Source organism: Scyliorhinus torazame, unplaced genomic scaffold, assembly GCF_047496885.1.
Source record: "Scyliorhinus torazame isolate Kashiwa2021f unplaced genomic scaffold, sScyTor2.1 scaffold_318, whole genome shotgun sequence".
Taxonomy (NCBI): domain Eukaryota; kingdom Metazoa; phylum Chordata; class Chondrichthyes; order Carcharhiniformes; family Scyliorhinidae; genus Scyliorhinus; species Scyliorhinus torazame.
The window spans coordinates 56,277-128,365 of NW_027308045.1; the positions used below are offsets into that span (position 1 = coordinate 56,277).

Sequence of the window (72,089 nt, forward strand, 5' to 3'; positions counted from 1 at the left end):
CCCATATCCCCCTCCCCATAACCCCCTCCCCCATATCCCCCTCCCCAAATACCCCCTCCCCCATATCCCCCATATCCCCCCTCCCCCATATGCCCCCTCCCCATATCCCCCTCCCCAATATCCCCCCCTCCCCCATATCCCCCCTCCCCCATATCCCACATATCCCCCCTCCCCATATCCCCCCTCCCCCATATCCCCCCTGCCCCATATCCCCGCTCCCCCATATACCCCCTCCCCCATATCCCCCCTCCCCATATTCCCCATATCCCCCCTCCCCCATACCCCCCTCCCCCATATCCCCCCTCCCCATATCCCCCCTCCCCCATATACCCCCTCCCCCATATCCCCCTCACCCATATCCCCCTCCCCATAACCCCCATATCCCCCCTTCCCATATCCCCCCACCCCCATATCCCCCCTCCCCCATATCCCCCATCCCCCATATCCCCCCTCCCCCATATCCCCCCTCCCCCATAATCCCCCCTCCCCCATATCCCCCCTCCCCATATCCCCCATATCCCCAAGTGAATCCAGCCCTAACCTTAACCTCTGCAATGCACGCGCAACCGATGGCGTGCATTCATATACCTGCCTAACAATGTTGCCTTTTACCCCTGCCACCACCCCCACTCACCCCCCCCCCCCCCACAGGAGAAGCGCGCACACAACAATAGGGAGCATGTGAGGACTGGAGGAGGCCCCGCTGATGAGAGGCCACTGACCGAACACGAGGAAAGGGCCCTGGAACTGGCTGGCGGACCTGACGACCGGGAGGTTGCTGATGCAGAGGTTGGGGGCGTACTAGCAAGTGAGCCACCGACAGCCCGTCCCCATATCCCCCCTCCCCTATATCCCCCTCCCCCATATCACCTGATCACTGCCTGCGTGTCTAACCATGCATGCTTCATTGTGTATCGCAGGACCAAACGTCCAGGCACCCATCCCCGCAGATGCAGACCGCCCGCAGGACGCCCCTCGGAGGCCACGGGAGACAGAGAGACCCGGACCCTCCAGCATGCGACGCCCGCAGGATGCCCCTCGGAGGCCACGGGAGACAGAGAGACCCAGACCGTCCAGCATGCGACGCCCGCAGGATGCCCCCCGCACACCACGGGAGACGGAGAGACCTGGAGCAACAGGGAGATGACACCCCCGTCACGTGCGGGAGTGACCACCCAGCAACGAGGGGGGCAGCCACAGGCCCCCATCACATCCGAGCCAGGACACCACTACCCAGGACACAACTACCCAGGACACCACTACCCAGGACACCACTACCCAGGACACCACTACCCGGGACAGCACTGCCCAGGACACCCCTACCCGGGACAGCACTACCCAGGAAGACGAAATACCGGACAGTGACTCAGAGTGGATGGGTGGAGACGAACCCCCACCCCAAAGTGCCATGGACTCAGAGTGGGACGAAGAGCACGACACAACGCCACTGCTGTCACCAACACCCTCCACCATCGTAGAAACACTCACCTCGGTTGGGCACTTTAGTGATGAGGCGTCTGCTACACTCACTGGTGCGCATAACACAGCCGTCCCGGTACAGCAGGTGGAGGTAGGAGCAGCAGAGGGGCCGGGCGGTCGGAGGGCAGCCCAGCCCAAGCGAATATCTGCCGCCCAGGTGGATCCCGGGTTCCTGGAGTTTCCACACCCACACATAGATCCAATGCAACCACCGACCCGGAGACGAACGAAGAGGGTGACGGCCGGCTTGCGGCGGCTGCAGTCGCAGGTGGAGGAGTTCACCCGCGTCCAGGAGCTGGAAGTGGTGCCGGTCATGCGTGCCACCCAGGCCGACACCGCACGGGTGGCGTCCGCGGTGGAGGCAATGGGTGCGACGGTGTCAGACATGGGGAACGGTTTGCGAGGCCTGGGGCTTTCCGTGCAGGCGGCATCTGTGGCCCAGGAAATGGCTGCCCTCTCACAGGAGGCCATGAGCCAGTGCCAGCACCAGATGGCAGAGGCGCTCAACACCATAGCCCAGTCTCAGCAGGCCATGGCCCAGTCTCTGCAGGCCATGGCCCACTCTCTGCAGGCCATCGCTGAGGGCATCGACGCCAGTGGCCATGTGCGAGCCGGCGTCGCACTGTCACAGACAGGGTTTGCCAACCCCCTGGGCTCCATGGCTGCAAACCTGCAGACCCCTGTCGAGACCAGCACGGGCCTCCAGGACTGGCAGCGTCAGATGTCGGGGGGGCGTCGGATGGCCAGTCCGTTCGCATCCCCCACCCATGTAGAGGCCTGGGGGCCATCGGGCACCCCGAGGGAGGAGGAGGTGGTGTGGTCCGTCCCTGCTCCCCCTGTAGGGGAGGTCCCGGTATACCGCGACACCTCGGACTCCCCCCCCTTCCGTCCCAGGTGCATCGGGTGGGCAACGGGCAGGACAGGCTGGCAGCTCGCCATCCCAGTCGCCCGGGCCGCAGCTTGGCCCATCTAGGCCAGGACGCCCCAGGAAACGGCCACCAAAGGGATCCAGTGTCAGAGGGCAGGAATCACAGGAGTCCACCTCCAGTTCTGCTGTACCATCTGGGGAACCACGTAGACGTAGTCAAAGGGCCCGTAAGGCCAAACAATTAGACACTGAGTAAGTTGGCACGGGTGCAGGGCACAGATGAGTTTTAGGGGCTAGGGCACGTGCATGAACTCGTTAGGTTATTGAAGTCAATGTTACACCTACAGAAGCTGCCTTTGTGCTCTGTCCAAAGCGTGCGGGGGTGTCATGCACGTTGAGCGCAAGTGTGTGTGTGAGGGGTGATCTTACCTCAGCCCCAGGTGAGTCTGCCCCGTTCCCCCTGGGCCGCCATCAACATCCCCCCGGGCAGAGGACGGGACCGTGCGCTGCAGTGTCACAGCCGCATGCAGGGATGGTCCGGGTGGATGGTGGTACTGTGGCCATGGGTCAGACATAGTCCAACGATGTGGAGCTAGGAGCTCACCGCAGGGCGGGTTGTCATCATCCTCCATGGCCTGCAAAAGACACGCGTCCACCCGCAACTGTGTGAGCCCGGCCGTTGTGCTGCAGGTGGATCGGCAATGTGGGGGGGGGGTGGTGCATGCGGGTGGGGTGGGTGGGGTTGGGGAGGGGGGTGAGGGTGCTGGGTGGGTGGATGGGTGGGGGGTGTGGGTGGTCGGCTGTTGCCATGGTGTGCGGTCTGTGGCCATACTACCCGATTCCCACGCCCATCTAGTCAGTGAAGCGGGCGGCTATCAGTCTGTCCCGTGCCCGCTGGGCCAGCCGGTAACGGTGGACAGCCACCCTCCTGTGTCTACCCCGTCTGCCCTGACCATTGCCCCCATCCCCCTCATCTGGGGAGGACTGCGCCTCTTCCTGCTGCTCCTCCACTCCGCCCTCCTCTGCCTGCGGCACATCGCCCCTCTGCTGGGCTATGTTGTGTAGGACGCAGCACACCACAATGATGCGGCCGACCCTATCTGACCGATACTGGAGGGCGCCCCCAGAGAGGTCCAGGCACCTGAAACGCATCTTCAGCACGCCAAAGCACCTCTCTATCACTCCCCTTGTCGCTACATGGGCATCATTGTAGCGGTTCTCCGCCTCATTGCGTGGCCTCCGTATAGGCGTCATCAGCCACGATCGCAATGGGTAGCCCCTGTCGCCCAGCATCCTGCCCCTCAGCCGGAGATGGCGCCCCTCGTACATGCTGGGGATGGATGACCGCGACAACACGTATGAGTCGTGTACACTGCCTGGGTAACGGGCGCAGACTTGCAGGATCATCATGCGGTGGTCGCAGACCACCTGTACGTTCATCGACTAGGTCCCCTTCCTATTGGTGAACATGGCCCTGTTATCTGCAGGTGGCCGCACGGCCACGTGCATCCCATCAATCGCGCCCTGGACCATGGGGAACCCGGCCACGGCAGAGAAGCCCACGGCCCGGGCATCTTGGCTGGCCCGGTACACAGGGAAGCGGATGTAGCGGTGCTCCATGGCATATAGGGCATCTGTCACTGCCCAGATGCACCGATGTCTGCGACATGCCGGACAGGTCCCCACTCGGTGCCTGGAATAACCCCGTTGCATAAATGTTCAGGGCCACCGTAACCTTGATGGACACGGGGAGAGGGTGTCCCCCGCCAGTGCCACGCGGTGACAGGTGTGCCAGCAGGTGGCAGATGTGTGCCACGGTTTCCCGCCTCATCCGGAGTCTCCTCCTGCATTCCTGGTCCGTGAGGTCCTGGTATGACTGCCGGGGCCAGTCCACACGGGGCGCCCTTGGGTGCCTCCGTTGCCGTGGGGCCATGACGTCCTCCTCCCCCTCCTCGTCCTGTCGGTCAGGTGTCCCTCCAGGTGGGCGGCTACCGCCTGCCCCTCTGCGCAGCCTGTGCCGCCTCTCTGGCACGCTCCTCCTCCTCCTCCTCATCGAGGGCAACATGGACATTAGCGGCTGCCGCCACGGCGGCCAACATCGCTGGATGATCGGAAAACATGACTGCCTGGTTCGGGGGGGGGGGGGAACGACGACATGTCATCATTGCCCATATCCCCTCCTTCCCCCCAGCCAGGTGGCATGGACCGCATGGGTCCAACTGTTGGAGGCTGGCACCCGGCCAGGTGGACCAACTCACTTGCCCTCGCACCCCCCCTCCCCGGCACGGACCCCCCCATCCCCCTCCCCGGCACGGACCCCCCCATCCCCCTCCCCGGCACGGACCCCCCATCCCCCTCCCCGGCACGGACCCCAACCTCCTCCCCGGCACGGACCCCCCCATCCCCCTCCCCGGCACGGACACCCCCATCCCCCTCCCCAGCACGGACCCCCCCCAACTCCCTCCCCGGCACGGACCCCCCACATCCCCCTCCCCGGCACGGACACCCCCATCCCCCTCCCCGGCACGGACCCCCCCATCCCCCTCCCCGGCACGGACCCCCCCCGTCCCCCTCCCCGGCACGGACCCCCCCATCCCCCTCCCCGGCACGGACCCCCCCGTCCCCCTCCCCGGCACGGGCCCCCCCCCCATCCTCCTCCCCGGCACGGACCACAACCTCCTCCCCGGCACGGGCCCCCCCCCCATCCTCCTCCCCGGCACGGGCCCCCCCCCATCCTCCTCCCCGGCACGCCCCCCCCCCATCCCCCTCCCCGGCACGGACCCCAACCTCCTCCCCGGCACGGACCCCCCCCCACCCCCATCCCCCTCCCCGGCACGGACCCCAACCTCCTCCCCGGCACGGACCCCCCATTCTCCTCCCCGGCACGGACCCCCCTCCCGGCACTCCCCCGGAGCCCATCCCACTCTAACCCCCCCCCCCCCCGCCGCGCACACACATACACAACCCGAGACACACCTCTCCTCACACATTCAGACTGCGGCCACGCTATCGCCTGCCCAGCGGCCAACCCCCCAGGCCGTCACTCACCTCCACGCTGGTCGGCGTGAACCTGGAGCACAGGTTCACGCCGATGAAAAGGAGGTTTGATTTACGTCGATGTGAACGGTCATCACGTCGACAGGACTTCGGCCCATCCGGAAGGGAGAATATTGGCAGGCCCAAAATTGGCTGGCTTGCGCAGACCTGTGCCATTCTCCGACGTCAGCGGCGCCATTAACGCCCCGCCGACTTTTCTCCCTTCGGAGATTTCGGCAACCGGCGGGGGCGGGATTCACGGCGGCCAACGGCCATTTTCCGACCCGCTGGGGGGTCAGAGAATGACGCCCCACATTCTGTACCAGACTAACTGTCCTCATTCACCAAGGACAATAATTCAAGACAAATTTTAGCCACAGTTTCATTTTATTGGTTATTTTAACATTCAAGCTTGGATTACACAATGAGAATTGATATCTCTATTTTAAAAAAAAATCAATATCAGCAGCCGTTAAATGTTGTTACTTTTAAGCCACTGTCACCCATTTTTATATCCTTTAGACTGCCCCCAGTTACTGCTTCCCCCCTCAGTGAGATGGTACAGTCTGTAGAAAATGGTCTTTCCCGGGTATTGTCCAGGCTGCTCTGTGTTGGCCAATGGGGGACTCGGATGGTTTGATGGAGAGTTGGTGAAGCTGACAAGTTACAGGACAGCGAGACTCCCAGTGACAGAGGCTGAGATCTGAATGAACGCTCTGGATGGGAGTCCGATCGTCTGTCAGCAAATCCTCACAGCAACAGAATCGAGCTGTTGATTTATCTGAAGAGTCTGCAGTGATTGTTGGCCCTTTCTCCGCTGTCACAGATGGAAAGTCTTTCACCCAATGGGGAACGTTTCTCTGAAGAGGCAGCAAGTGGAAGATAGGGTGGCAGAGTGGATTTATTATACCCTCTGTGGCTGGATTGGATATTGTTATTACACCATTATTATCATAAAAACACCATAAGCTACACACACAGAGTACACTGAAATTTATTGTAACACCTGCGATATTGTTTCATATAAATTGCTGTTAAAACACACTGAACAGATAATGATCATTTTAAAACACATGTATGTCATCTATATTTGGGGAGGGGCCAGTTTAGCTCAGTTGGCTGGACGCTGGTTTGTGATGCAGAGCAAGGCCAGAAGTGCGTGTGCAATTCTCATACCGGCTGAGGTTTTTCCTGAAGGCTCCATCTTCTCAACCTTGCCCCTCACCTGAGATGTGGTGATCCACATGTTAAATCACCACTAGTCAGCTCTCAACTTAAAAGGTGAAAGCAGCTTAAAGTCAACTGGAACTCTGGCGACTTTACTTATCTTTGGACATTGGTTTACAGGCCCAATCGAACTGCCTTGTTCCGCCTGACCCGGGCGCGATGAGGCCGATAAATCTAGCGAGAGGCGTCTCGTGAGATTTGAGACACTTGGGATGCCTTGCAAGACCATGTTAGACCTTGCGTGATGTTGCAATCTGGATCCCTCCCCCGCCAGCCTCCCACTCTACTGGGCAGGATCTAGGTTTGCATATTTAAATGCGCAGCTCGGTTCACATAAAAATGTCTGTGCCAAATTCTCCCAGGATCCAGGATTGAAAGCCTCGGGGGGAGTTACCAGGTCATAGTAGACAGGCCCTTGGACAGTCTGGCTCTGGGCAGCATGGTACCCTGGCACCCCTAGCCACTGGGCTCTTTGACACAGCCAGCCTGAGACCTTGGCACTGCAGCCCAGTAACCCTGGCAATGGCACCATGGCACTGACATGATATCCAGGTGGCATTGCCAGACTGGCAGGTGGACTGGAAGGCTGGCAGTTCTAAGGTTCCCAGGTGCCAGGTTGGCACTGCCAGCATTTGGCCAGGAGTGCCCCGCCCTTGTGAGGTGGGGTCAGGAGGGACACAAGGACCCCATAACTGGTAACTTGGGGGATTGGGTGTGTCCGGAGGCTGTGGTGGAGGATCCAGAGACCGGAGAGATCGGGGCTGCATTTAAAAATGCTCATCAGTGCAGGAAATAAAGGTAAGTGCTGTCTCGGCGGGATGTTCCTCACCGAGGCCAAAAAGTACCAGAGTCCCGTTTGATAGCGGGGTCATTCTCGGCAATGCAGGTACCTAGACACACCCCGGTAAACGCACCCAAAACGGGACTGTTTTTTTCCCGTTAAATCGGGTCCGTCTACCTCCCAGTTGTCCACGTTACGTTAGAATTTGATTGAGATGATTTTAAATCTACCCACTTGGTTAAACTGGATTAAGCTGCTCACCCAAAGTGGGTGGGTCCTCATTAACATACAGGGACTGGGTTCTGGTGACATCACTGGGCACCGACTGCGCTGCCAACTCTGCCCTGAGTGGGGGAAGCTGCTACAGTTTTTACAAAAGGCTGAAGGAGCTCTGAGAGAATCAGGATGTCATGAGGGAAGTGTTTTACTTTCCTTTGGGCTGGGGTTCCCATCAGAATGAAAGTTTTAAACTCCTCTGTATCAGCTTCCCCACCTCTCCCCCTTCCAACCCATGAGACCCTCCCAGAATTTCCTTCAACATATCGACCTGCACATTGAATAGGCGGGAAGTGGGCTAAGTTTACCCCCAAACCCGCCTTCTGAAGTCGATCGAATAATTCCATCATAAGCTTCAAATGTTCTTTCCATGTCTGACTAAAAATCACCAGATCGTCCTTGTACACCGCACAATTGGATAATCCTGAAACAACTTTATTAGTTAACCGTTGAAATGTGGCCGGGGCGTTTTTCATGCCAAATAGCATAACTTTGAATTGGTATATACCATCTGGAGTCACAACAGCTGAAATCTCCTTCTACCTTTCGGATAAAGGTATCTGCCTATAACCTTCAAGTAAATCCAGTTTGTAGATAAGAGATGATTGTCCCACCCTCTCCATGCAGTCCTCCAAGCGTGGGATAGGATAAGAGTCTGTTCTTGTAACTGCATCAACCTTTCTATTATCCACACACAATCATTGGGTACCGTCCGGTTTCGGTACCATCACTATGGGTGAGCTCCATTGGCTGCAACCCACTTCAATTATGCCATTTTTAAGCATACTTTCAGTTTCTTTTTGAACCTGCGCCAATTTTAAAGGGTTAATTCTATATGGATGTTGTTTAATTGGAACAGCATTTCCCACACCTACATCACGTAAAGCCATTTTAGTACTTCCCAACTCATCTCCACAAACATGCCCATAGTAATAACTCTTTCAGGTCAGTTTTTTTTCCCTCTGGAAGATAACAACAATTTACCCCAATTATTAAGAACATCCTCGTTATCCAATTTAATTTGAGGAAAGTCAAATTTAGAGACATCTGGATTTGGTTCTACACTTTGAGTTAGAATCACTAAAACCTCCTCCTTTTGCTCTCCTTCCCTTTTAAGCATATTCACATGACACACTCAGTGAGTTTTCCTTCTGTCTGGTGTTCTTACCACATGATTCACATCATTTAATTTCCTTTCAATCAGATAAGGTTCACACGACCTTGCTTTTAAAGGTTCACCAACCACTGTTAACAATACTAAAACTTTATCTCCACTGGCAAAACTATGAACTTTTGCTTTCTTGTCCGCTACCTGTTTCATCACATGCTATGAAACTTTTAAATGTTGTCTAGCCAATTCACCTGCTCTATTTAATCGGTCCCTAAAATTTGACACGTAATCCAATAATGTAATATCAGACTGCTCACTCACCAATTTCTCCTCAATCAATTTAAATGGTCCTCTTACCTCATGACCAAAATTTAGTTCAAAAGGACTGAATTTGGCTGACTCATTAGGTGCATCCCTAATTGCAAACAGTACGAATGGAATTCCTTTATCCCAATCCCTTTGATAATTTTGACAATAAGCCCTCAACATTGTCTTTAATGTCTGATGCCACTGCTCTAATGCTCCCTACGATTCTGGATGGTACGCAGTTGATTTAAATTGTTTTATTCCTAAGCTATCCATAACCTCCTTAAATAACCTTGAGATAAAATTTGATCCTTGATCCGATTGTATTTCTGTGGGTAGTCCATATCTAGTAAAGAATTTAAGTAACTCCTCCACGATCTTTTTAGCTGTAATATTGAGTACTGGAATGGCCTCTGGAAACCTAGTAGACACATTCATTATAGTCAAAAGACATTGATTCCCACTTTTCGTTTTCGGAAACGGTTCTACGCAATCAATTAAGACACTTGTAAAAGATTCCTCAAATGCTGGAATGGGTATTAGGGTTTTATCAAAGCTTGAGGTTTCTCTATCAATTGACATGTGTGACATGATCGACAAAATTTAACTGCATCTTTATGTATTCTAGGCCAATAAAAAAAATGTTGTACTTTAGCTTGAGTTTTCCTTACTCCCAAATGACCTCCTACTGGTATCTCATGTGTTACTCGCAACACCTTCTTTCTATACCCTACTGGCAATACCACTTCATGAATTTCTGCCCACTTTTCATCCGCCTGCATATGTAAAGGTCTCCATTTTCTCATAAAGACATCATTTTTAAGGTAATAACATTCTGGTATACACTCAGATTCCTCTTCCATGTATGTTTTCTGATACAACCATTTTATTTCTATATCTTTCTGTTGTAACTGTGCCAATTTTCCTGAACTAAAAATATCCGCCTCATCCTCCACCTGTTCTTGTTCTTTTCCAACTATCTGCTGAAAAATAGTTTCTGATAATTGAACTTGAACCTTATCTTCACTCTTTGATTTCTCCTCTTGTCTTAACCTGTGACTTTGCGACCTTGTTACTACACAATTCGGAAAAATCCCAGGATATTCGTCCTTCAACACTTAAGTTGACTGATTTTCCACTGGCTTATCAACCACAGTAGGCGTCACTCCCACCTGCGATCCAGCTATATCATTACCCAAAATAAACTGTATTTCTGGACAAGATAGTGTCTCTATTACTCCTACTACCACTTCACATCGCTTCACTGGATTTTCAAACAAGCTTTATTTTACAAATTTAGTTAACGTTTTTATAAACCCACACAATGAGCATTTTTATCAACTACAAACATAAATACCCCACACAGCTACAGTAATCTATGTACCACCCTTAATGAACTCCCCCCTTTAACTGTCCCAATTTAATAACAAGATCCCATAAACCAGAAACCCCTTCTCAAAGGTGTGGCCCAGCACACAGCACTCTTGTTTCCTTTCCAAACAGCAGGCTTGAATTCCTTCCAGTAAACACATCACTTTTAAGTTATCAAGTAATCTGGAAACAGCTTTGAAACTATCAGGGTAGGTGGAATATGGAGTACAGGCCACAATCAGGTTTCCTGTCGTCTTATTGAATGACGGAGCAAGCCTGAGGGGCTGAATGGCCTACACCTGCTCCTAATTCCTACATTTGGATCTTCAGAAGATGACCTATATCCAATTCAATCAATTAATTCTAATCTCCCAAAACCCACAGAATCTTGTTTCTTTGCACACAGCAAAATGTCAACAAAGGTTATTTCACCAATATTGTCAATATCCCTGAATGAAGCACACACATTTAGAACAATTAGTAGAAGATTATTATTGGAAAATCATACTCCCAACTAGAATTCTAATTTGAAAGAAAATGTCCGCAGAATTCAAGTGAACAATTACCCGCCGACAGCTGTCTCTATCTCAGAGAGTATACGCCGTGTGTAATTTTAGCTGGAAACTGAGCGATGGCACAGATAGAAATGGATAATTTAGAGAAAGAGCACATCGCTATTCTTCATTGCCATGATGAAGCTTCAAGATATTTTCAAAGCATTCAATAGCTTCACTCTCCTTTCCATCCAGCAGATACATCAACCCACGAATGCAAAATGCCTTGTGGTTCCATTGGTTATTGCAAAGTTGTCTCTCTACTATGGTCTCCAAATGGCTGTGGCACCTTTTCCGTGCTGTTGAGTCACATTTGATTTTTAATCCTTCCAGAAAATAGTTTATGGCATTTGCTTCTGAATGTTTGTGATACAGTTGAAATAGCGCAGCATGTAAACGTATCTCTTGCTTATTTTCTGGACAAATGTTTTCCAATTCCAGTAGGCTGCTGTAGATCTTCTCTGCTTCATCATATTCTTCATTTAATGTATATATTTTTGCATAATCCAGTTTTGCAATGATAAATGATTGCTTGAGCTCAATTGCTTTTTTAAAACATTCTTTGCAGTTTTTGACTAACCTAGTTTTCTTTTCAAAGTCAGGATTTCTAGGATTCCGGCTGCCTGGATTCTTTTTCAGAAGCTGTTTCAGGAGCTTTACTTGTTTTTTGTAACACAAGCCTTTCTGGTGGTGTAAAAAGGCAGATTTAGGTGTCATTTTTAATGCTTTGTTCAGCAGCTTCAGGGCTTTTTCAATATCTCCAGCGCTTCTGTAAAATATTGCTGCATAACGGAGCACATAGGGAAGACCAGGGGACTTCTCCAGCGCTTGTTTAACTAATGTGTCTGCTTCCTCATATTGCTCGAAGGCTCGGAGCTTCAGAGCCAACTGCACCATTGCTTCAGCGTGATTGGGATCGAGCACAAGCACACGTCGCCATTGCTTCACTGATTGACTTGAGTCAACACTCTCAGTGGCACCAGAATGCTTGTCCCGACGAGACAGGACAGTCGCATATCCAAAGTTCCAGTCAATGTTACTTGGATCTTCCTCCAGAGCCGTTTCAAAACATTCCATTGCCTCTTTATAGTGTTGAATGTCATATTTCAACAGTGACCAACCCTTCTCCCCGTATACTTCAGGTATCATTGCTGTGTACCGAGAGGCATCAGGAAATTGTTGACAGATCCTCTCCAGTTTGTCGAGGTAGGACTGAGCCTCTGTCAGTTGTCCCTTGTGATAATATACCCAGGCATAGTTTCCATAGGTGACGATGCTTCTTTTATCAAATTCATCTTCATGATTCTCCCTCAGAATTGTTTCAGCTGTGCTTAAGTTTTGAATCGCCTCCTCATAGTTTCCTTGCAGACAGTTTATAAAAGCGAGATGGTTGTAAGACATGGCTTGATATTCCACACCAAGATCTATTGAATCTTGTAATCTTTGCTTTATATCGACCAGGTCAATGTTTTCTCTCGGTGGAACCCACGTGAAGTGACATTGAAGCTGATCGAGCTCCACTTTCAACAAATCTTTCTGTGCGTTACTGCAAGAGAAAAAGATCTTTCAGAATCCAGTTTATCAGAAATTGTAACTTGTCTTTGTTAACACTTGGTGACAGATTGGGGATATTTAGCAATGCAATAACACCACATCAATTTGTGAAATTTAATTTATATTCCAGTACTGGCCGCTACTGGTGACAGCCAACGCTGAAATTACAAGTGAATTATTGTCAATATCACTTCCGTAATGTATCCTGTTTATATATTTTGACAATGGGCAAGTTTAAAAAAATATATTTTTATTAAGGTATTTGAAAATTTTCATAAAAATAACATAGATAATGACATCAACATGGTATAATATACATTTCCCCCCCCATCTGAATCTTCACAAACTCCAACCATACAACAAAAATTCGGCCCCCCACCCCCCCCCCCTCGGAATACTGCATCTGCTGACCTTTTCCCCAAGAAGGCCGTTGAACGGCTGCCATCTCCAGGTGAACCCAACCATTGACCCTCTTAAGGCGAACTTTATTTTCTTGAGACTGAGAAACCCAGCCATGTCATTAACCCAGATCTCCACACTCGGGGGCTTCGAGTCCCTCCACATTAACAAGATCCGTCTCCGGGCTACCAGGGAGGCAAAGGCCAAGACGTCAGCCTCTTTCGCCCCCTGAACTCCCGGCTCTTCTGACACTCCAAAGATCGCTACCTCCGGACCCGGCACCACCCATGTTTTTAGCACCATGCACATTGTCTTAGCAAAACCCTGCCAAAACCCTCTAAGCTTCGGGCATGCCCAAAACATGTGGACATGATTTGGTGGGCTTTCCGCGCACCTCGCACACCTATCCTCAACCCCGAAGAACTTACTCATCCTAGCCGCTGTCATGTGTGCCTGATGGACTACCTTAAATTGTATCAGGCTGAGCCTGGCACATGATGAGGAAGTATTAACCCTGCTTAGGGCATCCGCCCACAGCCCGCCTTTATCTCTCCTCCTAGCTCGTCCTCCCACTTGCCCTTAAGCTCCTCCACCGGAGTTTCCTCCGCCTCCGCAAGCTCCTGGTAAATATTTGAAACCTTCCCCTCTCCCACCCAGATACTGGAAACTACTCTATCCCCTATCCCCTGTGGCGGCAGCAGCGGAAAGGCCGGCACCTGTTTTCTCAAGAAGTCTCGTACCTGCAGATACCTAAAACCATTCCCTGCTGGCAATTCAAATGTATCCTCCAAGGCTTTCAAGTTGGGAAAGCTCCCGTCTATAAATAGATCCCCCACCCTTCCAATTCCTGCCCTTTGCCAACTCTGGAACCCGCCATCTAGCCTACCCGGTACAAACCTGTGGTTATTATAAATCGGGGTCCGAAATAATGCTCCCTCCACTCTCTTATAGCTCCTCCATTGCCCCCAGATTCTCAGAGCCGCCACCACCACTGAACTTGTGGAGTATCGGGCCGGCGAGAACGGGAGAGGTGCTGATATCAGTGTTCATAAACTGGTGTTTTTGCATGACGCCGCATCCATCCGCTCCCATGCCGACCCCTCGCCCACTACCCAGTTCCTAATCATGGCTGTATTAGCCACCCAGTAGTAATTGCAGAAGTTCGGCAGCACCAACCCACCCTCCCCCCGTCTGCGTTCCAGCAACACTTTCTTCACTCGTGGGGTTTTACTCTCCCACACAAAGCCGGAAATAACCTTATTCACCCGCTTGAAAAAGGCCTTTGGGATGAAGATGGGGAGGCACTGAAAGACAAACAGAAATCTGGGGAGGACTGTCATTTTCATGGTCTGTACCCTCCCCGCCAGTGATAGCGGGAGCATGTCCCATATCTTAAAGTCCCCTTCCATTTGTTCTACCAACCAGGATAGGTTTAACTTGTGCAGGGCCTTCCATTCCCGGGCCACCTGGATTCCCAGATATAGAAAGCTCTTCGCTACCATTCTAAGGGGCAGTCTCTTCTCTTGTCCTCTTGCCTGGATCACGAACATCTCGCTTTTCCCCATGTTCAATATATACCCTGGAAAATTGCCAAATTCCCCCAAGATTTGCATTACTTTCCCCATCCCCTCAACGGGTCTGAAATATACAAGAGCAGGTCATCTGCGTAAAGCGAGACCTGGTGCTCCACCCCACCCCGCCCCAAACCAGCCTTTTCCAGTTCCTTGAGGCTCTTAACGCCATGGCCAATGGCTCTATGGCCAGAGCAAACAGTAACGGGGAGAGGGGGCACCCTTGCCTCATCCCTCGGTGTCGTTTAAAGTACTCCGACCTCAGGCAGTTCATACCCACACTTGCTCCTGGTGCCTGATAGAGCAACCACACCCAGTCGATAGAGCCCTCACCAAACGCAAACCTTCCCAGTGGCTCCCACAGGTAATTCCACTGCACCCGATCAAAAGCCTTGTCCGCATCCATCGCTACCACCACCTCCACCTCCTCTCTTTCTGAGGGCATCATAATAACATTTAAAAGCCTTCAAACATTGGCCTTGAGTTGCCTGCCCTTTACAAATTCCATCTGGTCTTCCCCTATCACCCCCGGGACACAATCCTCTATCCTTGTGGCCAGTATCTTAGCCAGCAGTTTGGCATCCACATTCAGTAGAGAAATCGGCCTGTATGACCCACATTGCTCCAGACCCTTCTCCTGTTTCAGGATCAATGAAATCGAGGCCTGTGACATTGTTGGGGGGCGGACTCCCTTCTCTCCTGCTTCGTTAAATGTCCTCACCAGCAGTGGGCTCAATATCTCTGAAAACACCTTATAGAATTCCACCGGGTAGCTGTCAGGCCCTGGGGCCTTGCCCGACTGCATGCCCTCCAGCCCCTTGATTATTTCCTCAAGCTCAATTGGGGCTCCCAGCCCTTCCACCAGATCCTCATCTACCCTCGAGAACCTCAACTGATCAAAAAACTGCCTCATCCCCTCCACCCCAGCCGGGGGTTCCGACTCATATCATTTACTATAGAAGCCCTTAAACACCTTGTTCACACCCGCTGGTCTAGGACAGTATTCCCGCCTCTACTCATTACTTTACCTATCTCCCTGGCCGCCTCCCTTTTCCTGAGCTGGTGCGCCAATATGCTGCTTGCCTTTTCCCCGTACTCATAAGTCGCCCCCCTTGCCTTCCTCAACTGTTCCACCGCTTTCCCTGTGGTCAACAGACCAAACTCTGCCTGTAACCTCTGCTGCTCCCTCAGTAGGTCCGTGTCCGGGGCCTCCGAGTATCTCCTGTCCACCTCGAGTATCTCCTCCACTAATCTATCCCTCTCAGCCCGTTCCGCCTTTTCTCTGTGGGCACGTATAGAGATCAATTCCCCCCCTCTGACCACTGCCTTCAGAGTTTCCCAAACCGTCGCTGTGGAGACCTCCCCCGTATCATTTGTTTCCAGGTAGTTCTGGATGAAGTTTTTCACCCGCCCACCGATCACTTTGTCTGCTAGCAACCCCACATCCAGTCTCCACAGCGGTCATTGCCCTCTCTCCACACTAACCCGTAGATCCACCCAATGCGGGGCATGATCCAACACTGCAATTGCCGAGTGCTCAGTATCCACCACCACCGATATTAGCGCTGCGCTCAGAAAAAAAAGTCGATGTGACAGTATACATTGTGGACATGTGAAAAAAAGGAAAACTCCTCCACCCTTGGCCGTGCAAACCTCCATGGGTCTACTCCCCCCATCTGTTCCATAAACCCCTTCAATTCCTTTGCCGCAGCCGGCATCCTCCCTGTCCTGGATTTTGATTGGTCCAAATCCGGATCAATGACTGTGTTAAAGTCTCCTCCCATGATCAGGTTATGTGACTCTAAGTCTGGGATCTTACCTAAACCTTACCTCATAAATTCTACATCATCCCAATTCAGAGCATATATGTTCACGAGTACTACCCACACCCCCTCCAGCTTCCCACTGACCATTATGTACCTACCCCCCATGTCTGACACGATTCTCCCTGCCTCGAATGCCACTAGTTTGCTGATCAAGATCGCTAACCACCTGGTCTTTGAGTCCAGCCCTGAGTGGAATACTTGGCCCACCCACCCCTTTCTCAATCTCATCTGGTCTATAACCTTTAAGTGTGTCTCTTGTAGCATTGCCACGTCCGGCTTCAACCCCCTCAAATGCGCAAACACGCGAGCCGTCTTGACCGGCCCATTCAGCCCTCTGACGTCCCATGTAATCAGCCTGGTCAGGGGGCTTCCAGCACCCCCCACCACCCCTCCCGCCGACTAGCCATCACCCTTTTTAGGCCAGCCTCTAGCTCGCGCCCTCCGCCTCCTCGAGCCTCCCGTTGGGCAGTCGCAGTTCTCGGCCTCCCATTTGTCCCCTAGTAACAATGTCTCCCCTGTCAGCAAAGCAGCTGGCCCCCCTCTCTCTCCCCCCCCTAGCAACAACACTAGAAACCCAACCCCCCAAGTGAAACTCCAGCTTAACACCTGCTCACCCCCCACTGCGCTTCCGAGAGTCAGCTGATCCATGCTGACTTGATAGCGCCCGCCCTTGGTACCAAGCAGTTTGTCTCCCCATTGTTCTCTCCCCTCTCCTCCCACATGGATAAGCATTTTAAAAGCATCACATTCCCCAGTAAACAAACATCAGAAAAATACAGTGAAGGAACAGCCACTTTAGAAAAATAATCACCCAAAATGCAGAACCAACCCCAAAGCCCATTCCCCCTCTAACCAGCTCCCTGCAAGACAAAGTTACCTTTAGCCATCCAACAGCCCCTTATTACACATAGCACTACTAATATTTATACAACCCAGCACAACAAATTGCGGCCACAGTACTTCTCCAAGGCTTCAGTGTCTTTTAATTTGCTTCCAGCCTCTTTTCTTTAATAAAAGTCCATACTTCGTCTGGTGTTTTAAAGTAAAGGTCCCGTTCCTCATGTGTGACCCACAGACGGGCTGAGTACAGCATCTCAAACTTCACCCCCTTCTTAAATAGGACCGTTTTTGCCCGATTAAACCCAGCTCGCCTCTTGGCCAGATCCGCGCCCAGGTCTTGATAAATGTGCAGCTCACAGTTCTCCCATTTTCTGCTCTGTTCCTTCTTGGCCCACCCCAGAACGTGTTCCTTGTCCAGGAAACAGTGAAAGTGTACCACCATGGCCCTCGGCGGCTCGTTCACTCGGGGCTTCTTCGTGAGGACTCTGTGCGCTCTATCCACATCCAGGGGCCGAGGGAACGCCTCAGCCCCCATCAACTTGTCCGGCATGTCCGCCACATAAGTCTTCACATCCGATCCCTCACTGCCTTCAGGGACATTTCTAAGATTCTGCCTCCTGGACCTGTTCACCAGTTCCTGCAGCTTCTCCTGCATTCTTTTCTGGTGGTCGTTCATCATCTCCACCTTGGTCTCCAGCACGGCTATGTACTCCTCATGCTCGGATACCTTTTTCTCCACCTCCTGGATCGCTCTCCCATGGGTCTCTTGATTCTGCACAACTTAATCAATCGAAGCCTTAACCGGGTCCAGCGTGTCCTTCTTCAGCTTGGCGAAGCAATCTTCGAAAAGCTTCACCAGCTGCTCCGTCGACCACTGTGCCATCTCCACGCGGCCCTGCTTCTCCGCCATGCTTTCCCGCATTACCAGCTCTGCTCGCGTCTTCCTTATAGGACTTTGTCTTCTCACACGGCCACTTCTGGTCCAATTCTCCATAGACTTGAGGGGGATTTCACCTCACTGTCTCACTGTTCACTGATTTAGCCCATAAAATCCGAAAAAAAGCAGGGGAAAAATGTCCAAAAGTCCGTCACAGGCGGGAGCTATCAAATGTGCGACCGACTCCTCAATGGCCGCCACGGCAAGTCAGTGAGCAAGTTTTTAACTCGCTCAAAATCCAACCTTTTTGGTTCTGTACACTATTCAGATTCACCAACGAATTGTGTCTCCATACAGGCACCAACCCACATCAGACGAAAACAGGACACGTGGGTTTCTGCTCCATTTGCTGTCCTGTCATTAGTTCAATTTAAAACAATTTAAATAGTCCAGCTACATTATTATCAAAACAGTGTAGAAACTAATTACAACATTTTGATCAGCAGATTTTGAGAACATTTGCTGTTAACAGCGATATCATTAAACTCCCTGACCCTGAGAGAGCCTCTCAGTCAGCAGCCCCTCTTCATAAATCCTCTCTCCCCACTCGCACATGAGCATCTTTGTCACACAGTCCCACCAGGGTCATGGCCCCAACAGCCAGGTAATCCCATCCCCACAGTCTGCTGACCAGCCGACGGGTCAAGTAACCATCTCTCCGGACTCCCGGTGGCGGTGATGTGCTGAGCGGATGCACATCAGCTCCCAATTAGACCCAACATAGTCAATTTATAGGAAATTTTGGCCTAAAAAGCCCACCAAAACCCACCCGAATACAAAGGACACAGGAAAAGAACATGCCTGGCAACAATAGACCAAGGGGACGGCGAGATATCAGGAGCAGCAGCGAAGGGGCAGGAACAGCGGGCAAGCGGAGAGGTGACCCCACGAGGTGAGGCGGAGACTCAGGCGAACCAGGAGGGGAAAAGGTCAGCGAACCGAACAACGGAGCAGGAGCAGGATGCGACAACCTCCCCCCCCCCACTGCACAGGGGGACGAATGGGGGACTGTGCTGATAAAAAAGGAGCTGAGTGCCATGAAAGAAGCGATCAGGACGGAGCTCCACATGATGATGAAGGAGGTGATGTCGGAGGTGACAAACACCATGCAGCGCACCGTAGAAGGCCTGGGACGAAAGGTGGAGGCACAGGAGAGAACGGTCCTGGACCAGGAGAAAGCAGCTACGGACCAGAGCAACAGGATTGTAGTTCAGGAAACTGGGGCGAGATTTTCCGACCCCCTGCCGGTGCGGAGAATCGCCGGGGGCTGGCGTGAATCCCGCCCCGCCGGTTGCCGAATTCTCCACCACCGGATATTCGGCGGAGGCGGGAATCGCGCTGCGCCGGTTGGCGGGCAACCCCCCGCGATTCTCCGGCCCGGACGGGCCGAAGTCCCACCGCTAAAATGCCTGTCCCGCCGGCGTAGATTAAACCACCTACCTTACCGGCGGGACAAGGTGGCGCGGGCGGGCTCCGGGCCCCTGGGGGGGGGGGGGGGCGCGGGGCGATCTGGCCCCGGGGGGTGCCCCCAAGGTGGCCTGGCCCGTGATCGGGGCCCACCAATCCGCGGGCGGGCCTGTGCCGTGGGGGCACTCTTTCCCTTCCGCCTTCGCCACGGTCTCCACCATGGCTGAGGCGGAAGAGACTCCCTGCACTGCGCATGCGCGGGAATGCCATCAGCAGCCGCTGACGCTCCCACGCATGCGCCGCCCGGAGATGTCATTTCCGCGCCAGCTGGCGGGGCACCAAAGGCCTTTTCCGCCAGCTGGTGGGGCGGAAATTCGTCCGGCGCCGACCTAGCCCCTTAAGGTTGGGGCTCGGCCCCCAAAGATGCGGAGCATTCCGCACCTTTGGGGCGGTGCGATGCCGGACTGATTTGCGCCGTTTTGGGCGCCAGTCGGTGGACATCGCGCCGTTTCCGGAGAATTTCGCCCCTGAAGTGAGAAGGTTGGTGGCGGCCCAGGGGAGCCTAAAAGGGAAAGTGGAGGACCAGGAAAACAGGCCCAGGCAAAACGTCTGAATAATGGGTCTGCCAGAGGGGATGGAGGGAAGAGATCCAACGAGCTACATCGCCCAAATGCTGGGCAAGTTAGTGGGGAGGGAGGACTTGCCAAACCCTCCCGAAATGGACAGGGCACACAGGTGGCTTCAGCTCAAGACCAATACCGGGCAGCAGCCCAGGGCGGTAATCGCGAAGCTGCACCGGTTCCAAGACCGAGAAAAGATCTTAAGATGGGCCCGCCAGATGAAATCATGCTCGTGGGAAGGACATAGAATAAGGGTGTACCAAGACATTGGGGCGGACCTGGCACAAAGGAGGGCCGTGTTTAATAGAGCGAAATCAGCGCTCTATAAACGTGGGGTACGATTTGGAATGCTATTCCCGGCCAGGCTCTGGGTGACATTCAAGGGCAAAAAACTGTACTTCAACACCCCAGCGGAGGCTGATGGGTTCGTTAAAATTAACAACTTGGAGGGAGAGCAATCATGGCAACGACGAAAGCTGCAGGGGCAGAAATGGAAAGAAACTGAGGGCGGGGGACAGACCGCTAACAGAGACAATAATATCACAAACTATGTGCGTATGTTTTTTACGCGGGTCTGTGCTGCCTCATTTTTGGGCTCATCTCAATGTGATGAGGGGAAGCAGGGCAAGGGTGCGAGAATAAGGAAAGCAGGCAAAGGGGTGAGAAAAGGGGTGAAAGGGGATGTCCCAGAGCTAGACAAACACTGGGAGGGGAGCCAGTGTGCAGGGGCACATCCACCAGGTAAGTATGGGTGATCCCACAGGACCGGGGGGTTTGGGGGGGGGGGTGGGGTCAGAAACCCCCCACCAGGATTGTTACCTGGAACGTATGGGGACTTAACGACCCAGTGAAAAGATCCTGAGACTTAGCTCACTTAAGAAGCTTAAAGGCCAACATAATTTACCTACAAGAGATGCACCTAGGGAGAAGGACTGACTGCTGGTAAGGAAGGGCTGGGTGAGACAGACGGACCATTCATGCCACGGGACGAGGGCTAGGGGAGTAGCAATACTGATTCACAAGAGGACAAGGTTTACAGAAACCTAGTCAGTTACGGACCCAGGAGGATGGTACGTCATGGTCAGCGGTGTCCTGGAAAGGGCACCCGTAGTACTGGTAAATGTGTACACTCCCAACATACCTCACACAAGTGCAAAAGGTATACACCCGTGTTCTTTGCAGTGGGGAAATCAGTGCTTCCAGGGATCACAGGAATGGAATACTCCGCGATCGTTATCTCCGACCACGCTCCACATTATATGGATGGGACATGAGGTTGGAGACAGGCTGGGCCTAGCGCCCCACATGGAGACATGGACCTCCTGGCTGACAAGGCCTTCTGCCAAAAAGCATCGCAGGCCATAGACGACTATGTTAGTAACAACCAAAGTGTGGAGGTGTCATCCTCCACGTTTTAGGAGGCACTGAATGCCGTGAATAGAGGAGATATCAGCCTACAAGGCAAGGAGAGATAGGGAAGAGAGGGTGGCCAGGCAACAGTAGTAGACTCCATTCTGGAAGTCGACAGAAAGTACTCCGAGACCCCGACCGTAGAGCTGCTGGTGGAGAGGAAAAAGCTGCAAACGAACTTTCACCTGATACCCACAGGAAAGCAGTGTACCAACTCCACCAGACACGGGGGACCTTCTACGAACACAGAGACAAGGGTGGCCGCCTACTGGCTCACCAGCTGAGAAAGCAAGCAGTCACAAGGGAAATAGCGCAGGTCACTCACCTTCCTGCTGCTCGTTACTCCTCCAATTAAAGGTTGTTTCTCTCCCACACTTGCTGCTAATTGGCACAACTGCATCTCACTCAACACCCGGCATCAGATCCCACTCCATTGTCAGACTCCAATTCCTTGCTCCGTGATTACGATTCAACCAGCACCCTGACCACTCCTGAGGATGGGATCTCTGAGATAGGGGCCTCTGGGGGATCCAAACCCACTAATGCTCCCATTAACACAACAGCTGGCACTGTACCTCCTCCGGAAGCTCTGGTCTCCTCCAACATGGTCAGTCTGGCAGAGAAACTAATTTGTCGATCAGGCCCGCCGCTGGGCAGGAATCCTGTTTAACAACACAAATGCACAAATATTCCTGTTCCCAAAACCCGTGACTCTCCACTCACACAACCCACCCCAGTCAATATCCGACCCAGTGAGTGACATGGACAGGTTAAGCTGATTAAAAAGAGTCAGCATGGATTTGTGAAGGACGTGTGTCTCTCCATTGCTTCTATGTATATACACGTCCCCAGTTTTTATTTTCCCACCCCTTGTTTTTTTAGTTATGTCATGTTTTTTTAATCTCTTTTTGGTTTCTCCATGGTACATCTGTAAATATATGTGTAAAAAAAAACATTGAAATTACAGGTGGATCATTGTTAATATTTTTGGTGTCATGTATCCTGTGGATAGACTCAAAACCCACCCACCTACACAGAGTTAAAGTCGGCTTTACTGATTCCCAGAGGCTCTGGTGATTTGCTGAATGAACCAGCGACTGAGGTTAAGATTTCTCAACAAGGGCTTTGAGATTAACTTAAACTCATCATTTCAGAGACCAGAGAATCAGCAGAAAATGTCCAGGAATTGATTATTAGATTTGGTATCAGAGAAGCTCCAAAATCTAGTTGTTGAAGTCAGATGAGATTTTGACCCAGCAACAGTGAAGGTACGGTGATACTTTTTGAAGTCAAGGTGGTGAGTAGCTTGGAGTGGACCTTCGAAGTGGTGGTCTTCCCATGTACCTTTGCCCCTGTCCGTCTACGTGGTTTAGAAGGTGCTGTTGAATGAGCCTTGGTGTGTTTTTTCAGTGCAACCTGTAGATGCTGCGACCGCTGTGCGTCAGTGGTGGAGGGAGTCAATGTTTAAGGTGATGAACACAGTGACAATCAAACGGGCTGTTTTGTCTGGAGTGGTAGAAACCTCCTTGAGCGTTGACAAAATGCACTCAAAGAACAACAAAGAACAAAGAAATGTACAGCACAGGAACAGGCCCTTCGGCCCTCCAAGCCCGTGCCGACCATGCTGCCCGACTAAACTACAATCTTCTACACTTCCTGGGTCCGTATCCCTCTATTCCCATCCTATTCATGTATTTGTCAAGATGCCCCTTAAATGTCACTATCGTCCCTGCTTCCACCACCTCCTCCGGTAGCGAGTTCCAGGCACCCACTACCCTCTGCGTAAAATACTTGCCTCATACATCTACTCTAAACCTTGCCCCTCTCACCTTAAACCTATGCCCCCTAGTAATTGACCCCTCTACCCTGGGGAAAAGCCTCTGACTATCCACTCTGTCTATGCCCCTCATAATTTTGTAGACCTCTATCAGGTCGCCCCTCAATCTCCTTCGTTCCAGTGAGAAAAAATCGAGTTTATTCAACCGCTCCTCATAGCTAATGCCCTCCACACCAGGCAACATTCTGGTAAATCTCTTCTGCACCCTCTCTAAAGCCTCCACATCCTTCTGGTAGTGTGGCGACCAGAATTGAACACTATACTCCAAGTGTGGCCTAACTAAGGTTCTGTACAGCTGCAACATGACTTGCCAATTCTTATACTGAATGCCCCGGCCAATGAAGGCAAGCATGCTGTATGCCTTCTTGACTACCTTCTCCACCTGTGTTGCCCCTTTCAGTGACCTGTGGACCTGTACTCCTAGATCTCTTTGACTTTCAATACTCTTGAGGGTTCTACCATTCACTGTATATTCCCTACCTGCATTAGACCTTCCAAAATGCATTACCCCACATTTGTCCGGATTAAACTCCATCTGCCATCTCTCCGCCCAAGTCTCCAAACAATCTAAATCCTGCTGTATCCTCTGACAGTCCTCATCGCTATCTGCAATTCCACCAACCTTTGTGTCGTCTGCAAACTTACTAATCAGACCAGTTACATTTTCCTCCAAATCATTTATATATACTACAAACAGCAAAGGTCCCAGCACTGATCCCTGTGGAACACCACTGGTTACAACCCTCCAATTAGAAAAGCATCCTTCCATTGCTACTCTCTGCCTTCTATGACCTAGCCAGTTCTGTATCCACCTTGCCAGCTCACCCCTGATCCCGTGTGACTTCACCTTTTGTACTAGTCTACCATGAGGGACCTTGTCAAAGGCCTTACTGAAGTCCATATAGACAACATCCACTGCCCTACCTGCATCAATCATCCTAGTGACCTCCTCTAAAAACTCTATCATGTTAGTGAGACACAACCTACCCTTCACAAAACCATGCTGCCTCTCACTAATACGTCCATTTGCTTCCAAATGGGAGTAGATCCTGTCTCGAAGAATTCTCTCCAGTAATTTCCCTACCACTGAAGTAAGGCTCACCGGCCTGTAGTTCCCTGGATTATCCTTGCTACCCTTCTTAAACAGAGGAACAACATTGGCTATTCTCCAGTCCTCCAGGACATCACCTGAAGACAGTGAGTAGCCAAAGATTTCTGTCAAGGCCTCAGCAATTTCCTCTCCAGCCTCCTTCAGTATTCTGGGGTAGATCCCATCAGGCCCTGGGGACTTATCTACCTTAATATTTTTTAAGACACCCAACACCTCGTCTTTTTGGATCTCAATGTGACCCAGGCTATCTACACACCCTTCTCCAGACTCAACATCTACCAATTTCTTCTCTTTGGTGAATACTGATGCAAAGTATTCATTTAGCATCTCGCCCATTTCCTCTGGCTCCACACATAGATTCCCTTGCCTATCCTTCATGGGCCAACCCTTTCCCTGGCTACCCTCTTGCTTTTTATGTACGTGTAAAAAGCCTTGGGATTTTCCTTAACCCTATTTGCCAATGACTTTTCGTGACCCCTTCTAGCCCTCCTGACTCCTTGCTTAAGTTCCTTCCTACTTTCCTGATATTCCACACAGGCTTCGTCTGTTCCCGGCCTTTTAGCCCAGACAAATGCCTCCTTTTCGTTTTTGACGAGGCCTAAAATATCTCTCGTTATCCAAGCATGCATGTAAGTGGACAGTCCATCATACTGCATGTTTTTGGCATGTTCAAAGGATTTGCAGGTTGACATTATGAATACACCTTCCATGGCCATCAAGTCTTGGGGTGGGACTCGAACCCGGAGCATCTGGCTCAGTGTCACAGAATCATAAAACTCATAGAATTTACAGTATAGAAGGAGGCCATTCAGCCCATCGAGTCTGCACCGGCCCTTGGAAAGAGCACCCTAAATAAGCCCGCACAGCCACCCTATCCCTGTGACCAGCAAGCTCACCGAACCTTTTGGACACTTCGGGGCAATTTAGCATGGCCAAACCACCTAACCTGCACATCTTTGGACTGTGGGAGGAAACCGGAGCACCCGGAGGAAACCCACGCACACACGGGGAGAACGTACAAACTCCACACAGACTGTCAACCGAGGTCGGAATTGAACCAGGGTCCCTGGAACTGTGAGGCAGCGGTGCAAACCACTGTGCCACAGTGCAGCATCAGGGCTGCTACCCACTGCACCACAAGACCAACAATTCTAAATTGATTAATTTTAAATTGGAAGACAGAAGCTTCACACACAGCTCTTTGAGGAAGTGGCTTTTTTGCATGGTCATGACAACAATAATCATTGCTTCATCTTCCTGTGCTGTACTGAGGGAGTTCTGAGTTTTTGCTGAGATATTTAAGCAAGGTTCCATTTGTCCATTTAGATGGATGGAAAAGGTTCCATGGAAATACTCAATGAAGAAGCTGTGATGTCGCCCCAGTGTCCTGACCAACATTCATCCCTCAAACCAACTCAACTAAAATTGATCATCTGGTAATTTTCACATTGCGATTTGTGGGAGCTTTCTGTGCAGAAATTGGCTCTCGTACTTCCAACATAGCAAGAGTGACAACACTTCAGAAGTACCTCATTGGTTCTAAACTGCTTTGTGGTGTCCTGAGATTGTGAAATATTTTGTATAAATACCAATTTTCTTTAATTATTAACATCCTGAAACATTATCAGATATATTACAAAAAGGAACATGGGATTTAGAACTATGACACACTTTGTATTTTAAAAACAGTACCTGCTTCACAAATGAATAACAGTAATAACAGCCCGAATATTCCAGTCAGAGGCGCAGTGCCGGCCCACTCGCCATTTTAGGCGGAATCTCTGCACTTTCCGGTGTTGGCTGCTGTTAAAATCCGATAATGAATAGAATTGGGTGCTCAAGTGTCAAGTTTAATTCCAGTGAAGACATGGCCCCATTTTTCATTATGACCTGAATTCATGTTTCTTCTTGCCTGACTTCAGTTCCATGTCTGAGGTTGTTTGTAGCCAGAACTTCCAACCTCTATAGCTGCACAGCTTCACATCCTGATAATGTTCAACACCTGGACCCTCCAACAATGAGAGGGATGAGCATCGTCAAGAATTGGAGGGAGGGGGATGAGTATTTTGAGGGAATGAGGGGAGGTGAGCATTATCAGTGATTGGAGGGGGGGGGGGGGTGTCAGTATGGGCAGGGATTTGGGGGGGCAAATATTGTCAGAGAGTGAAGGGGGTAAGTATTGTCAGGGAGTGTGGGGTGTGAGTATTGTTAGGGAGTTGGGGGTGGTGGTGGTAGTGAGCATTTCCAGGGAGTAATTTTGGGGTTCTCTTTTTATTCATTCATGGGATGTGGGAGTCGCTGGCTGGGGGCATTTAAGAGTCAGCCTATTGCTGCATGTAGGTCAGACCAGGTCAGGACGGTAGATTTCCTTCTTTGAAGAGCATTAGTGAACCAGATGGGTTTTTACAACAATCGACACTGGTTTCATGGCCATCTTTAGACATTTGATTCCAGATTAATTTATTCAATTCACATATCACCATCTGGCATGGCAGGATTCTGGGTCTCTGGATTACTAGTCCAGAGACAATACCACAGTGCCACTGCCTCCCCTAGAGGGTGAGTATTGTGAGGGTGGGTAGGATGAATATTTTTTGGGGGTAGGGTGAATATTTTTGGAGGGTGGCATGAATACTTTTCTGAAGGGTGGAGGTGTGCTTTGTCAGGGGGGTGACTATTTTTGTGGGGTAGGATAGTGAGTATTGTTGGGGGTTGGGCTGAATATTTTTTGGAGGTGAGTATTGTTGGGGGAGGGTGAATATTTTGTTGGGGGGAAGGTGAATATTTTTGGGGATTCGGGGTGCATTTTTGGGGGGTTAGCGGGAATATTTTTGGGGGATTCGGGTGACTATTTTGGGAGTAGGGTGAATATTCTGGGGGGATTTAGGGTGAATTTGTTTGGGGGGGGTAAGATGTATATTTTGGGGTAGGGTGAATATTGTTTGGGGATGAGGGTGAATATTTTTTGGGTGGTAGGGTGAGTATTTTTTGGTGGGTAGGGGGTGAGCATTGTTGGGGTTGCCCTGGGTATTTGAGGCTTTGACACTCCAGCTGATCCACTTGGAGCTGTGCTCCTGAGCATGTTCTACATCTCCTGGGAAAAGCTCTAAGAGAATGTGTGTGCAAACCAGGGTGGGGCAAACAGCTGAAAATCTGTGTGGTTCTAGCCACCTGATCTCACTGTCATCGAGAATCAACCAGAGCAGACCCTAGGCAGGGGATAACCGGCTATCGGAGGTTTAAATTTTCCATCTGATTACCGTGCAGGTGTGTGCGTCGGGACATTCTCTGGGTCCTGAGGCACATCAGCAACTTAAACTGAAGTATTCAGCATAGAAATATAGAAATTAGGAGCAGGCTGAGGCCATCGGCCCTTCGAGCCTGCTCTGCCATTAATTATGATCATGGTGATCATCCAACTCAATAGCCTGATCCCTCCTTCCCCCCGTATCCTTTGACCCCCTTCGCCCCAAGCGCTATATCGAACTGCCTCTTGAAAACACAGAGAGCAGGATTCTCCATTTGAGAGACTGTGGGGTGAATGCTCTGCCTCCCCAGTCGAGTGCTTCTCGGTGGTGAGCCGTCTCCGTTCCATCTTACATTCTACATTCCATTGCTGGCCAATGGGATTTCCCAATGTAACCGCCCCACACCACTGGGTAACCGCGGGTGAGGACGCGCTGCCGATGGAACGGAGAATCCCGCCAGCAGAGAATTCACCCTATGTTCTCCCGCTGGAGCTGAATTGCACCAGTTTTACAATCCCCTGGGATATCCCTTGCCATGCCAATTTATGCATGATGTGGAATAGGAGGGATTCCCGAGGGAATCCTGCTGGTGGGCCAACATTTTGAGTGGACAGCCGACAATGGAGTCACCTGGCCGGCCACAACCCACTCTCCACCCCCCCGCACTGCAACGCAGTCCCAACACCCAGATTGCCTGGGTGCTCCCTCTTTCCCCAAGAACGGGGGTGACCCCCCCCCACCCCAGGAACCTCAAACAAAGAAGATCCCCCCCCTCAAAGACATCTATGAAAGAGAGACCCCGCTGGGATCCCTGGAATAGAGAGACACTCCCCCGGGGACACTCAAGCAATGTACTTAGTGCTTGGAATGCACTTACCTCTTTGATGTGGTCAATGTTTGTAAATATTGGGGTTACACTATTTACAGTCACTCATCCATGGGGAGACATGAATGAATCAAAGCTGCAGATGGTGTGGGGAAGCTGTCCATCACAGCCCAATACTAAAAAATTATGAATGGCTTGCAGCTAATGGACCAGAGATGTCTAGGCAGAAGTTTACAGATGGCCTCACTCCAGGAATGGGCAGGTGGGGCTTTAAGGTATGTGTTAAAATTGTAATTATTTTCACTGCTTCTATCTGGGCTGCTCTCTAGCTTCCAAACTGGGGCTTCTTCTCTGAAGGGCGGAGGGGGAGGTGGGGGAGGGGGAGGGGTGGGGGGGGGTTGCGGGAACTGTGGCAGATCTGTGGCGGGGTCCCTTTATTCCAAGGTTGCCGGATCTCCCTATTACAGGATTCCTGGGGGGCGGGTCTCTCTATTAAAGGGGTACCCAGGGTGGATGTGGTAGAGGAGAGGTAGGCAGGTAGTGCATTGCGGGTGGGGATAATGGACCTCGGATGAAGAGAGTTGCCCCCTTGGCCTACCGTGAGGTCCACCACGCCAGGACCATGTTGGTAGTGACCACAGGTGATCGGTGTCCATGTAATTCCCGGCCCCGTGGACTGGAGAATCATGGAGTGCCGGAGCACAGGGTGCCAGATCTACTAAATGGATACTGATAGGTCATTAAGACTAATTTTTATTAATTTAAATGCTCCCTTGCCGTGCGGTCGTGGACCTTGATTCGGTGGGTCGGAGCATCATGTACAGATCAGCGCTCGCTGACGCCAAGCCCCGATCCCAATTTTGTGATTCTCCGATACAGGCGTGGGCCTAAGGAAAATCCAACCAAAATATTTTGTTCCCTCATCTAAATCATTAAAATAGATAGTGGCACAGCTGGGGTACCAGCACGAATACTGCGGTACCCCACTAGTCATGGCTGGTAATTTGGAAAAAGATCAGGGGCGTCATTCTCCGACCCCCCAGAGGGTCGGAGAATGGCCGTTGGCCGCCGTGAATCACGCCCCCGCCGGTTGCCGAAGTCTCCGAAGGGAGAAAAGTCGGCGGGGCGTTAATGTCGCCGCTGCCGTCGGAGAATGGCACGGGTCTGCGCAAGGCAGCCGATTTCCGGCCTGCCGATATTCTCCCTTCCGGATGGGCCGAAGTCCCGTCGACGTGATGACCGTTCACATCGACGTAAATTAAACCTCGTTTTCATCTGCGTGACCCTGTGCTCCAGGTTCACGCCGACCAGCGTGGAGGTGAATGACGGCCTGGGGGGTTGGCTCGCGGCAGGCGATGGCGTGGCCGCAGTCTGAATGTGTGAGGAGAGGTGTGTCTCGGGTTGTGTGTGTGTGCGGCGGGGGGGGGGGGGGGGGGTGGTTAGAGTGGGCTGGGCTCCGGGGGAGTGCCGGGAGGGGGGTCCGTGCCGGGAAGGGGGATGGGGGGTCCGTGCCGGGGAGGAGGTTGGGGTCCGTGCCGGGGTGGAGGTTGGGGGGGGGGGTCCGTGCCGGGGAGGGGGATGGGGGGTCCGTGCTAGGGTGGAGGTTGGGGGGGGTCCGTGTTTGGGAGGGGGATGGGGGGTCCGTGCCGGGGTGGAGGTTGGGGGGGGGTCCGTGACGGGGAGGGGGATGGGGTCCGTGCCGGGGAGGGGGATGGGGGGGGTCCGTGCCAGGGTGGAGGTTGTGGGGGGGGTCCGTGCCGGGGAGGGGGATGGGGTCCGTGCCGGGGAGGGGGATGGGGGGTGTCTGTGCCGGGGTGGAGGTTGTGGGGGGCTTCGTGCCGGGGAGAAGGTTGGGGTCCGTGCCGGGGTGGAGGTGGGGGGGTGTCCGTGCCGGGGAGGGGGATGGGGTGTCCGTGCCGGGGTGGAGGCTGGGGGGGGTCCGTGCCGGGGAGGGGGATGGGGGGTCCGTGCCGGAGAGGAGGTTGGGGGGGCGGGGTCCGTGCCGGGGAGTGGAATGGGGGGGTCCGTGCCGGGGAGGGGAATGGGGGGTGTCCGTGCCGGGGTGGAGGTTGGGGGGGGGTCCGTGCCGGGGAGGGGGATGCGAGGGCAAGTGAGTTGGTCCACCTGGCCAGGTGCCAGCCTCCAACAGTTGGACCCATGCGGTCCATGCCACCTGGCTGGGGGGAGGAGGGGATATGGGCAATGATGACATGTCGTCGTTCCCCTCCCCCCCACCAGGCCGTCATGTTTTCCGATCATCCAGCGATGTTGGCCGCCGTGGCGGCAGCCGCTAATGTCTATGTTGCCCTGGATGAGGAGGAGGAGGAGGAGGAGGAGGAGCGTGCCAGAGAGGCGGCGCAGGCTGCCGCAGAGGGACAGGCGGCAGCCGCCCAGGCTGGAGGGACACCTGACCGACAGGACGAGGAGGGGGAGGAGGACGTCGCGGCCCCACGGCAACGGAGGCACCCGAGGGCGCCCCGTGTGTACCGGCCCCGGCAGTCATACCAGGACCTCACGGACCGGGAATGCAGGAGGAGACTCCGGATGAGGCGGGAAACCGTGGCACACATCTGCCACCTGCTGGCACACCTGTCACCGCGTGGCACTGGCGGGGGACACACTCTCCCCGTGTCCGTCAAGGTTACGGTGGCCCTGAACTTTTATGCAACGGGGTCATTCCAGGCACCGAGTGGGGACCTGTCCGGCATATCGCAGACATCGGTGCATCGGTGCATCCGGGCAGTGACTGATGCCCTATATGCCATGGCGCACCACTACATCCGCTTCCCCGTGGACCGGGCCAGCCAAGATGCCCGGGCCGTGGGCTTCTCTGCCGCGGCCGGGTTCCCCATGGTCCAGAGCGCGATTGATGGGATGCACGTCGCCGTGCGGCCACCTCCAGATAACAGGGCCGTGTTCACCAATAGGAAGGGGACCTATTCGATGAACATACAGGTGGTCTGCGACCACCGCATGATGATCCTGCATGTCTGCACCCATTACCCAGGCAGTGTACACGACTCATACGTGTTGTTGCAGTCATCCATCGCCGGCATGTACGAGGGACGCCATCCCCGGCTGAGGGGCTGGTTGCTGGGCGACAGGGGCTACCCATTGCGATCGTGGCTGATGACGCCAATACGGAGGCCACGCAATGAGGCGGAGAGCCGCTACAATGATGCCTATGTAGCGACAAGGGGATTGATAGAGAGGTGCTTTGGCGTGCTGAAGATGCGTTTCAGGTGGCTGGACCTCTCTGGGGGCGCCCTCCAGTATCGGTCAGATACGGTCGGCCGCATCATTCTGGTGTGCTGCGTCCTGCACAACATAGCCCAGCAGAGGGGCGATGTGCCGCAGGCAGAGGAGGGTGGAGTGGAGGAGCAGCAGGAAGAGGCGCAGTCCTCCCCAGATGAGGGGGATGGGGGTAATGGTTTTTGCAGACGGGGTAGACACAGGCGGGTGGCTGTCCACCGTTACCGGCTGGCCCAGCGGGCACGGGACAGACTGATAGCCGCCCGCTTCACTGACTAGATGGGCGTGGGAATCGGGTAGTATGGCCACAGACCGCACACCATGGCAACAGCCGACCACCCACACCCCCCACCCATCCACCCACCCAGCACCCTCACCCCCCTCCCCAACCCCACCCACCCCACCCGCATGCACACCACCCCCCTCCATTGCCGATTCACCTGTGGCACAACGGGCCGGGCTCACACAGTTGCGGGTGGACGCGTGTCTATTGCAGGCCATGGAGGATGATGACAACCCGCCCTGCGGTGAGCTCCTAGCTCCTCATCGTTGGACTATGCCTGACCCATGGCCACAGTACCACCATCCACCCGGACCATCCCTGCATGTGGCTGTGACACTGCAGCGCACGGTCCCGTCCTCTGCCCGTGGGGATGTTGATGGCGGCCCAGGGGGAAGGGGGCAGACTCACCTGGGGCTGAGGTAAGACCACCACTCACACACACACTTGCGCTCAACGTACATGACACCCCCGCACGCTTTGGACAGAGCACAAAGGCAGCTTCTGTAGGTGTAACATTGACTTTAATAACCAAACGAGTTCATGCATGTGCCCTAGCCCCTAAAACTCATCTGTGCCCTGCACCCGTGCCAATTTACTCAGTGTCTAATTGTTTGGCCTTACGGGCCCTTTGACTACTTCGACGTGGTTCCCCAGACGGTACAGCAGAACTGGAGGTGGACTCCTGTGATTCCTGCCCTCTGACACTGGATCCCTTTGGCGGCCGTTTCCTGGGGCGTCCTGGCCTAGATGGGCCAGGCTGCGTCCCGGGCGACTGGGATGGCGAGCTGCCAGCCTGTCCTGCCCGTTGCCCACCCGATGCATCTGGGACGGAAGGGGGGGAGTCCGAGGTGTCGCGGTGTACCGGGACCTCCCCTACAGGGGGAGCCGGGACGGACCACACCACCTCCTCCTTCCTCGGGGTGCCCGATGGCCCCCAGGCCTCTACATGGGTGGGGGATGCGAACGGACTGGCCATCCGACGCCCCCCCGACATCTGGCGCTGCCAGTCCTGGAGGCCCGTGCTGGTATCGACAGGGATCTGCAGGTTTGCAGCCATGGAGCCCAGGGGGTTGGCAAACCCTGTCTGTGACAGTGCGACGCAGGCTCGCACATGGCCACTGGCGCCGATGCCCTCAGCGATGGCCTGCAGAGACTGGGCCGTGGCCTGCTGAGACTGGGCCATTGCCTGCAGAGACTGGGCTATGGCATTGAGCGCCTCTGCCATCTGGTGCTGGCACTGGCTCATGGCCTTCTGTGAGAGGGCAGCCATGTCCTGGGCCACAGACGCCGCCTGCACGGATAGCCCCAGGCCTCGCAAACCGTTCCCCATGTCTGACACCGTCGCACCCATTGCCTCCACCGCGGACGCCACCCGTGCGGTGTCGGCCTGGGTGGCACGCATGACCGGCACCACTCCCAGCTCCTGGACACGGGTGGACTCCTCCACCTGCGACTGCAGCCGCCGCAAGCCGCCCGTCACCCACTTCGCTCGTCTCCGGGTCGGCGGTTGCATCGGATCTATGTGTGGGTGTGGTAACTCCAGGAACCCGGGATCCATCTGGGTGGCAGATGTTCGCTTGGGCTGGGCTGCCCTCCGACCGCCCGGCCCCTCTGCTGCTCCTACCTCCACCTGCTGTACCGGGACGGCTGTGTTGTGCGCACCAGTGAGTGTAGCAGACGCCTCATCACTAAAGTGCCCAACCGAGGTGAGTGTCTCTGCGATGGTGGAGGGTGTTGGTGACAACAGTGGCGTTGTGTCGTGCTCTTCGTCCCACTCTGAGTCCATGGCACTTTGGGGTGGGGGTTCGTCTCCACCCATCCACTCTGAGTCACTGTCCGGTATTTCGTCTTCCTGGGTAGTGCTGTCCCGGGTAGGGGTTTCCTGGGCAGTGCTGTCCCGGGTAGTGGTGTCCCGGGTAGTGGTGTCCTGGGTAGTGGTGTCCTTGGTAGTGGTGTCCCGGGTAGTGGTGTCCCGGGTAGTTGTGTCCTGGGTAGTGGTGTCCTGGGTAATGGTGTCCTGGCTCGGATGTGACGGAGGCCTGTGGCTGCCCCCCTCGTCGCTGGGTGGTCGCTCCCGCATGTGACGGGGGTGTCGTCTCCCTGTTGCTCCAGGTCTCTCCGTGTCCCGTGGTGTGCGAGGGGCATCCTGCGGGCGTCGCATGCTGAAGGCTCCGGGTCTCTCCGTCTCCCGTGGCCTCCGAGGGGCATCCTGCGGGCGTCGCATGCTGGAGGGTCTGTGTCTCTCCGTGTCCCGTGGTGTGCGAGGGGCATCCTGCGTGCGGTCTGCATCTGCGGGGATGGGTGCCTGGACGTTTGGTCCTGCGATACACAATGAAGCATGCATGGTTAGACATCAGGCAGTGATCAGGTGATAGGGGGTAGGGGGATATAGGGGAGGGGGGATATGGGGACGGGCTGTCGTGGCTCACCAGTTTCAGGGACCTTTCCTGGTGTTCGGTCAGTGGCCTCTCATCAGCGGGGCCTCCTCCAGTCCTCACATGCTCCCTATTGTTGTGTGCGCGCTTCTCCTGTGGGCTGGGGGGGGGGGGGTGGCAGGGGTAAAAGGCAACACTGTTAGGCAGGTATATGAATGCACACCATTGGTTGCGCGTGCACTGCAGAGGTTAAGGTTAGGGCTGGATTCACTTGGGGATATGGGGAATATGGGGGAGGGGGGGATATGGGGGAGGGGGGGATATGGGGCAGGGGGGATATGGGGGAGGGGAGATATGGGGAGGGGGGTATATGGGGGAGGGGGGATATGGGGAGGGGGGATATGGGGGAGGGGGGATATGGGGGAGGGGGGTATAGGGGGGAGGGGGGTATATGGGGGAGGGGGGATATGGGGGAGGGGGGTATATGGGGAGGGGGGATATGGGGGAGGGGGGATATGGGGGAGGGGGGTATATGGGGTGGGGGGATATGGGGGAGGGGGGATATGGGGGAGGGGGGATATGGGGGAGGGGGGTATATGGGGGAGGGGGGATATGGGGGATATGGGGGAGGGGGGATATGGGGGAGGGGGGATATGGGGAGGGGGGATATGGGGAGGGGGGATATGGGGGAAGGGGGGATATGGGGAGGGGGGATATGGGGGAGGGGGGGATATGGGGAGTGGGGATATGGGGGAGGGGGTTATGGGGAGGCTCACCCTGCCTGCTCTGACGAGGTCGTTCACCTTCTTGTGGCACTGGGTGCCTGTCCGTGGTGTAAGGGCCGCAGCGGTGACGGCCTCTGCCACTTCCCTCCACAGACGCCGGCTGTGGCGTGGGGCAACTCTGCAGCCGTGCCCGGGATACAGGGCGTTCCTCCTCTGCTCCACCGCGTCCAGGAGTGCCTCCACATCCCGTGACTCGAACCTCGGGGCTGAGCGGCGGCCAGCCATCCAGTCGGGTGTTCCGGTCGGGTGTTCCGGTTGGGTGGGGGGGAGTAGCGCGGCCTTATGAGCCGTCACGCCGTGCGGCGCATTTGACGCTGCACGGCGTGAACCACTGCGCAAGCACGGATCCCGTTACGTCGCTGCTAGCCCATTTCGGGCCGGAGACTTTCAACACATTTTTCCGACGTGACGCAAGTCGGATTTGCGCCGTTTTTTGCGCCGATCGGCTGACATTCCGCCGATAACGGAGAATTTCGCCTCAGTTTCTTCCTGCTCTTTACTTCCGGTCTGCCAACCAGTTTTCTATCCATCTCAATACACTACGCTCCCACCCCGGGTCACTGTCCATGTGGAGTTTGCACAAACAGAAAAATGTGCAGGGTAGGTTGATTGGTCATGTTAAATTGCCCCTTAATTGGGAAAAAATAATTTGAAATAATCTCATGCACTTTAATTTTACACACCAATCTCAAAAGCCCCTTGAATATCCAAATAAATAACACCCACTGGTTCCCCTTCATCAACTATGCTAGTTTCATCCTCAAAGAATGACAGTAGATTTTTCAAGCATGAATTCCCTTTCATTAATCCATGCTGACTCTGTCCAATCCTGCCTTTGTTTTCCAATGGCTCTGCTATCAAATCTTTGATAATGGATTCTTGAATTTTCCCCACTACCGACATCAGGCTTACTGGTCTATATTTCCCTGTATTCTCTCTCCCTCCTGTGGTGTTCTCTGTGTTGCTAATTTTAGGATGGTTGGCGTAGTGTTCACAAAGACCACAAATAACTTTTAAATTGAACAAAGCTATAGATTTATTAACACTCCTTAATTGGATTCGACACTTACTCCTATATAATACACAGTTGGTAATAAACACATAATCTACACTCATCTGCTACTAATCTCTACTCTATTACATTAACTATGATCTTCTCTCACTCACACTATCTTTCCTTCAGTCTGTCCTCTAGCTTTCTCCTCAACCTCTCACCCACAAAGCTTAGCATTGATGCCTTATAGAGTTATACATCTAGCTCCCTCTAGTGGTTGACTTAGTCATTACATTAACCCTTATAGTTCTTTACATTTATGATAATGTCACACCGCCCTTTTTGAATAGTGAGGTTACATTAGCTACCCTCCATCTGTAGGAGCTGTTCCAGAGTCTATAGAATCTTGGAAAATGACCACCAATGTATCCACTATTTCTCGGGCCACTTCCTTAAGTACTCTGGATGTAGCTTATCAGACCGTGGGGATTTATCGGCTGTCGGAGATGTTGAATAAACTCGGTTTGTTCTCACTGAAACGACGGAGGTTGAGGGGCGACCTGATAGAGGTCTACAAAATTATGAGGGACATAGGCAGAGTAGATAGTCAGAGACTTTTTCTCGGGTTAGAGTGGTCAATTACTAGGGGGCATAGGTTTAAGCTGCTAGGGGCAATGTTTAGAGGCGATGTATGAGGCAAGTTTTTTACACAGAGGGTAGTGAGTGCCTGGAACTCGCTGCCGGAGTAGGTGGTGGAAGCAGGGATGATAGTGACGTTTAAGGGGCATCTTTACAAATATATGAATAGGATGGGAATAGAGGAATATGGACCCCGGAAGTGTAGACAATTTTATTTTATACGGACAGCATGGTCTGCGCAGGGCTGGAGGGCCCAAGGGCCTGTTCCTGTGCTGTACTTTTCTTTGTTCTTTGTTCTTTGTCAATCCCATCAGTTTCTCAAACATCATGGGCTGGATTCTCTACCCCGCCATGCCACATTTCCATTTCACCCCGCCAGCGGGGTGCTCCATTACGCCGGATAGTCAATGGGGTTTCCCATTGTGAGGCAGCCCCACTCTGTTGTGAAATCCCCGGGCTGCCGTCAAAACAGAGCATCCCGCCGGTGGAGAATCCATCCCCATTTCTCTACTAGTACTGATATCCTTCAGTTCCTTCTTCTTATAAAACCCTCTCTTCACCAACATTTCTGGTGTGTTATTTGTGTTCTCCTTTGTGGAGACAGAACCAAAGTATATATTTAATTCGTCAGCCATTTCTTTGTTCCCCATGATACATTTCACTGTTTCTGACTGTAAGGGACCTACATTTGTCTTTTTACAAAAGAGCGTAAGAACATAAGTACGAGGAGCAGGAATAGGCCATCTGGTCCCTCGAGCCTGCTCCGCCATTCAATGAGATCATGGCTCATCTTTTGTGGACTCAGCTCCACTTTCCGGCCTGAACACCATCACCCTTAATCCCTTTATTCTTCAAAAAACTATCTATCTTTGTCTTAAAAACATTCAATGAAGGAGCCTCAACTGCTTCACCGGGTAGGGAATTCCATAGATTCACAACCCTTTGGGTGAAGAAGTTCCTCCTAAACTCAGTCCTAAATCTACTTCCCCTTATTTTGAGGCTATGCCCCCTACTTCTGCTTTCACCCGCCAGTGGAAACAACCTCACCACATCAATCCTATCTATTTTCTCTTCATATACATATAGAAAGGTTTACAATCAATTTTTATGTTGCCCGCAAGTTTACTCTTGTATTCTATTTGCCCTTTTATCATCAATCTCTTGGTCTTCCATTGCGGAATTCAAAACTGCTCCCGATTCTCAGCCTGTTGTTTTTCTTGGCCAATTTGTATGCTTCTTCCTTGGATCTAATCCAATCTCTAATTTCCCTGGTAAGCCATGGTTTGGCCACATTTCAATTTTACCTTTGTGCCAGGCAGGAATTGTTGCAGTTCACCCATGCACTCCTTGAATGTTAGCCAATGCCAATCCACCATCATTCCATTAAGCAATGATTCCCAATCTATCATAGCCAACTTGAGCCTCATGTCATTGTGGTTTCCTTTATTAAGATTCAGGACCTTAGGCTCAGAATCAATTACGTCACTCTCCATCTTGAAAAATTCTATCGTGTTATGGTTGCTCATCCGCAAGGGGTCTTGCACAACTAGATTGCCAATTATTCCTTTCTCGTTACGTAATACCCAGTCTAGGATTACACAGTTCCCAGTCTAGCAATATCTGTGGTTATCACTCACTCCACTCACACTGTCTGTTCCTTTAAAGATTTGTTTCCCTGTAAAGACTCACATTCCAACCATTCTTCACATTCCAATCTGTAATCATCTTGCAATTGTGTCTCTCCTTTATATGCTGTGATTGTGAATCTGCCTCAATTCACCTGATGAAGGAGCAGTGCTCCAAAAGCTTATGATTTCAAATAAACCATCCCGTACACATTTCAGGAATTCCTTCTCTACAGTATTCTTTGGACTGTGGACCAAAGAAGACAATACGGGTATTCCCTAATCAGAAAGCCTGGCTCAACCAAAAGGCCTACTCCCTGCTAAAGTCCCAGACGGAGGCGTTCAAGTCTGACAACCCTGACCTATATAAGAAATCCAGATACGACGTATGGAAAGCCATCAGGTATGCCAAAAGACAATACCGGATCAAAGTAGAGTCCCAGGCCAACGACACAAAAGCCCAAGACGTCTGTGGCATGGCTTACATGGGATCACAGGCTACAAAGCAAGGCCAGGCGGAATCTCTGGGGCTCGAACAGCCTTCCTCGATGAACTGAACAAGTTCTATGCCCGCTTTGAACAGTCAGCCAATACACCAGTGACACTCGCCAAACAGTCTTGGACACACCCATATCCACTATTACAGCCTCGGAGCTAAGAGCTGCCTTCTTGAAAGTAAACCCTTGGAAAGCGACGGGCCCCAACGGAATCCCTGGGCGAGCACTCAGAGCCTGCGCTGACCAGCTGGCGTGTATTCACAGATATCTTCAACACCTCACTTCTCCGCTCCGATGTCCCTACCTGCTTCAATAATACCAGTACCAAAGAAGAACAAGGTAGTCTGCCTCAATGACTACCGACCGGTGGCCCTAACGTCTGTTATCATGAAATGCTTCAAGGGGCTCGTCATGAGACAGATCAACGCCAGCCTCCCAGATGGTCTCGATCCGTTGCAATTCGTCTATCGTGGCAACCGATGCAGATGCTATCTCTCTGGCCCTACAATCAACAATCGAACATATCGACAACAAGGACAACTACGTCAGACTACTGTTCATAGACGACAGCTTCACCTTCAACACCATTATCCCGACAAGACTACTAACCAAACTCTGCAACCTTGGACTTGACCCCTCCCTGTGCAGCTGGATCCTTGACTTCCTCACCAACAGAACACAATCTGTCAGGATAGGCAACAGCACCTGCTCCACATAGTCCTCAACACCGGAGCTCCGCTAGGACATGTGCTCAGTCCTCTACATTACTTCATATACACACACGATTGTGTGGCAAAATTCAACTCCAATTCAATCTATAAGTTTGCAGATGATACGACTGTGTTATCTCAAACAACGATGAATCAGACGACAGAAGGGAGATAGATCACTTGGTTGCATGGTGTAGTGAAAACAACCTCTCTCCAAATGCTTGAAAGACCAAGGAACTGATCATCGACTTCAAGAAGTGTAGTACGACACCCCCCCCCCCCCCCCCCCCCCCGCCACTACCATCTACATCAATGGCTCCGAAGTGGAGATGGTCGATAGCTTGAAGTTCCTGGGGGTCACCATCACCAACAGTCTGTCCTTGTCCACATATGTTGATGCAACAGTCAAGAAAGCCCAACAACATCTCTACTTCCTACGGAAGCTAAAGAAATTTGGCCTGTCTTCATTGACTCTCACAAACTTCTACAGATGTGCCATAGAGAGCATCCTATCCGGCTGCATCACAGCTTGGTATGGCAACTGCTCGGTCCAAATCGCAAGAAACTGCAGACTGTGGTGAACTCCACAACGCATCACACAGGCTTGTCATCCACACATTGATTCTGTATACACCTGCCGCTGCCTCGGGAAGGCAGACAGCATTATCTGAGACCCCTCACACCCAGGCTTTACCCTCTTCCAGACCCTTCCATCAGGCAGAAGATACAGAAGTCTGAAGACCCGCACATCCAGACATAGGAACAGCTTCTTCCCCACAGCTACTAGACTCCTCAACCACTCGCCCTTGGACTGATCTGTTCCCTGAAAGAACACTATTCACGATGCCCTATGCTGCCCTTGTTTGGCCTTGTTCCGCACTGTAACCTACCAATGATGCACTACTGTCAATGTACTCTGTCGATTATTATTTTGTCTACTATGTTTGTTCCCTTGGCCGCAGAAAAATACTTTTCACTGTACTTCAGTACATGTGATAATAAATATCAATCAATCAGTATTGTGGTTAATTTGATTTGCCCAATCCATATGCAAGTTAAAATTACCCATAATGACAGATGTTCCTTGATAGCATGCATCTCTAATTTCCTGTTTAATGTCATTCCAAACATACCCACTACAGTTTGAGGGGTCTATGTCCAACCCCTACAAACATTTTTTGCACCTTGGTGTTTTTAGCTCTACCCATACAAATACCATAGCATCCAAGGCTACGGACAAAGTGCTGGAAAATGGGATTAGAATGGATAGGTGTTTGTTGGCCGGCACCGACAAGATGAGCCAAAGGGCCTCTTTCCTTGTTGTAAAACCCTTTAACTCTATTGATGTAGTACCATTGGATGTCTTAAGTCCGAATGGAAAAGCAGATAGTGTCTCCATTGTATCTCATCTCAGACAATCTAGAACCCGCTTGAAACTGCATTGAGGATAGGCCTTGGGTTTGTGCTCAAGTCTCTGGAGTGACATGAACCCACAGCACTGTGGCTCAGAGACAGCAGAGATACCACTGAGATACTGCTGTCTGTACTGTACACTCTATTAACACATAAAAACCTTCCTTACCTCATGATGATCTGAGCGAATAGACAGGCTGCTCGCTCACTTTGACTTCTCTTCTCCGATCAGCTGCAAGAACAGAATGTGATGTGTTCAATTGTTTCGACATACACACATTTATACATCCACCAACCACACCCTTCATACCATTGAGATATTGATGGAATTGTATTTCAAGCAGGAAATTGAAATCAAAATGTAAAATCATCAGATGCAGGAAATCAACGTCACCAGAATGAAATTCCATCTCCAATTGATGTTTGTTCATGTGTTGTCGTGAGCAAGAAATTCTGCTCCATAACACTGATAGTCATGGTGCTTTGGAATTCAGCGATCTTCGAAATGGAGGATGCTACTTGTCCAGACATCTCCAATATATCCTGCACGACATCCCAAAGGTGCCCTCCCTGGAGCTTCTGCTCTGCCGGCAGTCTCTGACTTCATGTTGGCAGCCGACACTCAGCCCCATGACTGATTTGATGCTTTGTTTGTACACTTGAACCACACAGGGTCATTTGATCTCTCACTTGTCACATCTGTTCACCTGTAAATATGGTCCAGGACACGTGGTATTTAAAGGGTCAGACACTCAATTCATAGAAGGATCTTTTGGAACAATTTCGATTGCAGAATCTCTGGGTGTAAAGTGGATTGTTTCTGGAGATGTTGGGGCAAGTTCTGGTATGTAACAGGGAGTGTTGCTGCACCCTCACAGGGAGGGAAGCTGAGTAGATGACTTGTCCACACAAGGGCTACATTGTGGGGCAGCAGCTGCAGTAGGTGGGACCTTCTGTTGCTGCTCATTGCGGGGCAGAAATTCCTGCCCCAAGTCAATAAACTGGAAAATCCCACCCAGTGTCCTTGGGTCTGCAGCACAATAGAGAGATGGAGCTGGGGTTGCTGAGAGGAGCCATTTCTGCACCAGTCTCTCTGACCAGTTGGAGCTGGATCCCTCCAGGCTTCTTGACAGCGGCAGGAGATAGCCAATGCTCTCAGCACTGTTATGGTCAGTCCCGGCTGACGTTCCCCAACAGTTGTTGATCCAGGTGAGACCCCTCAATTTATCAATGTCCTGCTGGGATACTCCCAAATTTGTTACAAACTGGAGTGAGGAGGGATAATTGGCTCCCTGCCTTTATTCAACTCACCCTCTGCTGGTAGCAACAAAGGTTTATTCTAACAAGGTTCCCTATCTTTTGGATACCTTTCCAGATCCAATAGTTATGTGAAAAAAGGAGCCAATTTAACCAGGCTTTCTAGAGTGAGGATAGAGTAAGTTTATTAACTGCTAAAAAGGGAAGGAGCAATGGTAAAACATATGTATCTACATTTGCCCGGATTAGAAATAAGAATTGAGTTCTAATAGTAAGTAAATAGAAATAAAAGTTATGTCGAACAGTCCTTGAGTTGTGAGGAGTCGGTGATGAAGTATTGCGGCCAACAGAGGTTGTTAGCAGTCCTTGATTCTTTGTTGAGAGATTTCAGTTCTTCTTTCAGCTGCAATCCTTCTGCCGCCTGATGGACATTCACAGTCAGGAGAGTTTTTGCTGTTCCTGTAAAACTGGCTATTCTGCAAGGGCCCGGCCTCAGTTACTGCATCACCTTCAGTGTGGCAAAATTCCAGCTGCTTTCCTCACACCACATGTGAAATTCATAAGAAACTGTTTCTTACTGAAGGACGTGGGTCTGTGTGGAATCCATAATAAACTGTTCCTTCGTGAACGAAGTGGGTCTGCAGAAACAGAATGATGGAGGCCAGACCCCTCAATTTGATGGCGTGGGGCGCGTGTGGTATTTTTTTTCGGGAACTCAACGTGTGGCTGCGGACTGAGTCCAGCTGCTTTTCTCACACCACACACACACAGACACACAGATACCACACACACACACACAGACACACACACACTCACAGGCACACACACCCACACACAGACACACACACACACAGACACACAGACACTCACACACACAGACACCCACACACCCACACACAGACACACAGACACTCACACACACACACAGACACACACACAGACACACACACACACAGACACTCACACACACCCACACACAGACACAGACACACACACACAGACTGACAGTCAGACACTGGGCAGTTCTCGGCTAGTTTTTAACCCCTGTATTTGTGTATTCAAACTGGATTCCACTAGACAGTCTTGGCAATTGTACCCAGGGTCTTTGGATGAGAGAGCCATTATGTTCCTTTGTCTTTATCAAGGGTGGCAATCAGTCTTTGGATTTGTTTAGAATGGCATTGTCCGGAAGCCCACACAGAGGTTCCATTGGTCCTTCGTCATTCTCAGCCAGTTTAGGGGTCTGTGTTTTTTTCAAAAGTATGAAACTTAGGTCTTTGTAAAGGCCAATATTCCAGGGAAAAATTCCTGGCATTTGACTCCATCATCGTAACAGTGCTGAGGTGTGCATCATCATACGTTTTCCCCATATACCACCCCATAAAGGTCCCCACCTGAGTCCCCTGCGGCGGAACTTGTTTCCGACCTCACCTTCTGGGAAGCTGGGGCGGGATTCTCCGACCCCCCCCGCCGGGTCGGAGAATCGCCGGGGGCTGGCGTGAATCCCGCCCCCGCCGGTTGCCAAATTCTCCGGCACCGGATATTCGGCGGGGGTGGGAATCGTGCCGGTTGGAGGGCCCCCCCCCGCCGATTCTCCGGACCAGGATGGGCCGAAGTCCCGCTGCTGGAATGCCTGTCCTGGCGGCGAGAATCAAACCACCTCTCTTACAGGCGGGAAAAGGCGGCGCGGGCGGGCTCCTGGGCCCTGGGGGTGGGGGGGGGGGGGGGGTGATCTGGCCCCGGGGGGTGCCCCCATGGTGGCCTGGCCCGCGGTCGGGGCCCATCGATCCGCGCGCGGGCCTGTGCCGTGGGGGCACTCTTTTCCTTCCGCCTTCGCCATGGTCTCCACTATGGCGGAGGCGGAAGAGACCCCCTCCACTGCGCATGCGCGGGGATGCCGTGAGCGGCAGCTGACGCTCCCACGCATGCGCCGCACGGCAAAGTCAGTTTCGCGCCAGCTGGCGGGGCACCAAAAGCCTTTCCCGCCAGCTGGCAGGGCGGAAATCAGTCCGGCGCGGGTCTAGCCCCTCCAGGTTAGGGCTCGGCCCCTCAAGATGCGGAGGATTCCACACCTTTGGGGCGGCGCGATGCCGGACTGATTCGTGCCGTTTTTGGTGCCGGTCGGCAGACATCGCGCCCATTGCGGAGAATCCCGCCCCTGATGCATGAACTATCCCCCAAATGTGGCTGCAGCTCAGTCACGTCTGGTGATATCATGACAGGCTAATCCGACATCTATCCTTGTCTCCAAAGTACGTGCATTGCCAGAACTTGAGCTGGCAGATCAATTGACAAGGCCTCTTCATTTGTGCTGTGGCGTTTTCTCTCTCCTCCTAAGATTGGTCAAACTGGGCAGTCAGTAAATCTTGAGTGTCTGAAAGCAGAAAATCAGAAGGGAAATGTTGCTCTGAGGTAATGCAGTGTGAGGGACTGTTACTGGGTTTAGTGATAGGAGTGTGATCAAGTGAGAGTTTGATGTTGTGATGGACAGTACCTGTCATGTGAACAAGCATTCACTGACCCTTACCATCCTATGTGAGGTCATTAGGCTTCTTCGGGCCCTGAGAGCCCTCTTCTTGCTCTGGTGTTGCACGTCTCTTCTTCAGAATTGCAGCAATAAAGTTCAGCAACTGCCCCCTGTGATTCAGTGACTTGAATCTTATTACCCAGCCGATGGGTTCTGAGGTGGGGGGTAAGCTTGAAATGGCACAGATGGGTTTCCACTGGGTTCCCGACTGTCTCGATCCCTCAGCAACTTTACACGAGGGTGGGCGAGGCTTTGGATGGACCTTTCACCTTTGCTCCAGTTGAAGTCGTGAAGTGGCCAATTATTGATCATTTAAGGACCGTTTTATAGAAACATAGAAAATTGGAGCCGGAGGAGACTGCTCCGAGACTGCTTGCAATGATTACGCTGATAGCCGATCATCCAATTCAATAGCCAAATCCTGCTTTCCCCTCATATCCTTTGATCCCCTTCGCCCTAAGTGCTTTATCTAATTGTTTCTTGAAAACACACACAACTTCCCATTTTATCACCTTCCACATGCTCACCATTCTGGGTGAAGAAATTTCTCTTGACCTCTGTCCTAAATTGTCTACCCCGTATTCTCAGACTGTGACCCCTGGTTCTGGACACACCCACTATTGAGGAATTGAACTAAAGAAAAAGCATTAGACTGGGATGACCAGTTAGGATAGTGTAGAAGTATATCCTGTGGTAGGCTGTGTAGAGGTATTACGGTACCTGGTAATGCTGGAACACCATTGGTAGATATTGTATGTTTACTATTGGTCAAGCTGTATGGTAGCTCCGCTCAGCAAGGTGCCCCAGCAGCCTTCATTCTGTACCTGAGCTGCTGGGGGTAACATCTAGCTTATTAAAGCCTTCAGTTGGACTACAACCTCGCTTTAGTGGTCATTGATCGTGCATCAATTTAATAAGCTAAATTTAAAAGGATGGAGCTCCAAATCAAGCCGGAGTGTCTGCAACTCAGCCCCCACGCGGCAAACTCAGCGGCAATCTTCAAGCACTGGCTGGCGTGTTTTAAAGGACATCTCAGAACGGCCGAAAACACACCCACGGGAGAACAGAAAAGGCAAGTCCTGCACTCGAGGGTGAGCCTGGAAATTTACACCCTCATCAAGGACGCGGAAGACTTTGATGCAGCAATAGAGCTGCTAAAAGGACATTATATCCGCCCGGTAAACCAGGTCTACGCCCGACATCTGCTAGCGACGAGGCGACAAATCCCTGGGGAATCGCTGGAAGAATTTTACTGTGCGCTCCTGGTGTTGGGGATAAACTGCAGCTGCCCGCAAATTTCGGCGAGCAACCACACAGAACTCTTGATCCGGGACACTTTCGTGGCAGGTATGCCGTCCTCCCAAAAAAGCCAGCGATTGCTGGAAAAAGACACCCGAGGCCTCAAGGAGGCATGGGCTCTTGCAGGTTCCCTGGATGTGGCCTCCAGAAACGCCCGCGCTTACGTTCCCGACCGCGCAGCAGCCCCCTGGGCAGCATGGAACCCTTCCGCAGCTGACCCCGAGACATTCCCCATCCCCCCACAAGCTTGTGCTGCAAAGTGGCCTGGCAACCCCGGGGGGCCTCCCTGCTACTTTTGCAGGCAGGCCGAGCACCCCCGGCAGCGCTGTCCGGCCCGCGCATCCACCTGCAAGGGATGCAATAAAAAGGGCCACTTTGTGGTGGTATGCCAGGCCCGTGCGGTCGCCGCGGTCTCCGGCGGCGAATGCGGACCACCACCACAAACCTCTCCACGGTCCCCTTGCGGCCCCCGGGTGCTGCCATTTTGTTCCGCGGACGCCACGTTCGATGGACGGGCGCCGCCATTTTGTGCACCCCCAGCCATGTGCGACCAATGGGAGCCGCCATCTTGGATGGACTCCCAGGACCCCAGCTCGGCTGACCGCACACCGCCCGAAGACGACACTCAACTGCTGAGATTAGCCTCGGTGACCCTGGATCAGTCCCGACCTCGAACACTCTCAACTGCTACAACAACAGTAGTAATCAATGGGCATGTGAGGGGCTAGGTCGGCGCCGGACGAATTTCCGCCCCGCCAGCTGGCGGAAAAGGCCTTTGGTGCACCGCCAGCTGGCGCGGAAATGATATCTCCGGGCGGCGCATGCGCAGGAGCGTCAGCGGCTGCTGACAGCTTCCCACGCATGCGCAGTGGAGGGTGTCTCTTCTGCCACGGTGGAGACCGTGGCGAAGGCAGAAGGAAAAGTGTGCCCCCCACGGCACAGGCCCGCCCGCGGATCGGTGGGCCCCGATCGCGGGCCAGGCCACCGTGGGGGCACCCCCCTGGGCCAGATCGCCCCGCGCCCCACCCAGGACCCCGGATCCCGCCCGCGCCGCCTTGTCCCGCCGGTAAGGTAGGTGGTTTAATTTACGCCGGCGGGACAGGCATTTTAGCGGCGGGACTTCGGCCGGAGAATCGCGCGGGGGGGCCCGCCAACTGGCGGGCGCGATTCCCGCCCCCGCCGAATCTCCGGTGCCAGAGACTTCAGCAACCGGCGGGGGCGGGATTCACGCCAGCTCCAGGCGATTCTCTGACCCGGCGGGGAGTCGGAGAATCTTGCCCCAGAGCTCAGAGGGAGAGAGAGAGAAGCAGAGAAGGAACAAGCAGCTAGACTCAGATTACAATCAGCTCGGCCATGGGAAATGGACAGGGCATAGCAGCCGAGCTAAAATAGCTGATACATCTAAAGAAGACCAGATTTTAAAAAGAAGATTGATTGTCAAGTTGGGCCTGAAGGTCCCTTCAACCAACCAGAAGGATCCAAAAGCAAGATCTTGTTACTTTTCTGTGAAGACAGTGATTGCATCTTTTAAAAAGGACAAAAAAAATAATAATAAAATAACTTAAAAGTTTTAACCTGAAACAGTGGTTATTCCAAAGTCTACTTTACTTACTTAGCAATGTGGGACCCAGGATCGATGCTACTAAGTGGTAAGTAGATGAAATCTTCGGGGAAGGTATGGGTTATACCGGGGGATAACTTGAAAATATAGTTTGACCTGAATAGCACCCACTGAAGCTTGCATCGGAGTCGGGGAGTGAGAATCCCTGATCACCATTTAGAATGTCGGCCCTTTTTGGTAGAGGGGGACTTCTAAGGATAGTGGTGATTTTTCAAAAACATGGCGCCCGAACAGGGACCTAGAATATTAGAAGTTTCTAGGTAACGCGAGGCTAGAATATTAGAAGTTTCTAGTTGAGCAGAATGGGGGCTAGAGTGGGGGCTAGAATATTAGAAGTTTCGAGTTCCCAAGAAATGGTTGGAATATTAGAAGTTTCTAACCGGCACAAAGGCTTGAATATTAGAAGTTTCTGGTCTATGTGTGAGTCAGACTTTACCTGCCGAGTTTAGTCTGGAAAGTCATGTGTGATTGACTTTTGTAAGGATATTCTGTGGATCGAGGGGACTGAAGCTCAGGTTGGGTGTGTAAAATCAGCAGACTAGAAGATGCTGACCCTGAGATAAAGTCTGCAAGACATCTTGGTGACAGCACTAAAAATCTTGCATCCATTACTGGTAAAATGAGGCCAAAAAATAAATCATCCTTAGAGTAAGGCAGATTGTGAGGTTAAAGCCCAGTGAAATAGGGGACGCCCAGAATCTTTAGAGACCAATAACCAATCGACCCTTAACTAAAACAGAAAGATAGTGCCTTAGTCAGCCTTGGATAGGGCCCAGAAAGGGTACTTATCCTTAATTTCAGATTCCAACTGAAAGGGACATCCAGGAACAGAACTTAGAATTCCGAAAAATGGCAATTAGAATAATCCTCTTGCTCTGAAACACGGTCAAGAGAGTTGAAGAAATGAACCAAGAGTGGAAGAAATTAACAGAGGCAAAAAACTCCTGCATAAGTAAAACTTTATCAGCACGGAGGGGTCTCAATTTTTGTTAAAGTAACTAAAACCCCACTGAACAGAGGTCCAAGATCTCAGTGGATAAATGAATGTGTGTTTAATAAGGATTTGTGAAATCTTACAAAGTAAAGATCCAAGATCTGAGTGGATGAATGAATGTGTGTCTGTCTAATAAGGAATTGTGAATTTCCTTTGGTGTTTGTATTTTCTAAAAATGTTGTATTTTGCAAAACTGAGTTTCACATTAATTGGAAGTTATAAATGGCAGGTAGAAATGTGATCAGTATTATGAGGTGATAAATCGCATTTTCAGAACTAAATTAGTCTTTGAATAAACGGATACAGAGTTTGTACTGGGCAGCAATCAGCTGCTAGGAGGCTTTGAAACTGAGCATTGAAATGGACACTGCATAGCTACGCAGGGTCCTAGTGCCCGATGAGCACAAGTAACTCCAGCAAAAATAATGATGTTTAGAAAAAATACATTGAAGAAGGAGCTTTAGAGAATAAAGATTTTGGATCAAAAGTTAGATTAAGAGAATTACTGGCAGTATAAGGAAATGAGAATCTGATGGCAGGGAAAGATTTGATAAAAATAGATGCAGGTAGTAAAATTAAGATATTAAAACCAATTGATAATACAGAGGAAGTTTGGGTGAAGCTACCAACTAAGACTGCAGGGAAGATAATCAGTGAAGCTGGAAAATGTAAAGATAAGGTTGTTCAGAATTAGGGTAAACATACAGTTGAATTAGAGATTAAAACACATGACCCAATTGGTGGGAAGACAGTGAATTAAAACCCGTTAGCAGCATTGATAGGACAGATGATGAAGTTAAAATGTCATGTTTGGAACTTACCTTCATAAAAATCCGGTCGTAATTAAAATACAGTAATTAAAGTAAACGCAGTAGCAATATCAGGAATGTATCAGGGTAAGGTTTCAATGATTGGATCATTGAGTGAGCAAAAGAGGAGGAGTTTGAGATTCTTCGAATCTCACTCAGGGGTGCAATGACAGAAGGAGGAGGCTTAACAGGCTTTAATTGTATGAAGGACATAAAGGATAAGGAAAATAAACCAGTTCAAAAAGAAAAAAGAAAGAAATGGTAGCAAAAGAAATCCGGAAGTCCTGGAGAGGGCATTTCTGGAGTGTTCAAACGAAGATAGAAAGTACAAATTAAAGAATAGGGCCCTCTCCACCCTTGACCTGTTCAGTTGATTTTTCAGATGGAAAAAATAAATAACAGACAAGCCAGTTCACAAGAAGGAAGAGAACTACACTCCAGAGAAGAATGTTTTAGATAGGATTGGGGGGAAAACTAATGATACAATTGGCTACATATTTGAGGGAATTAAATGACAAGAGCCTGTAGGAAAACTTAACGGGTTAGAAACAAATCAAAATATCAAATTATTACTGAGCTATGAAACCTCCGGTCAGACATCTCTAATTGGACATCAGCTGATGGATGATCTGTGGTCTCCACGGGGTATGTACTATGCGATGGAGTCATTAAGGGTCTCGGCAGACAGCAGCGACTGACGAGGAACCCCAATATGATAAAAGACAAAAGTTTAAGAATTTTTGTAGCTTGATGCCACGGCGGGAAAATTGTTCCCAATGCAGCAAACAATATTGCATTGAAGAGCTGTAATAGTTATTAAAGAAGAAATGTCATGTAAATTGGTAGGGACTGTTATGTATGATAATGGGGATATGTGTGCCGTTCAAGGACCTTGATCAGTGTGTTTTCTTGATTTAACTGCATAGCACATCACAAATAATATTGATGTTGTTTACACGCCATATTTAGTATATAATGACTATTGTCCCAAAGCCACGAAGGGATGTGTCGATATTGTACTTTAGTTTTAGTATTGAAATTGTGATAACAGTTGCAATCTGTAAAGTTGTAACACGGTTTATTTGTGTGGTTAGGTGATGAGTAATGTGTTAAGATAAGACTTAATTTTTTTTTTAAACTGTGTATTTAACAATAGGGAGATTTATTTGGAAAAAATGACAGTTCGATGTGGTTTTGCGAATACTGTTGGCATCTTGTATTGCAAATGTTGTAAGGGAAATTATAACAGACAAAAGGGATTTGAATGAAGTTCGTCAGAAAGATATTCTCTCATGTACACCAGGGGTTGGCAGACTTACATGGTTCAGGACAACGTTAGACATTAATGGGGGAGGAGTCAGGGATAGAAGCAGGATCAATTGAACCTTTTAAATTAATGAAGCAAGGGGTGGTACATGATATCATAATTTACCATTCCGATGAGAAACGGAAAGCAATTTGGATGACGGAAAAAGGGGACATTTAACAGTCAGTGATGGACATAAGACCTTTTTGGTTACTGATGACTGAGTTGTGTGCTGTTTCTAAGGGACATGAGGAAGCTTCTAGGGTGCTGCTACCCCAAGGAAGTTAAATGCTTTGGAGGTAGTGGAACACGGATATAGCTATTGTGTTACCTTCCTGAGCAACTGCGGCTATGGTTCACGGTAATTGCACTTGAGGAAAGAACGAAAAAAGACACTGGTCTGTGATATGGATACATTTACGAATTGATTTCGGTGCACAATTAAAATCACAAAACATGTACATGCAAAAGAGAAAGATCGGGGATAAATGTTAGTCAGTACAATTAGATGGGGGGATAAATGACGAAAAGATATAGTTATGTTTCAAATGTCAAGATGGGGTGTAATTGATAATATGGAAAAATGTGTCATTTGAAACGTGGAAGTCTGGCAATATCTGGTCTGAGAGAAACATGATAGGATACAGGGAAAGATCCCACAAAGGATTAACAGCAACTGCCAGGGAAGGATTGTAAAATGCAGATATCCTTGGTCAAGCAGGCTTAGCAAACAAGACAAACAGGATTTTGAATGAAGCCAAAAACAATGGCTCACACCTTCATTGAAAGTAACTAACTTAGTAAGGATCTGGAAAAGAATGGATGAGTTCAGTTGAATTTTGTGATAATTCGAAGTGTGAAAATTTGCTAATACCAGGTTTATCAGTCTACGAGAAACATAATTCAAAGCCAAAATCAAAGTCAAAATTGAGCTGAGGACACAATTGGAAAATAAAACTATAGAAATGACAGGAATTAAAAGTAACACCTATTGAAACCAAAGCATTTTGAACACCACAAAGGACACAATGTAATCAGATCTATGAGATGAAGTCATGTCAAAATGAATACTTCGTTGGATTAGACTATTTAGATCAAAGTTCCATTTTACAATCAAAGAAAATAAGAGTTACTTTACAATAACATCAAAAAACTTAATTGTTTGAAAGCAAATATAAACCTCGAGACCAGGGCAGGAACTATTCAGAATCAGATCCAGATCCAGAACCAGAGCTCAGAGGGAGAGAGAGAGAATCAGAGAAGGAACGAGCAGCTAGACTCATATTACAATCAGCTCGGCCATGGGAAATGGACAGGGCATAGCAGCCGAGTTAAAATAGCTGATACATCTAAAGAAGACCAGATTTTAAAAAGAAGATTGATTGTCAAGTTGGGCCTGAAGGTCCCTTCAACCAACCAGAAGGATCCAAAAGCAAGATCTTGTTACTTTTCTGTAAAGACAGTGATTGCATCTTTTAAAAAGAGAAAAAATATAGAATAATAAAATAACTTAAAAGTTTTAACCTGAAACAGTGGTTATTCCAAAGTCTACTTTACTTACTTTGCAATGCGGGACCCAGGATCGATGCTACTAAGTGGTAAGTAGATGAAATCTTCGGTGAAGGTATGGGTTATACCGGGGGATAACTTGAAAATATAGTTTGACCTGAATAGCACCCACTGAAGCTTGCATCGGAGTCAGGGAGTGAGAATCCCAGATCACCATTTAGAATGTCGGCCCTATTTGGTATAGGGGGACTTTAAAGGATAGTGGTGATTTTTCAAAAACAGCCCAGTGGGTCCCCAACTATGCAGACAAGGCCCGTCCCCTGATCCAATCCACAGCTTTTCCCCTGTCGATAGAGGCCCGCCAGGCCTTCAGCCGCATCAAAGCAGACATTGCAAAGGCCACGATGCACGCCATCGATGAGTCCCTCCCCTTCCAGGTCAAGAGCGACGCATCTGACGTAGCTCTGGTGGCCACCCTCAACCAAGCGGGCAGACGGGTGGCCTTCTTCTCACATACCCTCCATGCTTCCGAAATCCGCCACTCCTCAGTCAAAAAGGAGGCCCAGGCCATAGTAGCAGCTGTGCGACATTGGAGGCATTACCTGGCCAGCAGGAGATTCACTCTCTTCATTGACCAACGGTCGGTTGCTTTCATGTTCGATAATGAACAGCGGGGCAAGATAAAAAACGATAAGATCTTGCGGTGGAGGATCAAACTCTCCACCTACAACGATGAGATCTTGTATCATCCCAGGATGCCCTGTCCCGCGGCACATGTGCCAACGCACAAGTGGACCGCCTCCGAGCCCTCCACGAGGACATCTGCCACCCGGGGGTTACTCGCTTTTTCCACTTTTTCAAGACCAGCAACCTGCCCTACTCCATCGAGGAGGTCAGGACAGCCACCAGGGACTGCCAAATCTGCACGGAGTGCAAACCGCACTTCTACAAGCCAGAGAAAGCGCACCTGATAAAGGCTTCCCGTCCCTTTGAATGCCACAGCATGGACTTCAAAGGCCCCCTCCCCTCCACCGACCACAACACGTACTTCCTGAACGTGATTGACGCCAGTACTCCCGGTCCCCATTCGCCATCCCCTGCCCCGACATGACCACAACCACCGTCATCAAGGCCCTCCATTGCATCTTTGCACTGTTCGTGTTCCCCGCTTACATACATAGTGATAGGGGGTCGTCCTTTATGAGCGACGAACTGCGTCAATTCCTGCTCAGCAAGGGCATCGCCTCGGGCTGGACGACCCCGGGGTAACGGGCAGGTAGAGAGGGAGAATGGAACGGTCTGGAAGACCGTCCTACTTGCCCTACGGTCCAGGAATCTCCCAGTCTCCCGCTAGCAGGAAGTCCTCCCGGATGCCCTCCACTCCAACCGGTCACTGCTTTATACCACAACCAACCAAACTCTTCACGAACGTCTCCTTGTCTTCCCCAGGAAGTCCTCCTCTGGGACCTCGCTCCCGACTTGGCTGGCAGCTCCCGGACCCATCCTGCTCCGAAAACACGTGCGGGCGCATAAGTCAGACCCGTTGGTCGAGAGGGTCCATCTTCTCCAAGCTAACCCCCAGTACGCCTACGTGGAGTACCCCGACGGCTGACAAGATACGGTCTCCCTACGGGACCTGGCGCCCACCGGAGCCCCACGCACACCCCAGCCACCAGTCCCACCCTCCCTCCCACCAGTGCACCTTACAGGAGGATCGGTCCTTCCGCTGGCCCTGTCTAGGCCCCTCCCACCCACTTATGCACCCCGCAGACCTTCCCTTCCCAGGTCAACCATTTTCCCCACCAGCGCCATCGAAGGGTGTCGAAACTGCCACAGAGATTGAGGCCACACTCCCTGAGTCACAGATGCCCGAGCCTCCACTGGAGTCACCACCGAAGCTTCGACGATCACAGAGGACAACCAGGGACCCCGATCAATTGATTGCTTCATTTTAAAGTGTATAGTTAATTATGAATCATAAATTGTAAATAGTAACCCAGTAACCCCACCTAACCTTGAATGTTAAGGGGTGATGGTTAGATTTGTCTTGTTAGAGATGGTCATTCCCCGACATTTGTGAGATGCAATTGTTACTCGCCACTTGTCATCTCAAGCCTGGATATTGTCCAGATCTTGCTGCAGAGGGATTTTTTTTCATAGAATTTACAGTGCAGAAGGAGGCCATTCGGCCCATCGAGTCTGCACCGGCTCTTGGAAAGAGCACCGCACCCAAGGTCAACACCTCCACCCTATCCCCATAACCCAGTAACCCCACCCAACACTAAGGGCAATTTTGGACACTAAGGGCAATTTATCATGGCCAATCCACATAACCTGCACATCTTTGAACTGTGGGAGGAAACCGGAGCACCCGGAGGAAACCCACGCACACACGGGGAGGATGTGCAGACTCCGCACAGACAGTGACCCAAGCCGGAATCGAACCTGGGACCCTGGAGCTGTGAAGCAATTGTGCTATCCACAATGCTACGGTGCTGCCCCTAATGTGGACTGCTTCAGCATATGAAGATTCACGAATGGTGCTGAACATTGTGTAATTGTTCATGAAGAACTAGCTTACTTGTGGGCTTGGAGTTTTCTTGCTTCAAGAAACGAAACAGAAGGGAAATAGGCTGAAGAAGCACCGATCAGGGATCCGAAAAATGGCACCATGGATGCATTTGGTGAGGATTATGAGACACGGAATTCTTATGAAGAAAAGTTCAAAATGTAACTTGTCGGAAATCAGACTGCATGTTGCAACTTTTCTCTGCTTGATTGGGCAAAAAACATTCACGTTATCTGGTCCACCCAGCTAAACCAGGAGGAAAGGCAGACAAAGGGTTAATGATAATCATGGAAGGACATTTCTCCCCCCCGTCCGCTGTTCATAGCTGAAAGATTCCGCATCCACCAGCGTGATCAATAGGAAGAAGAAAGCATTTTGCGATTTGTAGCAATGTTACATGAATTAGCAAAGTGCTGTGAATTTGGTCAAACACTTGATGATACACTTCAAGACACTTATCTGTTGATCAGAAATGAAGCCATCCAAAGGACACTGGTGACTGAAGGTGCTCTAACCCTGAAATATATTGTGGATATTGCTACTTCTTTGGAACTTGCATTGAAAGAGGCTTTGTTAATTAGAGTCTGAGGAAAGGTTCATAAGGTGGAGTCTGCTAAAAGCAAGTCTATGAAAAATCTACCGTGTCATCACTGGACTCAAGTGTGTCATTTTGCAGGAGATTGTTGGATAAGGAGAATAAATTCAAAGATTGTGGCAAAATAGGCCGTATTGCCAAGCATGTCGGTCACGTCAACCTTCACCAGCCCAAAACTTTAAAAAATACAGCCAAGTTTGCTCCTTGAGTTGACAAGTTAAGTGAAAGAACTAAACACTCACAAGGGGACAATATGCCAGACCAGCTTCAAGTATTCAAGCGAGGCGTGTTGTCAGTACAAGCTTCTGGGTGTTCCCAAAACTTGATGGTAATACGATCATTTCACAAGGGGAGGTCATGTCTGACAAATTTGTTAGCACCCTTTGGAGTGTTATGGGCGAGGCTTTTCAGAGCCCCAAAATGTATCATGGAGTTCAACCAACCTCTCCCTTTAATGGATTTGTTGCTTTTCCAAGCACATGGCTTTTTCCCTAGGTGTGGGATTACAATTATGGACTCGTGTGTTTTTAAACACAAAACACTATTTATTCCATGAACTCAATTTAACATCTTAAACACCTCTTACTTCAAAGATAACTCAGAAAATATTGCAACAGTAAATAATTCCTTAAAATGTTCCTTCAAACTTCCAAGAGACTTAACACCTTTAAACAAAATCACATCAGGTTAAAGGTACATATATTTTCTGTAGAATAGCAGAGATTGTCGCAAACTGGCTTTCTACTTTTAAACTGCTCTCAGCAAAACCAGCCAGGCACTTTTTAGCTGCTCTCAGCAAAACCAAACTGCAAAACTTGTAGCTCTCTGGAAACACACAGACTGCTTTTTAAACTGAAAGTAAAAACCTGCAAAATGGCTGACCTGAGCTGAGCATCACTGTTTTCTTAAAGGTACATTGCTTAAACATCCAGTTCTTAACGGCACTCTCGCATGACACCTCCCACCCAAGAAAAAAAAATAAACCATCAACTTCAAGATGGTTTCATTTTTCACTTTTGCACCATCCACTAAGAAATATACACAGTAAATATACCTTTTTGTTTTTTAAAAAAGACAACGCATGCAAACAGGTATAATAATATAGTCCATTATTCTTTGCTCTTCTTCCTCCAACCGAAATCCTTCTCGATTGACAGTCTCTTTGAACAATGGATCTGCGCGATCCATCCATTCCTCTACTCCTCGGCATTTCTCTTTAGAATCAGATACTTTAGTTCAATCTGACCACAGAGTCCCTTGCAATTCCCCAATACAGGAGCATTGGTGATCACAGCTTTCAGGCAGTCAAATGCCTGTTGAAAATCCGCTGTCCCTTGAAACTTTTGACATTTCTTTAGCAAGTCCATCAGTGGAGTAATCACGCCACAAAACTTTTGCACAACTGTTCAATCAAATTCATTCATGCTAGGAGATTGCATTATTTCCCTTCGTCTTGAGGATAACGGAAACTTGGCAAGGAAAATGATTCGAGCTTCTCCAAATTCACTTTCGGCTAGGTATATCACCAAACACGCCTCCTGAAGTTGATCGAAGAACTCTATACGATGTTTTAAATGTTCTTTTCATGTCTGGAAGTTGGAAATAAAAGCAGATTGTCCCACTTTCTCAATGCAATCCTTCAAACGTGGGATAGGAGAAGAGTCCGTTCTTGTAACTGCATTCCCCTTTCTATAGTCCACTCACAACCGTTGGGTCCCGTCTGGTTTCGGTACCATCACTATGAGTGCGCTCCATTGGCTGCAACCCACTTCAAATATGCCATTTTTCAGCATACTCTCAATCTCTCTGTTAACCTGTACCAATTTTAAAGGATTAAGTCTAGATGGATGTTGTTTGATAGGAACTGCATTTCCCACATCGACATCAGTTATAGCCATTTTAGTACTTCCCAATTTATCTCTACAGACTTTCGCATGTGATATAAATAACTCTTTCAGATCAGTTTGTTTTTCCTCTGGAAGGTAACTTAACAATTCATCCCAATTTTTAAGAACAACCTCATTTTCCAATTTAATTTGAGGTATGTCAAATTCACAGTCATCTGGATTTGGTTTGTCACTTTGAGTTAGAATCATTAAAACCTCCTTTTTCTCTCCTTCCCTTTCAAAGAACCTTTTAAGCATATTCACATGACACACTCGGTGAGTCTTCCTTCTATCTGGTGTTTTTACCACATAATTCACCTCACTTAATTTCCTTTCAATCTGAGACGGTCCACAAAACCAAGCTTTTAAAGGCTCCCCTACCACTGGTAACAACACTAAAACTTTATTCCCACTGGTAAAACTACGAACTTTGGATTTCTTGTCCGCTACCCGTTTCATCACATTTTGTGCAACTTTCAAATGTTGTCTTGCCAATTCACCTGCTCTATTTAATCGTTCCCTAAAATTTGACACGTAATCCAACAGTGTAATTTCCGATTTCTCACCCACCAATTGCTCCTGAATCAATTTAAGTGGTCCTCTTACCTCATGACCAAAAATTAGTTCAAAAGGACTAAATTTGGTAGACTCATTAGGTGCATCCCTAATTGCATAATTCCTCATCTCTTATCATTAAAGATTGACTGGCCCCTGTATCTCTTAAAATTGTGACTTCTTTACCTGCTCCTCCTGATACACATGAGTAAACTTTACCCACGCAAGTAAATTCCTTGAAGACATCTGGCACCTTCTTAACAATTACTTCTTGAACAGGCTGTACAATCGTTTGCACCTCCTTCACTTCCCTTGGGCTTTCCTTTACCACTCTAACAAACCCCACTGTTTTATCCTGTTTTATCACATCAGCTTTTCCAGTGCTTTTCTTCAACCACTAACACTTACATGGCCTAGTTTTATTACAGTGAAAACATTTGAAACTTTTCATTTCTTTTCCACCCTCCTGGATTTCCTTTTTAATCTGAAGTACACTCTCTTTATTGTCTCCCATCAGATCACCTTTACCTTTACCACTTGAGTATTTCTCATGTCCCCAGTTTCTATCCCTCACCTGAAACTGATGTCGGAAACTAATCTTTGATTTATGAACTAATTCATAATCATCTGCCATTTCCGCTGTTAATCTCGCAGTTTTAACCCTCTGTTCTTCCACATGAGTTCTCACTACATCAGGAATTGAATTTTTAAACTCCTCCAAAAGCCTGGAAAAACTGCAGTTGGCAAATCTGCATATTAGAGTGAGGTAGTCAGTCTCACTCTAAAATGCAGCTCTCCTAACCTACCAATGCTTTGGGATCAAACCCCTTTGCCTTGGGGTTCTTAGGCAAGCCTTCTTGAGTACTGTTCCCCACAAACGGCATTTTTCTCATGCCGGGATTGGGCCCTGAATTGCCCTACCAGTGTGGGGGAGCCCCGAGGACCCCATTGTAGGTGAGCTGGGGCTTTGGTGGGGGAGGGTCTGGGGGTCACGCTGGTGGGGGGTCGAGAGGTCTGCATTTAAAATTGACATCCTGATTTCCTTCTACACTGGGGAATTCTGGCAAGCGGAGCTCCTCAGTGCAGGAAACGGGACTAAGGCAGCCTCGGCGGAATATTCCCCACTGAAGCCCCAGATTGCAACAAAGTCCTGATCGATAGCGTGGTCTTTCTCGGCGCTACAAGCCAGGAAATACCCGGCTAAATGCTCTTGACACGGAACTCTTTTTCAATTCGGGTCGATCGCGCCCAATATCTCCTTGTGAGTTGAACCAAATACTGGTTTATTTCTCATGGTGGCTCCTTCAACATCTGTGTAAGCACTATTCAAGAAGAGAGTCATTATACATTCCTAATAATAATGATGATAGAATGCACCTATTTCAAATCAATAGAGCTGTTTTTGAAGGAAAGCAAAAAATATTGAACACACTATCCTTCCACAGATCTGTGCTGGACTTAAACAGCACAACAACTATCTAATATTTCTGCATTCCAACCCACTGACTCATTGGTATTTCCTGCCTGTCAGCATCTGTACCTGTCCCTGTTTTCATTCCTTTCTCTATAACATAGTGCACGGTAAGTAAGTTATTTATACATGACTAAAATAAACTAACATCGTCCATGGAGAATCATCACCAAAGCTGTCTCTGAGTTTTCAAACAATTTAAAAATGATTCCAGAACAGAATTAAAATTACCTCGAGAATTTATTTTTACATCGCTAACTTTCAATTAGCCTCTGACTATTTTCTTTAGCTGTCCACTACTGTTACTGCTTTCTGTACATGGACTTTAAAAAAATATTCTGATCTATCTTTCATGGTCGATGATCCCATGTTTCTCCACTCTTCACCTGCCAGTTTTATCCACTCACTTAACCGAGAAATGTCCTTTTGCAGTTTTATATTTTTTCTATTTCTTCATGGCATGTGGGTGTTGGTGGCAAAGTCATCTTTATTGCCCATCCCTAATTGCCCTTGAGAAGGCTGCGGTGGGCTGCCTTCTTGAGCTGCTGCAATCAACATGGTGTAGGTACACCCACAGTGCTGTTAGGGAGAAAATTCCAGGATTTTGAACCAGTGACAGTGAATGGACAGTGATATATTTCCAAGTCAGGATGGTGGGTGGCTTAGAGAGGAACTTCCAGGTGGTGGTGTTCCCAGGTATCTTCTAGATGGTAGCAGTTGTGGCTTTGGAAGGTACTTTCTAAGGAGTCTTGGTGAGAACCTGCAGTGCATCTAGTAGATGGTACACACAGCTGCCATGTTTATCAGTGATGGAGGGAGTGACTGTTTGTCGATGGGGTGCAAGTCAAGAGGGCCGTTTTGTTCTGGATAGCGTCAAGCTTTTTGAGTGTTGTTGGAGCTGCACTCATCCAGACAAGTGGGGAGTCTTACATCACATTCCTGACTTGTACCCTGTAGATGGTGGACAGGTTTTGGGAAGACAGGAGAACTGCACACGACACGTTTCTTAGTCTCTGTCCTGCTCGAGTAGCCACAGTATTTATATGGCTGCCCAGTTCAGTTTCTGGTGAATGATAACCCCCAGGACATTGATAATCAGAGAATCAGAGAATTTACAGTGCAGAAGGAGGTAATTCGGCCCATCGGGTCTGCACCGGCCCTTGGAAAGAGCACCCTACATAAGCCCACACCTCCACCCAATCCCCCTAACCCAGTAACCCCATTTGTGAGATGCAATTGTTACTCGCCACTTGTCACCTCAAGCCTGGATATTGTCCAGACCTTGCTGCAGAGGGATATTTTTTCATAGAATTTACAGTGCAGAAGGAGGCCATTCGGCCCATCGAGTCTGCACCGGCTCTTGGAAAGAGCACCGCACCCAAGGTCAACACCTCCACCCTATCCCCATAACCTAGTAACCCCACCCAACACTAAGGGCAATTTTGGACACTAAGGGCAATTTATCATGGCCAATCCACCTAAAGTGCACATCTTTTGGACTGTGGGAGGAAGCTGGAGCACCCGGAGGAAACCCACGTAGACACGGGGAGAACGTGCAGACTCCGCACAGTCAGTGACCCAAGTCGGGAATCGAACCTGGGACCCTGGAGCTGTGAAGCAACTGTGCTAAGCACTATGCTACCATGCTGCCCATAATATGGGATTCAGTGCTGGTAATGCCATTGAATGTTAAAGGGTGATGGTTAGATTTGTCTTGTTAGAGATGGTCATTCCCCGACATTTGTGAGATGCAATTGTTACTCGCCACTTGTCATCTCAAGCCTGGATATTGTCCAGACCTTGCTGCATAGGGATATTTTTTCATAGAATTTACAGTGCAGAAGGAGGCCATTCGGCCCATCGAGTCTGCACCGGCTCTTGGAAAGAGCACCGCACCCAAGGTCAACACCTCCACCCAATCCCCCAAACCCAGTAACCCCACCTAACCTTTTTTGACACTCAGGACAATTTATCATGGCCAATCCACCTAACCTGCACATCTTTGAATTGTGGGAGGAAACCGGAGCACCCGGAGGAAACCCACGCACACACGGGGAGGATGTGCAGACTCCGCACAGACAGTGACCCAAGTCGGAATCGAACCTGGGACCCTGGAGCTGTGAAGCAATTGTGCTATCCACAATGCTACGGTGTTGCCCCTAATGTGGACTGCTTCAGCATATGAAGATTCACGAATGGTGCTGAACATTGTGTAATTGTTCATGAAGAACTAGCTTACTTGTGGGCTTGGAGTTTTCTTGCTTCAAGAAACGAAACAGAAGGGAAATAGGCTGAAGAAGCACAGATCAGGGATCCGAAAAATGGCACCATGGATGCATTTGGTGAGGATTATGAGACACGGAATTCTTATGAAGGAAAGTTCTAAATTTAACTTGTAGGAAATCAGACTGCATGTTGCAACTTTCCTCTGCTTGATTGGGCAAAAAACATTCACGTTATCTGGTCCACCCAGCTAAACCAGGAGGAAAGGCAGACAAAGGGTTAATGATAATCTTGGAAGGACATTTCTCCCCCCCGTCCGCTGTTCATAGCTGAAAGATTCCGCTTCCACCAGCGTGATCAATAGGAAGAAGGAAGCATTTTGCAATTTGTAGCCATGTTACATGAATTAGCAAAGTGCTGTGAATTTGGTCAAACACTTGATGATACACTTCAAGGCACTTATCTGTTGATCAGAAATGAAGCCATCCAAAGGACACTGTTGACTGAAGGTGCTCTAACCCTGAAATATATTATGGAAATTGCTACTTCTTTGGAACTTGCATTGAAAGAGGCTGTGTTAATTAGAGTCTGAGGAAAGGTTCATAAGGTGGAGGCTGCTAAAAGCAAGTCTATGAAAAATCTACCGTGTCATCACTGGACTCAAGTGCGTCATTTTGCAGGAGATTGTTGGATAAGGAGAATAAATTCAAAGATTGTGGCAAAATAGGCCGTATTGCCAAGCATGTCGGTCACGTCAACCTTCACCAGCCCAAAACTTTAAAAAATACTGCCAAGTTTGCTCCTTGAGTTGACAAGTTAAGTGAAAGAACTAAATACTCACAAGCGGACAATATGCCAGACCAGCTTCAAGTATTCAAGCGAGGCGTGTTGTCAGTACAAGCTTCTGGGTGTTCCCAAAACTTGATGGTAATACGATCATTTCATAAGGGGAGGTCATGTCTGACAAATTTGTGAGCACCCTTTGGAGTGTTATGGGCGAGGCTTTTCAGAACCCCAAAATGTATCATGGAGTTCAACCAACCTCTCCCTTTAATGGATTTGTTGCTTTTCCAAGCACATGGCTTTTTCCCTAGGTGTGGGATTACAATTATGGACTCGTGTGTTTTTAAACACAAAACACTATTTATTCCATGAACTCAACTTAACATCTTAAATAAACATTGGATCTCTTAACACCTCTTACTTCAAAGATAACTCAGAAAATATTGCAACAGTAAATAATTCCTTAAAATGTTCCTTCAAACTTCCAAGAGACTTAACACCTTTAAACAAAATCACATCAGGTTAAAGGTACATATATTTTCTGTAGAATAGCAGAGATTGTCGCAAACTGGCTTTCTACTTTGAAACTGCTCTCAGCAAAACCAGCCAGGCACTTTTTAGCTGTTCTCAGCAAAACCAAACTGCAAAACTCGCAGCTCTCTGGAAACGCACACACTGCTTTTTAAACTGAAAGTAAAAACCTGCAAAATGGCTGACCTGAGCTGAGCATCACTGTTTTCTTAAAGGTACATTGCTTAAACATCCAGTTCTTAACGGCACTCTCGCATGACACCTCCCACCCAAGAAAAAAAAATAAACCATCAACTTCAAGATGGTTTCATTTTTCACTTTTGCACCATACACTAAGAAATGTACACAGTAAATATACCTTTTTGTTTTTTAAAAAAGACAACGCATGCAAACAGGTATAATAATATAGTCCATTATTCTTTGCTCTTCTTCCTCCAACCGAAATCCTTCTCGATTGACAGTCTCTTTGAACAATGGATCTGCGCGATCCATCCATTCCTCTACTCCTCGGCATTTCTCATTAGAATCAGATACTTTAGTTCAATCTGACCACAGAGTCCCTTGCAATTCTCCAATACAGGAGCATTGGTGATCACAGCTTTCAGGCAGTCAAATGCCTGTTGAAAATCCACTGTCCCTTGAAACTTTTGACATTTCTTTAGCAAGTCCATCAGTGGAGTAATCACTTTTGCACAACTGTTCAATCAAATTCATTCATGCTAGGAGATTGCATTATTTCCCTTCGTCTTGAGGATAATGGAAACTTGGCAAGGAAAGTGATTCGAGCTTCTCCAAATTCACTTTCGGCTAGGTATATCACCAAACACGCCTCCTGAAGTTGATCGAAGAACTCTATACGATGTTTTAAATGTTCTTTTCATGTCTGGAAGTTGGAAATAAAAGCAGATTGTCCCACTTTCTCAATGCAATCCTTCAAACGTGGGATAGGAGAAGAGTCCGTTCTTGTAACTGCATTCCCCTTTCTATAGTCCACTCACAACCGTTGGGTCCCGTCTGGTTTCGGTACCATCACTATGAGTGCGCTCCATTGGCTGCAACCCACTTCAAATATGCCATTTTTCAGCATACTCTCAATCTCTCTGTTAACCTGTACCAATTTTAAAGGATTAAGTCTAGATGGATGTTGTTTGATAGGAACTGCATTTCCCACATCGACATCAGTTATAGCCATTTTAGTACTTCCCAATTTATCTCTACAGACTTTCCCATGTGATATAAATAACTCTTTCAGATCAGTTTGTTTTTCCTCTGGAAGGTAACTTAACAATTCATCCCAATTTTTAAGAACAACCTCATTTTCCAATTTAATTTGAGGTATGTCAAATTCACAGTCATCTGGATTTGGTTTGTCACTTTGAGTTAGAATCATTAAAACCTCCTTTTTCTCTCCTTCCCTTTCAAAGAACCTTTTAAGCATATTCACATGACACACTCGGTGAGTCTTCCTTCTATCTGGTGTTTTTACCACATAATTCACCTCACTTAATTTACTTTCAATCTTATATGGTCCACAAAACCTGGCTTTTAAAGGCTCCCCTACCACTGGTAACAACACTAAAACTTTATTCCCACTGGTAAAACTACGAACTTTGGATTTCTTGTCCGCTACCCGTTTCATCACATTTTGTGCAACTTTCAAATGTTGTCTTGCCAATTCACCTGCTCTATTTAATCGTTCCCTAAAATTTGACACGTAATCCAACAGTGTAATTTCCGATTTCTCACCCACCAATTGCTCCTGAATCAATTTAAGTGGTCCTCTTACCTCATGACCAAAAATTAGTTCAAAAGGACTAAATTTGGTAGACTCATTAGGTGCATCCCTAATTGCATAATTCCTCATCTCTTATCATTAAAGATTGGCTGGCCCCTGTATCTCTTAAAATTGTGACTTCTTTACCTGCTCCTCCTGATACACATGAGTAAACTTTACCCACGCAAGTAAATTCCTTGAAGACATCTGGCACCTTCTTAACAATTACTTCTTGACCAGGCTGTACAATCGTTTGCACCTCCTTCACTTCCCTTGGGCTTTCCTATACCACTCTAACAAACCCCACTGTTTTATCCTGTTTTATCACATCAGCCTTTCCAGTGCTTTTCTTCAACCACTAACACTTACATGGCCTAGTTTTATTACAGTGAAAACATTTGAAACTTTTCATTTCTTTTCCACCCTCCTGGATTTCCTTTTTAATCTGAAGTACACTCTCTTTATTGTCTCCCATCAGATCACCTTTACCTTTACCACTTGAGTATTTCTCATGTCCCCAGTTTCTATCCCTCACCTGAAACTGATGTCGGAAACTAATCTTTGATTTATGAACTAATTCATAATCATCTGCCATTTCCGCTGTTAATCTCGCAGTTTTAACCCTCTGTTCTTCCACATGAGTTCTCACTACATCAGGAATTGAATTTTTAAACTCCTCCAAAAGCCTGGAAAAACTGCAGTTGGCAAATCTGCATATTAGAGTGAGGTAGTCAGTCTCACTCTAAAATGCAGCTCTCCTAACCTACCAATGCTTTGGGATCAAACCCCTTTGCCTTGGGGTTCTTAGGCAAGCCTTCTTGAGTACTGTTCCCCACAAACGGCATTTTTCTCATGCCGGGATTGGGCCCTGAATTGCCCTACCAGTGTGGGGGAGCCCCGAGGACCCCATTGTAGGTGAGCTGGGGCTTTGGTGGGGGAGGGTCTGGGGGTCACGCTGGTGGGGGGTCGAGAGGTCTGCATTTAAAATTGACATCCTGATTTCCTTCTACACTGGGGAATTCTGGCAAGCGGAGCTCCTCAGTGCAGGAAACGGGACTAAGGCAGCCTCGGCGGAATATTCCCCACTGAAGCCCCAGATTGCAACAAAGTCCTGATCGATAGCGTGGTCTTTCTCGGCGCTACAAGCCAGGAAATACCCGGCTAAATGCTCTTGACACGGAACTCTTTTTCAATTCGGGTCGATCGCGCCCAATATCTCCTTGTGAGTTGAACCAAATACTGGTTTATTTCTCATGGTGGCTCCTTCAACATCTGTGTAAGCACTATTCAAGAAGAGAGTCATTATACATTCCTAATAATAACGATGATAGAATGCACCTATTTCCAATCAATAGAGCTGTTTTTGAAGGAAATCAAAAAATATTGAACACACTATCCTTCCACAGATCTGTGCTGGACTTAAACAGCACAACAACTATCTAATATTTCTGCATTCCAACCCACTGACTCATTGGTATTTCCTGCCTGTCAGCATCTGTACCTGTCCCTGTTTTCATTCCTTTCTCTATAACATAGTGCACGGTAAGTAAGTTATTTATCCATGACTAAAATAAACTAACATCGTCCATGGAGAATCAGCACCAAAGCTGTCTCTGAGTTTTCAAACAATTTAAAAATGATTCCAGAACAGAATTAAAATTACCTCGAGAATTTATTTTTACATCGCTAACTTTCAATTAGCCTCTGACTATTTTCTTTAGCTGTCCACTACTGTTACTGCTTTCTGTACATGGACTTTAAAAAAATATTCTGATCTATCTTTCATGGTCGATGATCCCATGTTTCTCCACTCTTCACCTGCCAGTTTTATCCACTCACTTAACCGAGAAATGTCCTTTTGCAGTTTTATATTTTTTCTATTTCTTCATGGCATGTGGGTGTTGGTGGCAAAGTCATCTTTATTGCCCATCCCTAATTGCCCTTGAGAAGGCTGCGGTGGGCTGCCTTCTTGAGCTGCTGCAATCAACATGGTGTAGGTACACCCACAGTGCTGTTAGGGAGAAAATTCCAGGATTTTGAACCAGTGACAGTGAATGGACAGTGATATATTTCCAAGTCAGGATGGTGGGTGGCTTAGAGAGGAACTTCCAGGTGGTGGTGTTCCCAGGTATCTTCTAGATGGTAGCAGTTGTGGCTTTGGAAGGTACTTTCTAAGGAGTCTTGGTGAGAACCTGCAGTGCATCTAGTAGATGGTACACACAGCTGCCATGTTTATCAGTGATGGAGGGAGTGACTGTTTGTCGATGGGGTTCAAGTCAAGAGGGCCGTTTTGTTCTGGATAGCGTCAAGCTTTTTTAGTGTTGTTGAAGCTGCACTCATCCAGACAAGTGGGGAGTCTGACATCACATTCCTGACTTGTACCCTGTAGATGGTGGACAGGTTTTGGGAAGACAGGAGAACTGCACACGACACGTTTCTTAGTCTCTGGCCTGCTCGAGTAGCCACAGTATTTATATGCCTGCCCAGTTCAGTTTCTGGTGAATGATAACCCCCAGGACATTGATAATCAGAGAATCAGAGAATTTACAGTGCAGAAGGAGGTAATTCGGCCCATCGGGTCTGCACCGGCCCTTGGAAAGAGCACCCTACATAAGCCCACACCTCCACCCAATCCCCCTAACCCAGTAACCCCATTTGTGAGATGCAATTGTTACTCGCCACTTGTCATCTCAAGCCTGGATATTGTCCAGACCTTGCTGCATAGGGATATTTTTTCATAGAATTTACAGTGCAGAAGGAGGCCATTCGGCCCATCGAGTCTGCACCGGCTCTTGGAAAGAGCACCGCACCCAAGGTCAACACCTCCACCCTATCCCCATAACCTAGTAACCCCACCCAACACTAAGGGCAATTTTGGACACTAAGGGCAATTTATCATGGCCAATCCACCTAAAGTGCACATCTTTTGGACTGTGGGAGGAAGCTGGAGCACCCGGAGGAAACCCACGTAGACACGGGGAGAACGTGCAGACTCCGCACAGTCAGTGACCCAAGTCGGGAATCGAACCTGGGACCCTGGAGCTGTGAAGCAACTGTGCTAAGCACTATGCTACCATGCTGCCCATAATATGGGATTCAGTGCTGGTAATGCCATTGAATGTTAAAGGGTGATGGTTAGATTTGTCTTGTTAGAGATGGTCATTCCCCGACATTTGTGAGATGCAATTGTTACTCGCCACTTGTCATCTCAAGCCTGGATATTGTCCAGACCTTGCTGCATAGGGATTTTTTTTCATAGAATTTACAGTGCAGAAGGAGGCCATTCGGCCCATCGAGTCTGCACCGGCTCTTGGAAAGAGCACCGCACCCAAGGTCAACACCTCCACCCAATCCCCCAAACCCAGTAACCCCACCTAACCTTTTTTGACACTCAGGACAATTTATCATGGCCAATCCACCTAACCTGCACATCTTTGAACTGTGGGAGGAAACCGGAGCACCCGGAGGAAACCCACGCACACACGGGGAGGATGTGCAGACTCCGCACAGACAGTGACCCAAGTCGGAATCGAACCTGGGACCCTGGAGCTGTGAAGCAATTGTGCTATCCACAATGCTACGGTGCTGCCCCTAATGTGGACTGCTTCAGCATATGAAGATTCACGAATGGTGCTGAACATTGTGTAATTGTTCATGAAGAACTAGCTTACTTGTGGGCTTGGAGTTTTCTTGCTTCAAGAAACGAAACAGAAGGGAAATAGGCTGAAGAAGCACAGATCAGGGATCCGAAAAATGGCACCATGGATGCATTTGGTGAGGATTATGAGACACGGAATTCTTATGAAGGAAAGTTCTAAATTTAACTTGTAGGAAATCAGACTGCATGTTGCAACTTTCCTCTGCTTGATTGGGCAAAAAACATTCACGTTATCTGGTCCACCCAGCTAAACCAGGAGGAAAGGCAGACAAAGGGTTAATGATAATCATGGAAGGACATTTCTCCCCCCCGTCCGCTGTTCATAGCTGAAAGATTCCGCTTCCACCAGCGTGATCAATAGGAAGAAGGAAGCATTTTGCAATTTGTAGCCATGTTACATGAATTAGCAAAGTGCTGTGAATTTGGTCAAACACTTGATGATACACTTCAAGGCACTTATCTGTTGATCAGAAATGAAGCCATCCAAAGGACACTGTTGACTGAAGGTGCTCTAACCCTGAAATATATTATGGAAATTGCTACTTCTTTGGAACTTGCATTGAAAGAGGCTTTGTTAATTAGAGTCTGAGGAAAGGTTCATAAGGTGGAGGCTGCTAAAAGCAAGTCTATGAAAAATCTACCGTGTCATCACTGGACTCAAGTGCGTCATTTTGCAGGAGATTGTTGGATAAGGAGAATAAATTCAAAGATTGTGGCAAAATAGGCCGTATTGCCAAGCATGTCGGTCACGTCAACCTTCACCAGCCCAAAACTTTAAAAAATACAGCCAAGTTTGCTCCTTGAGTTGACAAGTTAAGTGAAAGAACTAAATACTCACAAGCGGACAATATGCCAGACCAGCTTCAAGTATTCAAGCGAGGCGTGTTGTCAGTACAAGCTTCTGGGTGTTCCCAAAACTTGATGGTAATACGATCATTTCATAAGGGGAGGTCATGTCTGACAAATTTGTGAGCACCCTTTGGAGTGTTATGGGCGAGGCTTTTCAGAACCCCAAAATGTATCATGGAGTTCAACCAACCTCTCCCTTTAATGGATTTGTTGCTTTTCCAAGCACATGGCTTTTTCCCTAGGTGTGGGATTACAATTATGGACTCGTGTGTTTTTAAACACAAAACACTATTTATTCCATGAACTCAACTTAACATCTTAAATAAACATTGGATCTCTTAACACCTCTTACTTCAAAGATAACTCAGAAAATATTGCAACAGTAAATAATTCCTTAAAATGTTCCTTCAAACTTCCAAGAGACTTAACACCTTTAAACAAAATCACATCAGGTTAAAGGTACATATATTTTCTGTAGAATAGCAGAGATTGTCGCAAACTGGCTTTCTACTTTTAAACTGCTCTCAGCAAAACCAGCCAGGCACTTTTTAGCTGCTCTCAGCAAAACCAAACTGCAAAACCTGCAGCTCTCTGGAAACACACACACTGCTTTTTAAACTGAAAGTAAAAACCTGCAAAATGGCTGACCTGAGCTGAGCATCACTGTTTTCTTAAAGGTACATTGCTTAAACATCCAGTTCTTAAAGGCACTCTCGCATGACACCTCCCCCCAAGAAAAAAAATACACCATCAACTTCAAGATGGTTTCATTTTTCACTTTTGCACCATACACTAAGAAATGTACACAGTAAATATACCTTTTTGTTTTTTAAAAAAGACAACGCATGCAAACAGGTATAATAATATAGTCAATTTTTCTTTGCTCTTCTTCCTCCAACCGAAATCCTTCTCGATTGACAGTCTCTTTGAACAATGGATCTGCGTGATCCATCCATTCCTCTACTCCTCGGCATTTCTCTTTAGAATCAGATACTTTAGTTCAATCTGACCACAGAGTCCCTTGCAATTCTCCAATACAGGAGCATTGGTGATCACAGCTTTCAGGCAGTCAAATGCCTGTTGAAAATCCACTGTCCCTTGAAACTTTTGACATTTCTTTAGCAAGTCCATCAGTGGAGTAATCACTTTTGCACAACTGTTCAATCAAATTCATTCATGCTAGGAGATTGCATTATTTCCCTTCGTCTTGAGGATAACGGAAACTTGGCAAGGAAAGTGATTCGAGCTTCTCCAAATTCACTTTCGGCTAGGTATATCACCAAACCCGCCTCCTGAAGTTGATCGAAGAACTCTATACGATGTTTTAAATGTTCTTTTCATGTCTGGAAGTTGGAAATAAAAGCAGATTGTCCCACTTTCTCAATGCAATCCTTAAAACGTGGGATAGGAGAAGAGTCCGTTCTTGAAACTGCATTCCCCTTTCTATAGTCCACTCACAACCGTTGGGTCCCTTCTGGTTTCGGTACCATCACTATGAGTGCGCTCCATTGGCTGCAACCCACTTCAAATATGCCATTTTTCAGCATACTCTCAATCTCTCTGTTAACCTGTGCCAATTTTAAAGGATTAAGTCTAGATGGATGTTGTTTGATAGGAACAGCATTTCCCACATCGACATCAGTTATAGCCATTTTAGTACTTCCCAATTTATCTCTACAGGCTTTCCCATGTGATATAAATAACTCTTTCAGATCAGTTTTTTTTTCCTCTGGAAGGTAACTTAACAATTCATCCCAATTTTTAAGAACAACCTCATTTTCCAATTTAATTTGAGGTATGTCAAATTCACAGTCATCTGGATTTGGTTCGTCACTTTGAGTTAGAATCATTCAAACCTCCTTTTTCTCTCCTTCCCTTTCAAAGAACCTTTTAAGCATATTCACATGACACACTCGGTGAGTCTTCCTTCTATCTGGTGTTTTTACCACATAATTCACCTCACTTAATTTACTTTCAATCTTATATGGTCCACAAAACCTGGCTTTTTAAAGGCTCCCCTACCACTGTTAACAACACTAAAACTTTATTCCCACTGGCAAAACTACGAACTTTGGATTTCTCATCCGCTACCCGTTTCATCACATTTTGTGCAACTTTCAAATGTTGTCTTGCCAATTCACCTGCTCTATTTAATCGTTCCCTAAAGTTTGACACGTAATCCAACAGTGTAATTTCCGATTTCTCACCCACCAATTGCTCCTGAATCAATTTAAGTGGTCCTCTTACCTCATGACCAAAAATTAGTTCAAAAGGACTAAATTTGGTAGACTCATAAGTTCCTTCCCATTTGCAAACAATACGAATGGAATTCCTTTATCCCAATCCTCTGGATAATCTTGACAATACGCCCTTAACATTGTCTTTAATGTCTGATGCCACCTTTCTAACGCTCCCTGCGATTCTGGATGGTACGCAGGTGATTTGAATTGTTTTATTCCTGAGCTATCCATAACTTATTTGAATAACTTTGAAGTAAAATTTGTTCCTTGATCCGATTGAATTTCTGTGGGTAGTCCATATCTAGTAAAGAATTTAAGTAACTCCTCCATAATCCTTTTAGCTGTAATATTACGTACTGGAATCGCCTCTGGAAACCTAGTAGACACATCTATTACAGTCAAAAGATATTGATTCCCACTTTTTGTTTCAGAAAGCGGTCCTACACAATCGATTAGGACCCTTGT

The 72,089-nt window shown here is 49.2% G+C and overlaps 1 protein-coding gene across 1 annotated transcript; it reads right to left on the reverse strand.

Moving 5' to 3' along the window:
- Positions 1–5,751: 5,751 nt before the first annotated feature.
- LOC140406148 (interferon-induced protein with tetratricopeptide repeats 5-like) lies at positions 5,752–41,406 on the reverse strand. The gene is made up of 2 exons (XM_072494289.1): positions 41,338–41,406; positions 5,752–12,555 (listed from the first exon to the last, which is right to left on the reverse strand). Exons 1-2 carry the CDS (start codon positions 41,340–41,342, stop codon positions 11,130–11,132), a joined length of 1,431 nt encoding a protein of 476 aa, XP_072350390.1. The 5' UTR covers positions 41,343–41,406; the 3' UTR covers positions 5,752–11,129.
- Positions 41,407–72,089: the final 30,683 nt, after the last annotated feature.